Source organism: Mytilus edulis, chromosome 10 (assembly GCF_963676685.1).
Source record: "Mytilus edulis chromosome 10, xbMytEdul2.2, whole genome shotgun sequence".
In the NCBI taxonomy this organism is placed as follows: domain Eukaryota; kingdom Metazoa; phylum Mollusca; class Bivalvia; order Mytilida; family Mytilidae; genus Mytilus; species Mytilus edulis.
Genome location: NC_092353.1, coordinates 16353060 through 16413382, shown reverse-complemented (window position 1 = coordinate 16413382; position 60323 = coordinate 16353060). Strand labels below are relative to the sequence as shown.

Here is a 60323-nt window from a genome sequence, read left to right as displayed (position 1 = left end):
ACTTTGAATTTTTCTACATTCTTGGAATTGAAAGCTAGAGCAAAAGGTTATTGTTTTAAGTCAGCATGCAGAATCTTCAAAATGGCAATCACCTATTGAGGTGTCATATTGCACCCCTTCATTGCGCTGCTAGGTTCAATCTACCATTTTCTACATGGAAAAATGTCTATACCATTACAAGAATATTTCAGTTGTTATCCATTCGTTTGATGTGTTTGAGCTTTTGATTTTACAATTTGACAAAGAACTTTCCGTTTGAATTTCCGCGGAGTTCAGTAATTTTGTGTCTTTTTTTTAGAAGATACATAAGGGCATACGCAAAATCAGTCGTAATGCAGGAAATCCGAACGTGACTCAAGACATATGTCCAATAAGTTGTTAGGGAGAATGGAATACGACTAAAGAGCTAATGTCAAATCGAATCAATCTCCATGGACATGTGAAAATCAAAGTGATACATATATTGAAAAAAAATAATGGTTTAATAAATATTCCGGGTTTCTGTACAATATTCCAGGCGTAAAACCGTTAACAATAAATAACATGAGGAGTTTCTGACTGGAAGGTCAACCAAAATATAGGTAAGGAAATTTGGCCTTCCACTAAAAGAGTAGCGAAAGATAAACAAGGGATATTTAAACACGGGTATTCGAAAATAAACTGACAATGCCATGGCAAAAAATGAAACCGATGGACCCCCAACGAGTTGTTACAATGGTTATATAACGTGCAGAGACTGTGACACTATTTTGTCATAAGGCATCGGATGTAACGTCCCTATTCAGTCCAGACATGGCTGTGTATGTCTATATCCCCAACATCCAGCTGACACCTCACGTTTGAAAGGATATCACTGCCAGTCGTAGAAAAAAACCGAAGTGATAATATTTGACCACCCCAGCCACGCTTGGAAATAGTTCCATTTCGAAACCCCTATCATTCAATTGAGAGAGTTACAAGTTCCTTTATTCTTAAAATTGGTACGCGTTAAAAAGTAGACATACAATTGAACCAATTAAACAAAGATCTTACTAAAATAGTTATCAAAAGTACCAGGCTTATAATTTGATACGCCAGACGCACGTTACATCTACACAAGACTCACTAGTGTGAGTCAGAAATATATAATTGGAAAACCAAACAAGTATAAAGTTAAGAGCATTGAGGACCCAAAATTCCTAAAAGTTGTGCTAAATACGGCTAAGGTAATATATGCCTGGGATAATAAAATCCCCAATATTTCGAATGATTCATAAATTTCTTTCCTCATTTTGTTCCACATTTTATCTGTTTTCTTTATGGTGTACATAAGTATGTGCACTGATTTTTGGCCAAAATAATGCGCACAACATTATTACATATGTAGGACTCAAATCTATGGTGGGTTCCAAATCTATGACAGATACCTAATTTATGGCAAATGTGACGTTAGATTTAACACATAACGTCACAATTGAATAACGCCATATTACATCGTCACCGCCGTTAACGATGACAAAATCCATAGATTTGAGACCATTCCAGATGAACATATGTCCCTCGAAAACAATTTGAGGAAGGTTTACAGGAAGATGTGACCTATAATCCGGAAGAGAGACAAAATTCGAATGTGTTTTCAGTCCGAAACCCGCGATGAACAACGGCAACTCTTTTTCAGTACATGATATTTTTTAGAAAAGAAGTTATAGTTAACTGTCTACGGCTGTCAAAGTTTTCAAAGTGAAAGAAAAAATTACCGAATACAAATAAGATTTAAATCGTCTTCGAATAAAAAAAACAGATGTATCAACAATGAAATAAATATTATTTGAAAACTAAAACTGTTATTTATCATTTTTTTTAGAAAAAACTTCCGTTTTGTTTGTTAAGGGACTTACTACACTACCAAGAATTTACTCACGTTTTTTTGGTACATTTCTTCCCTCGTATATATCAGTACTGTTCGGCAAGACAGAAAACTTGTAATGTTATACTTTTTGTTTATTCAGTACTGTTTTTGACAGTACTGTTTCAGTACTGATTTTGACAGTACTGTTTCAGTACTGATTTTGACAGTACTGTTTTAGTAATGATTTTGACAGTACTGTTTCAGTACTGATTTTGACAGTACTGTGTCAGCAATGATTTCGTCAGAACTGTTTCAGTACTGATTTTGACTATACTGTTTCAGTACTGATTTTGACAGTACTGTTTCAGCACTGATTTCGTCAGTACTGTTTCAGTACTGATTTAGACAGTACTGTTTCAGTTCTGATTTTGTCAGTACTGTTTCAGTACTGATTTTGACAGCACTGTTTCAGTGCTGATTTCGTCAGTACTGTTTCATTATAACACTAATTAAAGCAGTACTGTATCTGTAATGAATTTTTAATTACTGTTAAACATATAAACATGTACCTGTTCTTTTCAGTGCAATTATTAATAGACCACTGTGTTCATAAAAAAAGATGTCCTCTCTTTAATTACGTAAATGTGCATCTTTTTTAAGGTTTTTATTTGTTTTTATTTCAGGTAAAATTTAGTTTATTTACCTTAAAATTAGTTACAGTGTTTACATTTGAATGCATACCGTGATGCCTATTTAAAAGGTCTTAGGTTGTTTTGTATATTTAGGGTGAGTTAATTGTTCTCTTTGGAAACTTACCACATTTCCATTCATTTTCTTTATCGTGACATGTTGTTGTTTGCGTTATGTTTTTTTTTATTTCTTTGATTTATTTTTGTCCTGATTTGGTTTTGCTTTAGTTCCAGCTCTTCAACAGTTACTTTTTTTTTTTTTAATATTCTGGCTTTATGTCGTATTTATTTTCAGAATTGCATCTTGTGTGGTTATTTTATAAGGTTTATGTTTTCAGTAAGATCTTATTAATATTTCTGTTTGACAATACCATATTACATGTATTTGTATCTTGCTTGAATCAAATCAGAACATATTGAACAAGAATTGAACATTGAAACTCGGTATATTACTTTTGAGAAGATGGATGGTTGGATGGATGTTATGTGATCCAGTGGCAAGTTGAGTGCAGGAAGAGGACATGATACTCAGATATAAATACAATGTAATTAACCTATTTTGTACAGAACTAGACCAATAATGCACTGAGCTACTTTTTCAACATGCTAGTTCACCACAAGGAGAGAATCTACTATAAGACATGTCCCTCTATACCAGGTACCTTCAGACTGAAGTCTATGTTATTTCTCTTTAATGCTGTGTGCTGAGGGAATAATCAGAATACGGCCACTTTTCCAGTCTTATTTCTCATAAATAAATTTCCAATCATATGCCCATTGTTAGATTTTTACTGGTTAAAGAAATTTATTGACAGATTTCTTTTTTTTTGTATACATTAATCATTCTGCAATTTCATTCACTTGTAATGTGTGTATTGTGAATAGTAACTTAGGTATGCATAACTTTTGTACTCTTTCCTATTCCTATAAACCTTAACTGAGAGCGTACAATGTATTACTAAAAAAATATATGAAATTTGGTGTTACAATATTTAGGCATCCTGTTAACGAGGAATTGAAAGGGTCAGATTTAAACTACATTACTAAGTATAGCATGTTCACTCTTGATTTGTAGTTCCTCATAAAACTGGGATGGATTTGAATCTTACAGACATACATACAGAGGAATATTTTGTAAAAGTATAAAAATCTAAAGACTGATTTCAAACAGACTGATTTATGTCTGACGGTGGTCATTTGGTACATATATTAACCTTTATAATTTTTGAACATACATGGTTTGCTTATCAAAATTAATTTTTTTGACTGCATAAAACAAGCTTAGGAACTCAACATATTAAAATTTGAAAAGCTTAGATTAAATGGTTCATGAGTAAATGCAACAACGTGAAAGGAAACGCCATTTTACAATCTTTCAAGAACCATAACTCCTGAACGGTAAAAGTCAAAATCGTCTTTATTGAACTTGACCTCTATTTTGTCATCAGTAACAACATATTAAAATTTGGGAAGCTTTGGTAGAACAGTTCATGCGTAAATGCACGGACACTACTGGAAACTCCATTTTGCAATCTTTCAAGAACCATAACTCCTGAACGGTAAAAGTCAAAATCGTCATTATTAAAGTTGACCTCTATTTTGTCATCAGTAACAACATATTAAAATTTGGGAAGCTTTGGTAGAACAGTTCATGCGTAAATGCACGGACACGACTGGAAACTTCATTTTTCAATCTTATAAGAACCATAACGCCTGAACGGTAAAAATCAAAATCGCCATTATTGAACTTGACCTTCAGTTAGTTGTCAGTAACAACATATTAAAATTTGAAAAGCTTTGGTTGAACGGTTCATGAGTTAATGCACGGACAACATTTGATTGCCGCCCGCCCGCCCGCCGTACATCCCCAAATCAATAACCGACATTTTTGTCACAAAAATCCGGTTAAAAAGTGTTTTTCTCTCTCTCAATTTGATGTTTTAATCACTGTTTCATAATTCTCCTTCAATGTTATTTTCCACTGCTCTTGCTATGCATGTGATACATATCTTTGCCAACTTGTTTCTGGAAAGGAAAAAGTGGATTATAATATTTATCACGTTTGTTAAAGTTCAATAATAAGATCAAACATAGGTCAACCATGACATAATGAGAACCAGTGTACATGCATTTATAAAGGTGGTATAACGTTGATTATACAAGGTTCATATTATACATGGAGAAAAATGAAAAAAAAGAATGGAATAATGTTTGATTTACCTACTTGAAAACTGGCCTTGAAGTCATAAAACTTTTGAGTCAGTTTTTTACTCATACTCCAGAATGAACAAATCAACCAATCAAAATTCTGGAATTCATGATTCGAGCACGATTTTGTTGTGCTCAGAGCACTGAGAATTTTTTTTGACTTCAGGGCCTGATCTTATACGATTTGGAGATGAATTTTAGCGCCCCGAGTCTGGGTTCATGGCAAATTTACATGTTTTCAATACGGGCTGCACTTTAACATTCTTATATTGTTTTATTATAATTTAGGTCGTTATTTTTTCTACATTGAATTGTTTCATATATTGTTTATGTCTTGGTCTTTTGTAGCCGACAATACGGTATGGGTTTTCTCATTGTTGAAGTCTGCACAATTGTATATTATTGTTTACATCCACATCGTCTCAAATTTGGTGGATAGTTGTCTCATTGGCAATCCTACAACTTTACATTATTTTATACACTACACATCAGTTTGAAAATAAAAAAAAAGTTTTCTTTTTGTGGAATTTTTCATTTTTAGTACCAGTGGCAATTCTCATTATATTATCTCTTAAATTTGTTATTCAGTTTCAGAGAAGGAGATCTTTGTTTATATTTCCTTCAGATTCAAGTTAAAATATGTCCTGCTGTTACTCTCATCTTTGGATTGGCACCAAAACACATATGTATTAACATAATCTGATTATTCGAGCACAATATCAATGCAATCTGTGAAACAGTTAACTGAGAAGTTGTGTGTACGGATTTGTTCTTCTTATAGACTTCTTTGTTAACTTAAATGACTCTTTCAATTGTTGTAGAATTGTATTGCTGCTCTTTATTCTTTTAAATTAGCTCGTTGGTTGTTTGTTGTCCCTTGGACATACTACAACATTTCATGTTATTGAAATAAAATAATAGGGAAAACTGCAAATACTTACTTAAAACAATCAGAATTGAGTGTAAAGCTATACCTACCTTTCGAATTATTTCAATGTTCTACTGTCACCTTTCATACCAGTTCTATCTTTATCTCATATATCATCTGTTCATTACAGTTTTTAGTTGTTGATCTATAAGACTTTATTTTCCTCGTATACTTAGTCTGTGTGTTCTGGTGGGATCCATTTTTAGATACCTATAACAATAGATACTGTATCAAATATTTTGCATGAATTTATAAAAAGTTGTTTTTCCCAACATGCATTTTCTGATACTATTTATGGACGTAACACTTTATAAATTGTCCTTTGAAAAAGTACATCATGAGATAAAGATTGTATCGATGATTTACAAAATGCTGTCAAGTGGATCAGGAGCAATTGACACATACATGGGACATAAAGACAAGATTTGTTCCATATGTGAACACATTCTACTAAGGAAATGTCACCAGAATGCAAGTCTGTCATCATAAAGGATAATGTTTATGTGATACAATAAAAACAGTAAAAACATCGATAGTAAAACTGTGCGAGATGTTTAATTTTCAACAAATGTGACTGTGAGATTGGTCACTTTTGATCAGAAACCTCATATAGAAAGAAAGTGCCATGATCTCTGCAGGTTAAGAACTATTGCAATAACTCTTTGAGGGGCCGTGAGGGGTCGTCGGTGGCCTTTTGTCTGAACCTGCAGCAGGGCAAATTCCTGTCCCTATTGAATATATGCTTTCATTGTCCAGTGGCAGTCCAAGTTTCTTTGACCTTCTTTCACCCCAGATCTATTACGGGACTTACCTATTGTACTTATTCAACAACTGTTTTGAACATGCATGTAATACTTGCAACTGGACATTAAGCACATTTTTAATACATGTACTTTATGAATATGCTATTTTTTTTTAGGAATCTCAGTGAGATTATTTTTAACTATTGGGATTAAATCCTCTTCAAATAAAGATTTTTTATACAAAATATTGCTCAATAATAATGTGTCAGTTTATTCGTGTGTCGTTCCAATGTGTGGTCGGACTATAGGGTGTCGAGCTATTGGGCAATCGGACCAATGTGGCTTTGGACTGAAGGGGCCCCCACAGAGCTCTATGGAGCTTTGAACCGACATAAATTCAATCATTGACCAATAACATAAATATATATCTAAAAAGTGTGTGTACATGATCTCTTCATATAAATTTCACATGCCGTTTCATTTGCAGTAAGAAAACCAAGACCGGTCCAAACAGGAAGATTTAGAAGGCAAAACAAATTAAAATGTGCAACTTATAAAAGGGTCTGGATGTGGTTTCTTCATTTCTGTATTGTGTATTATTCTATATCATTTTTCATTATTTATTATAAATTTTGACTGTTATTCTCTTTTCTTTATATTCAAGCACCACGGTCCACACTATTATCGATTATTCATTGTTTTTTCTACTTTATAACAACAATGGGAATGATATGAAAGCCAGCCGTTTTGAAGTTGCATTAACTCCGTGAAAAAAAGGACATTGGAAAATTGTTTCTTGGTTTATTCTCGCTTGCCCTTTGAGGCAAAATTTATGTCTTTCTGTCTCTTTAGTTTGTATATTATTTTAAAGAATATATAACACAAATTTGCCGTCTTTAAACGTAATATATGTTGAACATTGCATCTGTAATTTTGTAATTTAATCTATTTTAAACAGAAGGAAAAAAACTAAGATTTTATAATCTACAGTTCTAAATGAATAAAGTTATGAACTAAGTCTTAGAAGTTGGATGCATGATTTTTGTTATTAGTTGTTAGTGGCTTTGAACTAGCTGTCAGTAACTGCAAGTACTCTCAGATCAATATTTAGTGACTTTTTCTTGTTTGGATATACAAGTATCCGGCAACGTCCATTATGTTTTTGTTAGATGGATTTCTATTTGTATTCATCTGATGAGTTAAATAAGCCCTTTTCAACTGAATTTTATAGTTTGTTGTTATGTAGTACTGTTACAACTCTGTCCCAGGTGTATGATTTTTTTTTATCAATATGATTATTATTATAATAAAGTTCAGACAGAGGTACTTCACAATTAAGAAAACTAATACATTGCATACTGTATTTTTCCCCGGTGCTTCATTGTATGTCATATATAAGCATTAGTTTGTTCAACATAGGTTATTCATAACAAGCATAACTGCAGGCTAAGTTTACAACACATAATTACCTATGGATTGCCTAATGTCCATTGGCAATATGTTATGCGTATTTAGAAAAAAAACCTCATAAACATTGCATTTAATAAGTTTTGTAAAGTTCAAATCATGGTTTAATAGTAAGTAAATTCTTTTGTTCTAATATTATCCGGTGATGCCTAAATGTCTTTTTAAAAATGTATGTCTATGAAGGTATTGGACGACCGGCTTCCCGCAGAAGTGGTTTCTGCTTTTAAAAGACACAGTTAGACGTTGATAACCAGAACCCATTTTGGCGCCCGTGCAATTTGACATGTTTATCAGATCATTGACGTCACATGGACACGTGTTGGGGGAATTGGACACGTTTCTGAGTGCAATATATGTACGCTAAATTTTCAATTAAATTGAATTTCCACTTCAATTTATTAAACATTAATGTACTTTTGTATTTATAAAGTAATGAGTATATATTTAAATGTCTTTTTGTCGTTGTTTCACGAATCTGATTATAAAGAGCACATAATGAGATTGATTGTTAAAGCTACACGTGCATGAAATACTTGCCACTGGCAAACACCAATACTCTGATGATGATGAATTGAATTATCATATTTTTTAATTTTTTTTTATTTAGCAACAAATTTCAACTGTGATTGATTATATATACATGTAGTATCAGGAGTCCAGTCCATTACTGGACTTCTGGTAGTATATAAAGTAATAAGTACATTTTGATGACCATTCCCTTCCATAATTGTGCATTCTTGTTATTTTTACATAACACAGAAATGAGGAAACATAAGAAAGTTTATAATAGCCTTTATAAAGTCGATTCATTTTCTTTCCTCAGTGTGGACAAGTTCATTTATATCCATATTATCTATTTGATATTATTCCCAACTTTGTAATTAGTTTATATCTATTTTACCCTATATTATAATGATCTTACTATATTGAACATATTTTGTATTATATGGTTCAATGAATCCAAAATACTCTATCTGGGCTCTTTGATATTCACTCACCACTGGCTATTGGACAAACTACCTTACTTAATAGTTGTTTTATCTAGTTCTATCTAGTTTAACAGTTCACCTATTGACTATATATATTGTACTTTTAAACTTTATTATCAATACAGAATAAGAAACACCAGAAACAACATCAAAAGCCGTAGCCAGCATTATAAGATATTTACATTTAAGGGTTTTTCAAATTAGTTTATGATTAAATGTTTTTGACTTAAATATTTTATTTAGTTTCATTTACTTTGCTAATTGTATTTCAAACTTTATATTTTTCTTATTTACCTGTAATTAACTTTCAATGTTACATAGTATTGTATATAGTAGTATGGTCAACTTACTTTAGTGAACAGTTTTCATTAGCATTGATTAACAAATTGTTTACATTCAGAGTTGTCATTTAACTGTGTTTTGCATTATTATTTATTTGCAATTGTGTAATGAAACATAATATACATTATTAATTAACTGGAGCTTATTTGACTAAATACGAGTAAAACTGCCAAATCGATAATTTTGTCCTATAAGGCCAATACGGATTTTTCCGTATTGGCCCGGGTTTAGCAAGCCCAATATTAGCATATTCGATTAGCTCTAGACTAATCGGTTGAAATCCCGATAACTCTAGAGAACTACGGCGAGTGTCGTCTGACAGGAGAAAATGACAACAAAACGATGGAGCAATAGCTCTATAAAAAATATAGATGATGCGATGGATGCGTTAGTTGAAGACTATTTTCACTACGACGATTTATCTAATAGGGAGGCAGAGTACATCAAGAGAAATCTCGCGGATGTCAATGGGGAAGGAAATTTGATTCTGGAAGAAGTTGATTCAGCGAATTTCAACTTCCCAAATGAAATTCTGCAGGACATTGAAAATGCACAGAATCATGAGATTGACGAATCAGACAAAGAAAATAGCTCGAGTAGCAAGAGGTTTCGCTCTGTCACTGATGAAGACACTGACTCTTTTCTAGCTTTAAGTGTTAACAAGAACACAAAAACTAAAACAAAGAGTGACTTGAAAGTGATGCTGGATTTTTTCATATCTGTTGGAGAAATGCGTGATTCAGTGGAAATACCTGCCAAAGACTTGGACAGTCTGTTATCAAGATTTTTTCTTGGAGTCCTGAAGAAAAATGGTGACGAATATGAGCCTGACTCTTTATCCTCTATGTTCAACAGCTTGGATAGACATTTGAAGGACTCAAAAAGTAGTATAAGGTACGATTATTTTCATGTAGATTATTTGATATCTGTGAGACATGTAACTCCCTTGTCTTGATATAGCATGATAGCCTTTGCATTATTCTGTCAAGCATTATGACTCGAATATTCAGTGCCAATATTTTAATTTTAGCCTTGTGTCATTTTTTTTGGTAAAAACTATATATATCATCTGGGTCAATGTGGTTTTGATGATCTTAAGCTTGTGTACAATGAATATTCCTTGGTTTCTCTTTGCTATAAGTATAAAACATGTACATGCAAAAATTACATGTCAGATATTATGCATATCTTTTCTTTAATGTTTCAGTATTAAAAAGGATCCTGAGTTCAACCACACAAGACGGGTATTAGAAGCGAAGCGAAAGGCATTAAAGTCATTGGGCAAGGGCAGTAAGCCAAACAGAGCTGAACCTTTGACGACTGAGGAAATCCAAATCTTGAGGGAGAAAGGCGTTATTGGAACACGTAAGTTTAAAAAAAATGTTGTATTCCAGCGTGTCAGTCAGTAACTTTTAATTAAACATTTTTCTAACCTTGTGGCAAACAAATTATTTTATTTCCTTGTCGCCCTCTATCCATCCCTGATTATTAAATGGTTGTTCTAATAAAAAATGTTTAAAATACACATAAGGTCTTGAACAATGAGAGTGTCTCCAGAGGTCTTTTGCATTTTGATACAGTATTTGTCCTTTAAATACTATTTTAAGTTGGATATTTACATTAAGATACATGTATTTTAGTTAAGTTCTTTTTTTTTTCTTTTTCCAGAAAACCCTGATGCATTACTGAATGCTGTGTTTTTAAATAATGCAACATACTTTGGTCTACGAGGTCGACAAGACCATGTTAACATGACATGGGGAGATGTCAAGTTAAAAGCTACATCTGATGGAAAGGAGTATTTGGAATTTAATGGTGAGATTATGTTATGATTTCCATCATTTAAATAGTTGATATTTTAAATCTTTTAGAAATCACAGAATATATACTTCTGTGGATAATGGATGTACATGTACAACAGTCCTGACAAAAGTTGGTAATTTGTGCTTTTAAGGATATTAACCATTGTTTTATATTTATCAAAACAAATCTTATTTACTATGCAATACATGTTTTTTGTTATATAAAAGTGAAAGTTTTGTACAGACAGGAAGGATAATTCTTCTTTAAATATTGACATAAGCATACTTTTTTCAGAAAGAAGCACCAAAACCCGTAGTGGAGCAAAAAGCAGGGATTTCCGGGATATTACGCCAAAGATTTTCGGGGAAGGAGGAAGTAATTGCCCTATTCATGTTTACAAGGAATACAAACGGCATAGACCTCAAGACACATTAACTGATGAACATAGATTTTATTTGAGGCCTTTAGATAATAAACATGAGGAAATATGGTACACTCGCCAAACCATAGGCAAAGATAAATTAGGTAAAATGGTAAAAAATATGGCAGAAAAAGGAGATCTTCAAGGAAGAAAGGTTAATCATTCGGGACGTAAAACTTTTGCTACCACACTACTTCAAAATGGTAGACCTGCCAATGAAGTTGCTCAATTAGGAGGCTGGAAAGGCATTATTACCTTAACTCATTATTCAGTACCGTCTATTGAACAACAGCAACAAGCTTCTCACACAATATCTAAGGTCATGTTGCCGAACTCAGATTTACAGACGACATCAGATTCAGAGGAACCTTGTGAACTTTCAAACTCAAATACATTAGTTCATAATAATTTAAATGCAAATGTATCAAATACAAATAATCAAACTGCTAACAAACATGACAACCCAATGGCCATGTTTGCAGGTGCAACTATAACAGGTGGTGTTTTCAATATTAACATATACTCAGGGGAAAGAAAGAATACTATAAACTGCAGCCAAGAGCTTTAATCTGAAAACTAGATAAAAACATGTTTTTTACTTGTTGTGTTTATTTACTGTTGATTATTTAATAAAATTGTTACTATTTTATTGTTTTGATTAAAATCCTCAATTTTCATTGATACATATTCAAATCACTACTATTGAAGTCCTGAATGTCAGATTTTCACACTATTTTCAATCTTCATATTGGCCCGGCTAGAGTTCATATTGGACTGGTTAATTAATAAAGGTATCATTGCGTAACAATACCATATTATTTGCTACAAAATGATATATTCATATGCATTTATATGTAAAGTTGTATTTATTTGTCATTATCTGTATATTTCAGATCGGTCGTTGCCTTCTATTCTATTTTATATTTATTAAATATATGAACGTTCTGCATTCAATTTATCTGAGCCTTATTCCACCTGGTCACATCAGAATGATTAACAGCAATGGTGACAGGATTAGAAATGGGAATGTTCGATGTGAAAATTGAAGACCTATAAACAAAATGATTTATCAATATGGCATCATTAGAAAGAAAACAAATATAATCATGAACCATTGAATCCTGAGTTTCGTACAAGTACAAAAACGTAACCAGATAAAAAAGGATAACAGTAATATTGTCACAGAATTATCAAACCTATATTTGGATACCAATTGTACTGAGATGCACATTGTAAAAATTTCTCTATTGATAGACCAACACTGAATCAGAGATGTCTACGCAAGATAAAAATTTGTCACAATTATTATGTACCATACTATACCTACCTAGATATATAAGTTTTCAGTTCCAAATATTTTTTAAAACAATACACATTCAAATTTAAAAGGTTAACCACACCAAATCGACTGCTGCAAATATACCCAAAGAAACAACTATTTTTCATATGGATATCATAAGGTGCGCACTAAAAAGTAAATTTATTACTAAAACGGTGAATGAAAATATCAACTCAATAATAGAATTAAAAAAATCGGTATACTTACAGTACAAAATCAGCACTGAAACACTACTGACAAAATCAGTACTGAAACATTTCTGACGAAATCAGTACTGTCACAGTACTGACGAAATCAGAACTGAATCAGTACTGACAAAATCAGCACTGAAACAGTACTGGAACAGTACTGACAAAAACAGAACTGAAACAGTACTGTCAAAATCAGTACTGAAACAGTACTGACGAAATAAGTCCTGAAACAGTACTATTAAAATCAGTCCTGAAACAGTACTGTCAAAATCAGTACTGAAACAGTCCTGTCAAAATCAGTAATGAAACAGTACTGTCAAAAACAGTACTGAATAAACAAAAAGTATAATATTACAAGTTTTCTGTCTTGCCGAGCAGTACTGATATACGAGGGTAGAAATGTACCAAAAAACGTGAGTAAATTCTTGGTAGTGTAGTTGGATTAATGAATAGGTTAAAAAGGTACCATGCACAGATTAGAACATGTTTATTTTTACGGGACACACCCTTTCAATCTCGAAGTCTGTATTAAGGTATATGAATTCATCATTTACGAATTGTTCACGATTTGACAATTATGGAATGTTTATTTCACAAAGGTTTATAGACATGATCCCATTGTGGTACATATCAACTTCTTTAGGACAAATCATTAGTCGTATATGTACTGCATTGTTTTCCATTTGCACAACATCTGCCATAGATTTGGGGAAACAACAAAAATCCGTCAAAGACTAGGAAACTACAAAACTTACCATAGATTAGGATTGTAAAAAATCTGCTATAGATTTGGGATGGCATGACGTCACATTTGCCAAAGATTTGGAACCCACCATAGATTTGAGTCCTACATATATATGATACCACTCAAACCTTCAGTAATAACTGAAAAATCAAATGAGTAACAACCTCAAATTCTTGATTCGTAAACATGATACTGTCGAAATGCTTCATTTGGACGTGTGAAATACGAATACTATGTGGTCGCATTGCAGTTACAGTTACATTATACTCTGAATCTGTTATCTTTTATCCCTTAAACTGTATCTGTGACAAATATAGGTTTTACTAAGAGGTTTGTGCGTCAATATCATCAACCATTGGTCTTTTGTTCTCATAACGTTTATTGGTTTTGATTTATGGTCGTGTTTTTCAAATTATAAGCCTGGTACCTCCGATAACTTTGTACTTTTTAAGTATCTCGGTTTGCCCGAATTTCAGTCATATATCACAAGGAGAGTTTGTGGTTTTTAGTTTATTTTGCATACGTAGATGCATGTCTTTGTTTATATTGTTTGTAGTAAGGTTTGCTTACAACTGATCTATTAATCTATTTACACAATATATTTTTAGATGCAAGGGACGAAAATCTTATTTATAAGCATCACGACAATTTTAGCTGTTTGGCAAGTGGATGTAAAAGTTTTACAACCATCTGATGCCTTATGGCAATATTTTGAAACATAACATTACAACAGAATTGCTTGGCAAACATATAAAAATTAGATATGACATGTATCCAGCAGTTGTCTCAAAAACGCAAATATGATATTAAAAATATTTCTTATATTAAAACTTAGATAGACAATTCTGCAATAAAAACACAGTTTCACGAAACTAATAGTATTCAAAACTCAAAAATTGGTTTCATTGTTTTCAACAGTACTGCATAACGCCGGATGACATTGGTATTTTACTGATACAGATTTTCAAATGGCAAGGTATGAATAATAAGGTTTCATATTATTGAAATAACAATTTTTAATTCAGTACAGTTTACAGTTTATGGATCCATATATCGGGTTGTTGTCTCTTTGACACATTCACAATTTTATTCTCAATTTTATGATGTACTTATAAACATGATGTATATAACAAACGCATCTTAAATTTCCCTTTACAAATAAAGTTCAAACTGACTGAGTCATAATTTATCTTTGATAAATTTAGCTATTCACCTTATTCCCTTTGGTAATATCGCTCTTCAATTAAACATGTATGTCTACGCCCGTAAATGACTTTTAAATGTTTGAGAGTAAAACAAAAAAGCGCTACGGAAGCTGAAATTGATAAAATTATAATCATCTTTTAACGAGGATGATGTGAACTGTCATACAAGTGAGAGATTTAGTGCTATAAAACCCGGTTCAATCAACCATTTTCTTCATTTGAAAATATGACTGTACTAAGTCAGGAATATGGCAGTAATTGTCCATTCGTTTGACATGTTTAATCATTTGATTTTGCCATATGATTAGGGACTTTCCGTTTAAAATTTTCCTCGGAGTTTATTATGTTTGTGATTTTACTTTTTACTCTTCAATGGTAATATCAGCTGCTCGGTACTTAGAACTGAAAATATTTATAACATATTTTTCTTTAACAATCATATAAACCTCGCTCAGACAAAATTGAAGTTTGGAATTAATTAGGTGCAAATTGGCCAAACCAGAAGATTTGACCACATCCACTACTTCTTTAGCAACTATTGATGCTTACCGTGTTTAAACATAGAAATCATGTGTCTAATGCTAGGTAAACTATGTTTTCTATTGAGACAGATGTTGGTGGTGTTTTTAATGCAGAATATTCCTCAATTGCTGTCCTCTATGCATTGCTTCTTACAAAGAAGAAGGTAAAAACATAAAAAAACGGCATTTTTCGTAAAATAACACGAAGAGACGATATCAGTTAAAAGCAGTTTTACACTCGAGATGATAAGGAATTTGTTGATTAGGACTCCAAAGGAAACATTGCTCAAAGCTATAGATTACGATCTCAGTACAGAAAAAAAAGAAAATAATAATAAAAAAAATAACTCCACGGAATATTCAAAACAGAAAGTCCATAATCGAATGGCAAAATCAAAAGTTAAAATTACATCAAACGAATGGACAGTTATTTTCATATTCCTGACTTTTTACAGGCAGTTTCTCGTGTAAAAAGTGGTGGATTAACCTGTTTTATTGCTGGCTAAGCCTCTCAATTGTGCGACTGTCTCATATAATTCCATTATATAGAAAAATGATATGTGAACAAAATTCAGGTTGACTTATATTGCGCTTAAAAAAGTACAAACAAAATCTCGAAGACAACTTCAAAAAGGCGCACTATCATAACTGACATAACTAAACACTATCAATCAACGAAGCAAGTGAAAAAAAACCTTCCTTATATTGTTTTGTCCATTTTAAACAATTCTCATATTACATTTTAGAGATTTGTATACTTCCTTTGAAATGATAAATGTTCAGTTACAACAAAAGTTTATTATTATATTGTAAAAGTCAGCTACTTGGTTGTAGTATTTACTGATGACAGCTTTATCTTCTTCCAATAATCTGTGTTGAATTTTGGAAGTCTGAAGCTCTGTAAATCAAAGACAAGTATTTTAATTAACTTTCTGCGAATACAAGTAAATAAATTATTACGCTAACATAAATATAAGCTGAGGTAAAAGTCCATCGAGGTTGAATTAAAAAAAATGCTATATATATTTCAGCAAGTTAAACAATTGGGCCATGGCTAGTCGCATACAGAGCTCTACCAGGTAAAAGGGGTGATACACTTCGAATACATATCATTTATTAAGGTCAAGTTTTGACAATGAATCCTTTTGTGAGATTCCAACACCATTAAGAACTGAATCAGGGAACTTTGAAAATGGACTTTCATGGAATCGATTCTATGAGTCTTGATAACTTTTGTAGGAATTAATAACCGATAATAATTTCAACGTGTCGTTTGTACGACGAATTAAAAAAATATTCACGAAGCAAATCATTTTAGTGTTGATTTTATTTATCTATTGGGTAAACATAGCTATAATTTTTATTCGCAGATGATTCGTAGCTTTTCAGAAGTCTGTCTTTAACTTTGTACCTGTTTGGCTTAAAACTAGTTTGAACTGAGTTTCACTGATGAGTCTTATGTTGACAAAACGCGTAACTGACGTATTAAATTATAATCCTGGTACCTTTGATAACTAACTAGTTATAAGCTATTCATAAATATAGACTGACTGTTATCGGAATTCCGACGACATAGTACATAGTAAACTTACTGTTTCTCACAGATAAAATGAACATTTCTGTCATTACAATCATGATCAGTCCAATACAGGTCATCATCAACCCAGTAATACATCATACAATTCTGATTGTTTGCTATTGTACCGTTAGGTTCTGGTTTTCCTGGTCCCCATTGAGTGTAACCTTTTAGTGGGACACCAGTTTCCAACCAGCGCCATTGTCCTTCAAATGCTTGATCAGATGCTCCAATGTAGAAAGCTTTAATCCGTTCGCCTTTAAAAATAATAACTTACATCTTAGAAAGTAATTCTGTATTTCATCCAAAACTTTCTGGCTTTAGTTACCTTTTGTTTTAACCAGGACTTACTTGGTTTATGGAGTGTCATTTTTTAACTTATTGGTATCCACCGTATCTATTCATTTAACCGACAGTTAAGTAAGACACTTTGTTGTTCATTCGTTTGATGTGTTTTATCATTTGATTTTGCCATTTTATTAGGGACTTTCCGTTATGAATTTTCTTCGGAAATTCAGTATTTTTGTGATTTTTATTTATTTTTTTCGTATGTGAAGTTTATTTGAAAACTGTAATTGCTATAAAAATACGGGTGAATATAGAAATATTGCATCGCTAAATTAAAATGTTACTGTTTTCCACCTCTGGAATAGTATTTACAGGTCATTTTGACTCTAATTTTCATGATGTACGTAGCATACTTCTCGGTTTTATAAGCATATAAAAATTGAAATGATAGATAAGTGTGTATAAATATCAGTTTGATATGTTTTAAAACAAATAATTAAGAAAAGAATAGGTTACACTTTGTAAATACAGCTGTTTCAAAAACCAAGACTCTTTCGGAAACAAATTTACATTTATAGTTAAAAATCATTATCCGCGAAAGGATTTCCTACCGAAAATCTCTTTGTCTTTTTAAACATGAGTGCAACCTACACATTATAATTCTGCAATCTTACCGTCTAATACGCTGACAATCTGTCTAATGAAGGAATGTTTGTCTGCACTGTCATCTGTTGCTAAATAGGCGTTTTGAGCTCGACAACTTTTCTGAATGTTAGAAATAAAAGATATTGCATGAGTATATTTTAAAAGGTCAAGCATTGTTTTTCAGTAGGGTAGGATTTCTATGAATTTCAATGGTCTATTGCTTATGACTGTTAATTATGCTTATAAAGTTACTTCGTAATACATATGTTGTCGTGTGGCTGCATGAAAAAGTACTGCAGAGGAAAGTATCAATCAGTTATGTTTGCTTTTAAATAAGATATTATTTAGTTTCTGAAAGCCTGTTTTTGTTATTTTGTATAAGGACACAAGGGCAAATAGGATAGACAATTAACAGATGTAGCCACCTAGAGCTTGTTCGTTTGGTCGAGAGGATAGTTCTTTAAACATACCGGCATACATTTAAACGCGGTCACATATACATTTGAAACAATAAACAATACACTTAAGCATATATGAAAGACATTAACAAAAGACAACCACTGATTTATAAGATTTTGGTTTTGGTGTTAAATAATGTTGTTTGTCAATTACATCAAATCATATAATTGCACCTAGTCTATATATCAATATATACACAAACGAAATAAGAAATGATTGTCAGTAATAAACATGTATCAGCGGCAACAAACAAACTTCCCATAATTTTCATTTCATTACCTGAGAATCCAACCAGTTTCTTCTGTCATAACTGAAAAATAGACATTCGTTGTTAAATTCTGCCCAGTCTTTAGGACACTTAGACACTGCTGTTACAAGAACTATCCCTGAAAATAATATCAGAAGGTTATAAAAATGTTTTAGCTGCAAGTGTTTTTATTAAAATAGGCAGATACAACATGAGTTCACGGTTTTCTTTAAGAAACATGACATATGCCATATAGGTCAAATGACACTTTTTTGTTTATGATAAAATGTTGTCGTCGTTGTTAAATTGGTGTTGTTAGCTGATGAATCGTATACTCTAAAGGAGGATAGTACAAAAACGTGTGTTGTCGTTATACCATCAATTACGAACTATTTCATTTGTGGTGAATATAGTTATCAAAAGTACTAGAATTATAATTTAGTACGTCAGACGCGCGTTTCATCTACATAAGACTCACCAGTGACACTCATATCAAAATATTTATAAAGCCATACAAGTAAAAAGTTGAAGAGCATTGAGAATCCTGAATTCAAAAATGTTGTGCCAAATACGGCTAAGGTAAATCTACGCCTGGGATAAGAATATCCTTAGTTTTTCGAAAAAATCAAGAAAAAAAAAGAAAGTTTGTTAAACAGGAAATTTATAAAAATAACCACATTATTGATATGAAACGTCCATCAGTAGTGTCGACCCATTGGTGTAAATAGTTATCAAAAGTGAAGTGTAGTAAAGGTATACATGTACGTTCTGTGTTTATCATCGAAACCGTGCAGCTCGAGCAACACAATGCTTTGGTGCTTTATAAATTAGACCTAAATAAAGGATAAAATAACGCAAGTATAGAAATTAATGTGTGTGCATATAAAAATGAACAAAACAAAATAACATGCTGCTACTGTTGACATCTAATGAAATATAGAATAATATATAATTTAATACAAAATGGGGACGAATTTAATATATTTCAATATTTATGTAATATTGTCTCCTTTAATCAAAGGTTCTTAAACGGATTGAATATTTTGATGTTCATGATATCAACATTATTTTATCATTTAGCATTAAATAAATTTGATAAATTGAGATTATCATCTGGTAAACTAGAGTTAACTTTTCTTTAATTAAGGACTTAAGCGTCTTTATTTACTAACATAATTGCAAAAGCGGTTACCCCGGTTTTTTTTATATAAAATTGTATGCTTTACATGATTTGTTCATTGCATGATTTAAACTGATATAAAAACAACAAAACCCAACCCACCCATTAGAATTTTTTTTTCTGTTGTTTGTTGTATATTTTCAGATATTGTGAAAAAAGCGTCGTGGATTTGACAGAATGTGAACTTATTATTTTGCTGAATGGCAGATTTTATCACAGTTGATCATTGGTAGCCCAGTTGCCATTAAGGGAAAAGATTTAATGGTTGCCCTTCATTGTATTTATCTTGAACATTAATGAAATATTGTTGCCGGGTCGATATATAGTTGAACTGTCCTACTAAATTCCTGACAAAACAATGCCAAAATTCAAACCTACTGTTTGTTGTTTTTTTTAATTATGATTATTTTGAAAAAATAATTTGTCTTACATTTTGTCTATAACGAAGGTAATATAGATTCGTTGGAAATATTACGAGAGATTTCATTGAATCTGGGTTATCTTTTATTAGGTATATCGAATTCCTAAATTTACATCTGATGGTTTCTTTCGAATATTTATTTAATAAGGTGCAAACGTGCAATTGTTCAAATTTCCATTAATATTAGTCAATATAATTGAATAATACTATGCATGTTTAATTTGAACGGGTATGTATAGTAAAAATTACTCTTACCGATGAAAATTGTAAATAAACAGAAAATTGCCCTTTCCATATTTGCTGTCTCACACTGATAGATAACTGAGTTCTGGTTTCAAGTTCTCAACTTTGGGTCAGTTAATTGACCTTATGTTAACGTAGGCAGCCATATCTATAAATGTTTCGATTGATACGACACAGTTTTGTTATCATTTTACCTAAGTTGACATTATACATAATAATAATTTATTAGTCAACAATATATGTAATAAATCAGCACAAAATTTCAGACCTAAATGAATATATTCATAAAAGTTCTACATTTTTGTACCATTGTACTCGAGACTGTTAATTTTGCACAACTAAAATGTGTGGCTATGTATATGAATCTCTTAATGTAAGGACTTGAATGCTGCTTCTCTAATATTCCGATCTATCTGAAATTCATATTGTAATATTGGAATTCATAAAATAAGTTACATTCGCTGAAGTATCTTTTGTCTCATAATTCTTTTTCTGTGACTCTGTCGCTACGATCTTTGTCAAAAATATTGACACTTTAAGATCTTTAAACTAAAACATAAACACAAATTTGTGTATCAAATTCAATTTTGCAATAAACAATACTGTTACAGTTATATAATCCGATGCCACTCCTTAGATGAAGAAAATGTCGGAATCCAAATATTTTTTGTGGCCTATAAAGTATCACAGCAATTTGATGTCACCTCCCTAAAACAATTCAGGGTTGTGCAATTTGTTTGCGCCGTTGATTGACTGTACAAACACAATCGGGAATTTCCATTCTATGAAGTCTCATTTTGGCTAAGAATAATTATATAGTCGCTTATTGTGACTGCCAAATAACTGGCAAAATCACAGTATGCTAAGCATGCTAAGGTTGGCCGGAATATGAAGGAAAGTTATTCTTAAATTTGATAAAACAAACAAACATTTTGTTATGATTCTATGCTTATTGCATGATAATTCAAATGTTATTGGAAGGTTAAACTCTTGTAGAAAAAATAAAAGCATTCAGTATTCCAGGCAATTAGGAGGAAATGAAATATATACTTACAACGTAAACAAGAGTTTCCCCGGACCAAATAGTTCATTACACATGTCATCCTATTATTAGTATAATTGCCTAATTTAAAAACAAAACGCATGTCTAAAACTGAAAAATTACAATTCCAATTTCTTGAATTGAGAGATATTGTTATGAAAGTGTATAAGTATTCTTTGAACAATCATATTGTTGTAAAAAGTTTATTACTATGCTTTTAACAATCATATTGTTGTGAAAGTTTATAACTATGTTTTTAAAAATCATATTGCTGTGAAAGTTTATAACTATGCTTATAACAATTATATTGTTGTGAAAGTGTATACGTATCCTTTGTACAATTGTATTGTGTTATTTGGTTAACAAAGTTAAATCTGTCTAAATTTGCAGTCTATATAGGGTGCATTTCTGTAAATACCTATCATCCAATATCCCATAGGAACTCCTTTTGTGTCTAAAACTGTACCACTTTTACTATAAATAAATATATATACTAGAAAGGAAAATTCATATACACTGCTATATTTTTCAAATGTTAAAATATAGGGCTGTGCAGCATATTGTCAATGTTTGTATGCACCGAACTTCTACGAGTTTTAAACTTACACTTAAATTCCCTTATACCCCTACCTGGACTTAAGGGTTCCCACAGATTTCAATTTGACCAAGATGTATATGTATATTTACTGGTAGCATTCCCAAGTTATGTCGCTATGAATTGAAACATAGATATCATATATAGGAACCAGTACGTAAACAGAATTAAGAATCTATGAAAAGTGTTTAGTGTCTACGGAAGGGGGTGTGGTTTGAAAAATAGCTGTATTTACAAATTGCAATCTTTAATGACAAGAGAATGGTAAATATAGTGTATAGCATATTCTTCAACATCAAATGTCATGTTTAAATGTACTTTGAATTACAGAATATGTTGTGTTTCTTCATAAAAAGTTTAGACCTAAACGTTTGATTATTATAATCCTTTTTTTTTCGTACACTTAAATATTGTCTGATTGGATTTAACTGAGCACTTATAAACATAACAGTTGATAAAAGAAGAATGTATCTAAGACACGAATTCCCCCTCTCAATCTTTGCAAATTTAAAAGATGAAAAGAGGCAAATTTCTAGAACGGTATGTGACTCACTGTTAAACTTAAGTTAGAGAGCGGGGAAAAATCAATTTTCCAAGGTGTAAGGGACATTCTCTACAACGGTAAGTGACCCACTGCTCAAATATAACTATTAAATATGTCTATATGACTTGATTCGAAGCATTTTGTATGAGTTTCAAAAAATGTGGAGGATAAGGCAAACTTAGTAAGAGTTATAAAAATAGGACGGGTGGAAAAGCTAAATTGAAGAAGAGTAATGGGAAACACTTTTAAAAATGCAATAGGAGCATAAAAACCCAAGCGTATTTTTAGATGATTGTTCGTGTACGTTATTATCAGTTTGATACAAGTGACGATAAACCAAATTTTCCATTAGAGCAACAGAAAAACCAACACTTACTCCAAATAAAAAACAAACTTTATACCATCATGTGTCTCAAATATACATCACTTGAAACTATTTGTTCATTTAGTTAGATTTTTCCTTTTGCTGTTTGAAGCTTTAATTAAAAGTAACAAGATATTCAATTTGACACCATTTAATGCCTATATGTCCTGGAATAACTTGCTTTATCCGATAATCTGTGTATTATTTTGAAAATCTGTAGCCCTGAAAAAAATGTTTGAAAACTTTAAATACATTTCTGTTATTTAAGATACATTAAAGTGTTAAAAAACCCGGATACCAGGCTCGGTAAATATAATAAGCAACGAAATCGTCTTGGTTAATCAATGTTTTTATAGAAAAAACATTTATAAATGTTTATCAAACCAAAAGTCGTCTTGCTTGAAAATATAATGTTGACGTGTATAGGAACTGAAATGCACGTATTAAATCAAAAAAGAAAGAGCGATATACATTTCATATATGTAAATGTTTTCAATGTTGACGGATATACTTTTTCAAAGACTGCAGATTATGCAACTGTATTCGTAAGAGGTGTACTAAATTGTTCAGGTTTTTAAAAATTTTTTACCTTTTTAAATACTCGCCTATATATTTATAACACAACACAAAGTGCACGACAATAAAGGACCGTATCTTCATTCATGTGAAAGTAAATGTGTAAACGTGAAAATCATCATAAAATTTTACACGAAACAAATATATGTATAGTTGACTCTTCCATTTTAATGGTTTTTTTTCAAGAATGGAAAATCTTGATTATACGATTTTAATTCTGGTACTTACTGTTTTTCACAGATGAAATGAACATGTCTATCAGAACAATCGTGGTCAGTCCAAAACACGTCATCATCAACCCAGTAATACATCAAACAGTTCTGTTTGTTGGCAAGTGTGGCATTATGTTCTGGTTTTCCTGGTCCCCAGGCTGTGTAACCTTTAAGTGGGACACCAGTTTCTAACCAACGCCACTCTCCTTCAAATGCTTGATCTGTTGCTCCAACAAAAAAGTTCTGAATTCTTTCTCCTGAAAGTAATGTTTAATATCTTCCATTAGAATAAGACAGATTCGTATCTTTGTTGACTTTAACTTCGGCAAAAATAAAGAAAAAGAAAGTTTTAACACTGTGGCATATATACAATATAAGGTCAATGCCAGAAAATTTACATACAATTTTGTATGAGGCTGATTAACTGGCGAAGAGTGAAGTTGACTAAATATATGTACCAAATAGTTTTATCAAGGGGTGTAGTTATGTTTAGATATTATATGGATCATATAATGTAGAAGATGTTGTATATGAAATTGTTGTATTATGCATTTATTTTAAAGAACTCATTTAAAACTGATTAGTAGTTTATACATATATATATATATATACATAAAATATTACTAAGTGTGCAACATGTGGAGTAGGATCTGCCTACTCTTCAGAAGCATTCTTTTTTTACCGATGGTTTATTTAATTAGAGATGAATTGGGATTAGATAACAGTCACTTAGACCCCTTTTACACTAGCTTTTTTTAGTTGATCTCATTTCAATCAATCTAAACAAAACAAGTTAGCGTTCACATTATCTTTAATAATAACGATCTCTTTTGTGTTCACACTGCAATCAAAACCGCAATTCATTTAACCTTTTTATTCATAAAACTGTAAACATTGTGTATAAATAAAACTGGTTTATGAAATTGATGTGTTAATACACTGTTACACACACTTGTGGATAAAGTTATTGTTTTTCTTGAATCACATGCTTAATACAAATTTTGATATTGGTGTTATTGCAGTTTTCTTTAATTTCGAAAAAAGAAGAATAACTGTAGCAACGAAGTTACAACATGAATAAATACTGCGGTTCCTGAAAAGAAAAACAAATCAGCATAAGAAAAGAAGACACAGATTTCGCAAATATATTCTACGGCGAAAACATTGAACATGTTTTCAATTGGTTTTGAAATATAGCATTTGTTAAAGATCCAACCTCTGGGATAGTTATGCCGCTATACAAGCGCATACGTTATTTTCGATTAAATCGTACTAGTTTAAACCGATCTATGCGTTCACATTTGATGTAAGATCGGTTTCACTCTAGATCGACTTAAAGTAAACTACCTCTTTATTTGTTTCAGTTATGATCGATTTAAAGCGTTCACATTGGCCCTTCGAGCGATCTTTAATGAATCGGTCTAGGAATTTTCTATCTTATGATATCTGATCATTTGATAAAACGTACAGGAGTAACACGAGGGTATTACATGTTGGGAGAAATCTACGTACCCTCATGGAACGCATGAGATCACTCCCCATCTCCAGGCTTTTGGTTGGGTTCATGTTGGCTAATTGTTAGGTTTTATGTTGTATTTTGTATACTGTTGTTTGTCTTTTGGTCGTGTTTCGTTCATTTGGCTTTGAGTTATCACTTTGTTTACGACTAATGAGTTTAAGTTTTCTTTTTTTATAATTCGTAGTATAGTAAATCTATAGATTGTTTTAGACAAATATTTAGTAATAGAGTAATGTCCTGATGGAAGGCATATATTTAAAACGACCTCTATATGTTTACAAATTTTATTGGGGTTGAGTTACTGTCTTGGTGGTGTGTTATCTACATGTTATATTTACCGTCTAAGACACTGAGAATTTGTCTAATAAAATTGTGTTTTTCTGCATTGTCATCTGTTACCAAATACGCCTGATGAGTTCGACAGTTTTTCTAAACAAAGTAAAAAAATTCGAACAAACAATTTTTATGTAACTATAAACAAGAAGATGTGGTATGATTGCCAATAAGACAACTGTCCACAAGAGACCAAGAAGACACAGACATTAACAAATATAGGTCACCGTACGGCCTTCAACAATGAGCAAAGCCCATACCGCAAACTCAGCTATAAAAGGCCCCGATATGACATTGTAAAACAATTCAAACGAGAAAACTAACGGCCTCATTTAAATAATTAAAAATGAACGAAAAACAAATATGTAACAGATAAACAAACGACAACCAACTAGTTGAATTGTTTCAATAAGGTAACATAGGCATTATTTAAATGAAAAAAATAGAATTGCCTTAAAAAGTGTGCTCTATACTGTTAGTATTTTTAAAACCAAACCTATACCTAACGACATATTATAGTATTCAAATATGACAAAGCAATTACAGTATTTATGCATTAATGATATACATGCAATCTTATAGTTCTATTTAAAGTTATTTGTGTCGGCAAAATAATTCATAGTGTCGGTCATTAAAACGAAACACGAGAAACACTTATGAACCACATCACCAAACGACAAACACTGAATATCAGGCTCTTGACTTGAGATGGATACAAACAAATGCAGCGGGTTTGAACGCTTCGGTAGGTACCAACCTTCAATTTTACCTGAAACAATAGTGAAATGGCTAAACTGAATAAAAAGACATAGTAACACAAACGAGTGAATATACACTGAATGAACACATTTGATCTATGATACAATGTAAATACAAAAGCAATAAACAATTTGCAAAAGAATAGATTTGTTTTAAATAAAAACTTACTTGTGCGTCAACCCAAGTCCTTCTGTCAATACTAAACAGAAAACATTCGCCACGATATTCTGCCCAGTCCTTTGGGCATTTAGAGATACAAGACACAAAAGCTAATCCTGAAAGTAGTTGACATTTAAATTTAAATATTTTTAATAACTCGTTATAAGTATATTGCCGTGGCTCGGTATTTATATATCCCACCGTTGTGTTATTTCACTATTGACTGTATTGCATTCTTATCTCTTATGTTTTTCTCTGTTGACATGTTTGCTTGTTTATAACTATGAGAAGTTTACCACAAATATTGACATTTTTACCTAGTAATATGTGTGTTTGTTCATATAATACATTCAAGTTAGAGGTTTTGCTGGCTTTAAAACAAGATTTAATCCACTATTTTCTACATACAAAAATGCCTGTACCAAGTCAGGAATATGATCGTTCTTTTAGATGTTATTGAGCTTTTGATTTTAAAATTTAACAAAGGACTTTCCGATTCGAATTTTCATTGGAGATTGGTATTATTGTAAATTTACTTTTTCTTTGTATCAATGCTGCTGTCGTTGAATTATCAAGTACCTGACCATAGTATTGCCCAGCATCCCATTTGTCAGCACTAGTACCTTTTCAACGATGTTTATTTTTAATCTAAGGTTTTTTGTTGAACTATAATCAATCAGCAACGATAATACTAACACTTCTTGAATGGTTAACAGGGAATAGACATATGATCATTCGGCGGTACAATCCGTACTGAAAGGACTGTTTGAGTTGATAAATATACTAGGCTCTCTGTATGTCAAAACTATTGGTCTTAACCTACAAATCACTACATAAAAACTATTGATCTATGAACTTTGACCCCACCAAGAAACGGAGGAAAATCGATCTAGAAGTATTGCTCACAAGGCTTGCATTTCACAAGATATATCTTCCTAAGTAAATACTATTAAAATCAAAATTGAAAACTAAACTTTATCAAATATACTTATTTATTTGAGAGATCTATTGTATACGCAAAAGTGCAGTTATGTTCCACAACAACAGTTGGCATTCAGGAAGATCACGAATTCATTAAAGCGAATGAAGTTTCTTATATAGGACAGAATGTATTTTTTACTAATCCAAATATGGTGTCCTTTGTATTTTTTCCTGCAAAACAATTCACTAACATTAAATATTGAGCATATAAAAATATAACCGCAACCTTAATGTCTTAATGTGATTCTGCGTGATAGAAAAAAATCTCACGAAGGATAAATGCTACTCTTACCGATAACAAATGTAAACAAACATAGAATCATCTTATCCATGGTGATTATATCAATCCTAATATATAATCTTTGAATATATAATCATTCAGGTCATGGCTTGTATTGGAATCTTCTAGACAATCTATTAACCTGATTTTCAAATGAGATAAGGCATGTTTATGTAATTTGCATGCATGTATTGTCCCAGACAAAATATTAATGACAGTATCGTCATGTACCGTCTTTAAAAATTACGAAATTTTTGCACGTAGCAACTCAAATTTTAGTTGTTCGTTTGAATGACAATGTCTTTTCTATATATGATGAGTTTATTTACAACCACGGGGTCGATGCCACTGCTGATGGAGATTTATTTCACCGAGGGTATCACAAGCCCATTAGTTAGCACTTATGTGTTGATCTGAATTATCATTGATCTGTTATTAATAATAAATTAACTGTTAACAAAACTTTGAATTTTTGAAATACTAATGTTTTTCTACCTCAGGAATAGATTACCTTAACTGTATTTGGCAAAACTTTTAGGAATTTTTGGTCCTCAATGCTCTTCAACTTCGAACTTTATTTGGCCTTTTGATTCGAGCGTCTCTGATGAGTCTTTTGAAGACGAAACTCGCGTCTGACGTAAATATAAAATTTTAATCCTGGTATCTTTGATGAGTTTATTATCATACACAATGATCATCTATGGCAGATGCATGTATAATACATCCAAAGGTTGTGAGCATCATTTTGGACTCGTCTTTGTCTAATGAATAAAATAATTAAAATTTCTATCGGTTTACAGTGATACTACATTACAATTGATTGCAGAAGACCCTATAAACGCTAACGTTATTTGATTGAAATTTTAAAAGATGAAATCTACAAATTGGTAATGTTTCGATGCAGCTGTATGTTTCAATACACATACAATAGACAGAAATTATTCATCAAAGTTTGATAATTTTTTAATGAACAACACCCAATGACTTGCAGCGTAAATCTAACATTTTAAATCGAAAGGGAGCTCAAGTCCAAAGATAAAAACAATTCACAAAAGTTTCATGTAAATTCATTTAGGAGTTTTTGTATAAGACTTATTGGGTTATTGTCTGACATGTTGTTGACAGACGAACGAATCTGCAGACGAACGTACGGACGTAAACGGTATATCATAATACGTCTAGTAATAGGGAGTTTATGAATATAATACAACACAATTGCAGAATATATTTTACAAATCTTATCAAATCTTAACATAATTATAGTAATTATCTAGTAAGTCTGAGTTAAATGACAAGCAAATACACAGAAAAGGTCACATAGTACTGTAAATGTCAGTAAATTGAGTGAATATACTGTGTATGCCATTGTTTCAAGGTTTTAACATTTTATTATGTAGTCCACTGTCATGTAGAAAGAAAGAGCGAATTTGTCACACGGTCTCAATTACATGTAGTAATTCATTAACATCTGAGAGTTCACTTGGTATATTAAGTAAATGAAAGCACTACACATGTGTTTTCATTGCTATTTCTGTAGAATACCACTACACATGTGTTTTCATTGCTAATCCTGCAGGATATCCGTAACCATCATACCAGGCATTCCCATACACCCACAATCCGAAAAATGTACCTTTCAAATGGGTGAACTTGTGCCTACCACTTTTTACTCTTATTGAGAAAGTACTAAAAATCATTGACTCTGATATTATTGATTGGCGATCGAATAAATCATTTGTGACTGACATGTCATCAAGAACGAAGCCATCGGTATCTACCGTCTCGACAACAACACTTAGAAAGCTTGTAAAACCCTCAGGTACAACAAATAAATATTCATTTAAAAACTGATTGGTTCCATGTATGGTCATCATGAATGAATTTGAGCGAGTGCTTGCTTCTTCATGAGGAAACACGATTACCATTATATCATCTGAAGCCGATACACTTGAACTATCAGTATAACTGAAATCATGAAATTGCCTCGCTTGTAATTCTACTTCAATAAGATGTTCACCAAGTTTAATTTTAACAATGGTGAAATTTACAGCCAATATCCGAACAGTACATGTATGGCGTGTTACTATTTTTGGTATTACAGAGAATTTATCGAGTTGATTTATTGGTAAAACCATTTCAATGAATGGATTGCATCCTCCTATGTTTATTATGTAACTGCAAACATTTCCACTAATTAAAAGAAATCGTTTGTTTGCAGTGACCAATGTTCCTGTTAGGTCAGATGAATGTGAAAGTTGAAAGGTTTCGTGTTTTTGAAGTACAATTTGTATTGTATCTTTGTTTTTGTACGTTACTTTGTGAAAAACCAACGAGCCGGACTTCATTTTCAGATTTATCTGAATTTTAGTATCCGATTCCAAAGGTGAAAAAACCGAAAAACCTCTTAATTTGGAAACGGTAAATGAGGGAACGATGTAGGATTTTGCCGCATAGTGTACTGGGAAAGCCAAAAATCCTTCACTGTTGTCATCCCAGTCGTTCTGAATAAAACCGTACATTGACATTGGAACTTCAGAGCTAACTTCAATTCCGGCTGTATTGTAACCATCACGTGTTACTAGATTTGTCTCTGGATAATAGTATGGTTCTGAAATATGGATGAATGTTGATGAATGTATTCGTGATTTAGAATAATAGACCCAAATCAACGTTGAATTGTCAGTTGCGATTAACACTTTAGATCTTAAGCTTGGCATGCCACTACTATACTGCTCTGGAATCACCAAAAGAAACTGGGTTCCTTTATGTTCTGGAATAATTATAATAACCAATTTGGAATAGCAAAATATTAATATGATAATTCCTATTAATTGATATTCATAATACGTTAGCTTTTATTTACTTATTTACCATTATACGTTGTTTTACTGTACTTTACTTTACGGTGCATTAGCTACGAGATATATAAAAAATATCAAATATGATTTTTTTTCTTGTACAATCATTAATGAAAGTGACAAAGTGAAATAATATATCTCTTTTAGCAGCCAGTATGGTTCAATTTCTCAAAAAGCTAAGAAATATTGATGATTAATTATTCACTTGCAAGTGAATTATTCGACGTCATTGAATCCGTATTCATTTGAACATCAATTTAACCCCTTAGCTGGTGATGGATACCACATGCATTGTGCGAGTTCAATAATTTAAAGGAAAAGAATGTGATTATTAAAAGTGAAATAAAGGTTAATGATTTGATTGACTGATTCGATCCACAAAACAAATCATTCTTATACAGGTAAAAACGATTATTAACATATAGATTTAATCTATAATACGAAATTTAACAGACCTAGAAAATCCAAATGAGTGAGTCTGAATTCTATTTATATCTTTATTTATGTTTATATCGCTTATATGGCAATCGGAGGTATTCGGAGGTTAACTCGGCAGTTAATTAGATGGTGTCTAGACTAAAACATACTCGAAACAAAGCTTCATATTTTTGAGCCCATGTCTGGTATATTGTTTATTTTAGACTTTAGATTTTTCATTATTTGGATAAATGTTTTACATTGTTATCAATCGAATTTGAGTCAAATCGATGAACATGAATTTGACAGTCCCTTTAAGTAGTAGATCAATATGTCCGGAGCCATCAGTAATTTTTTAAAGCCATGTCTATTTTTGACCGATTTCTGCATTCCATAGTTCAATATGTACTTAAAAAGCAGGAACTTTTCACACAGGAATGCATTGCACGTTTACAATGATTCTAACTCATACCGGATATGATTGATATGCATAACCGCATTTATTATCCTGTGTTAAGTGTATGTGCCATGATTATATTTTCCTGTTAAGATATTGTTTATGGTAATATTTACAAACAATATTGCAAATGTAATTCCAGGAATATTGCAAGCTAACACATGGTCATATTTGGCTATTTTGATTTGTTGCATAGTCTGTTCAGTACTAGATTTATATTTACCTGTCAACTGACATTTATTTCCAAAGTATTGCGAACTACATTGACAAAGGGTGTTGTTACCAAATACAATACACACACCTCCATTTAAGCAGCTTGTTTTCTCACATTTTCCTTAAACCAAAAAAAAAAAAAAAAGAAGAAAAATATTGATATAATTAGTTTAAAACACCACAAATTAAGATTTCAAATATATTAAAATTTATCTGCAACAGGTATAAACAGAGAAATGTTTATCGAAAGTATATCGTATTACATGATGGAGGTAATTTGTTTAGCGAAATATTGCACGAATAGAATATAAAAAATATAAAAAATATTGTTTAACACTTATTAGCGTGTACATAAGTTTAAATAGTGAGTACATAAATACACCACGCCTAGATAGATTAAATGATAATTGTTGCTATATTTAGACATGTAGAGGTTAGGGTTTTAACAGAGACTGCATATATATGTTTCTAAAAAGTACAGTAGTGTGCAATATCAACTGATACAATTCTAAAATGTAATTTGACAACTGATAAGTAATAACAGTGTGACTTCGTTCTTATGAATTCCAAAATGAATTTCACCGAGCAATTCAAAATGGTATAATTCTTAATTTCAAAAGCTTGATAATAAGCATTGTGTTGTATTTGATTCTACTACAACACAGCCTAACTGCAATTTATACCAATTATACAAAGTACATATGAAGTTGGTTTCATTTTTTTCTAAACATAACCACTTAAATTAAAAAAAAAAAAAAAAAGGAAAACAAACCCTCACAATCGTGTTTTTATCAAATGCATAACTTTTTTACCGGTTATAATGACTGTAGGCTCAGTAACAGTTTGGACTATCTTGTTTGCATTTGTGGTGGTACTATCTTTGCACTCATTTTCATTACAGCACATGATTGCTTTAGACACCTAGAATTGATAATTTGAAAAGTTTAAGGTTACTTGTATCTCAAAGTGGAGCACACTCAACATCTGTAGGCTAAATCTTATTAATCAGTTTATCTGAAATATTGTAAAAATGAAATAATATATTGTCAAAAAATACAAGTCAAAACTGTATTGCCCAAATAAACGAATTACTGCCTCATAATTCTTGTAAACTCTTTCCCAATTACGAACATATCTGTTATCGGTAATACTAGCCAGGTTCAGAGCTTTTGTAAAACTGCCTTTTTTGCCATGATGTGAATCATATTTGAAAAATTCCGTAGATCTGTTAGAAACATTCAACCTAAATCGCTTTCCTTTTGCAGTAAAATAATAAACTTTTTTTTTCTCTATCATTTACAAAAGTTTTCCTAATCAATTCTATTCTTAAATAAAGATTGAATAAATTTGATCAACTTTGCTTGAAAAAAGAAAGGCTGACTAATGTACATACAAATATCCTGTTTTAGGAAGGGATATAATAAATACTCTGATAAACAATAATTTATCTGAAACATATCTATCACGAAGATGATTGATTGTTTGTTTGACATAATCTTTATTGTGTTTGAAGGATGTGTTTTCAACATATAATCAGCTGTCCTATGAAAACCAACTGTGCCGCTCTTGATGTATTTTTTTTCCATTCGAGAGTACTTTATACAGAACCTTTACTAAAAAAATGAAAAGATCCTAGCAATATCCTTAAACTTCACGTTCCTATATATGTACATTCATTCGCTAAATGCATGTAACATTGATTTACAAAGTAGACAAATCAAGATAAAAAAAAAGCGGAAATGTAGTGAACCTCAAAAGAAGCGAGACTGGGTTGATCAACATGATACTAAAATGTCTTACTGGTGATGTCATATATCTCATCGAACTCCAAATAAATGAAATAAAAAACAAGACTCTATAACGAAAAAGATAATTTCAGTTTTTTAATTGTTAAAATTACATTTCTATATCATAGCAATATTCTAACAGCGCTTGAAGTATACATCTTTCAGTTGATACGATATTATGGGCTTTCCTTCTCTAACAGGATTACATTAAAACAGCATTGCTGCTTGAAAAGAAGCCATTTAACCATTATAATTATTAATCAAGTTGAAGTGTTCCCTTTGTAAGTTTCACGACCGCTATGTTGCGATGGTCGAACGTTGTTGTTTATCTTGTCCTAGACGACTACGGATATGTCCCCATTGTTCTAGACGTTTTCCTGTCTTTTTGCCTTGATTATGACATCACGGAATGAGACTTATATCAACGAATATGTAATTACTGGGTGTCTCGTATGTAGCGGGGTATATTTACCCATATGGATCAAATGATATCCCCATGGTTTTTATCTTGGGTTTTTACTGCTTAGTCTTTCTGTAGTGTTTGGATAAATTGCCTTTCTTTGTCGTTTATTTTTTCTATTATGTCATGAATGAGAAAGGAGAGATATTTCCTATAATCTGATTTTACCGTATTTAAAAATATTAATAAGGAGATGGGGTATTAAATGTCTAGACAACATAAAACATTTTTGGATCCGAATCGAATCAGTAAGCTAAAAACCAGACTTTCTAGCGATCATGCAATTTAATATGACCGTTTTAGAACTTAATATTAGTATATATTTTAGACACTTTTTCTTTGGATTAAAAGTAATGGTGGTATAGCCATAATAACACCTTACATAATCAAGTTTTATCGATCGAGATATGTCATACCAATTACATAACATGTACCTGAAAGTTTGAACAGTCCCTGCAGTTGATCTGTTTCGTTTTGTTTACACAGTCAACGTCGAGCGTTGTATTGGGTGCAAACGTTGTGTGTTTGAGAGAATCTGTCCCTAAATTAAATTACAAAAACATGTAAACGTGGTATTGGCTGAGGTCTATAAATCGACAAGCATTGAGTTGTTGAATATGATAAATAAACTTTCTGAAAATAGTTGCGCACAGTAAAATGACTCCGCCATAAGTGATAAATAATAACATTGCATGTATGTTAAGTCATTATACGTTATTTGGCTAACAACAATATCGCGGTATACTGAATGTAATCTACAATTTAAAAAGAAATGTATCGATCATGATGACACGAGCGTCCACAATAAAGTGCACATATAAATAAAAGAAAAAAAACCCAGTAGTAATCGTTTCATGAACCTAGCATAACATGTAATTATAAGCATTGCTTGCTTCGTTTAGCAATTTTATAAGGCTTTAAAGCGTTGACCGTGCGAAAAAATGTTTGGAATGAAGTGCTCCCGCGCTTCATTACAAAATGTATTTTGGTCAACGTGGTCAATCTTTTCAATATATTTAAGGATGCTTATATATAAGCAATCTGGAATTCAGGAAAAAGATTATTTCACCAGGTGGTAATAAACATATGTTGGATAAGATGTTTGAAGTCATATGAAACGAGTGACTGGTTAACAAAAATGTTTATCCAACTATTGAACCAATGTGTGTGTATATCATAAACTTATTCTTCTGTGCACGTTTTTATCATTTTTTTTATGCAAAAATATCGTATAATCGTCATTTTCCCCTCTTTGTCTGTTATGAAGTGAACAAATATTTTTAAGCCGTAGTTTGCCGATTGTCACCTTATAGTAAACAACAAACAAAGAAGCATGGATAATGAACACGTGTATAACATGTACAATCAGATAAAAGTTTTTTTTCAGTGACAGATTCATGCGTATTGCGATCACCGGATCTTTACGAGAGAGTCACGCTAAGGTCACTTTGAATACGGAACATATGTCGGCGATTTGCTTCCTGGAAGCAAGCAATTAGAAAAAGTAAACTTCTTCAAAATGTTGACAAATTCAATAATTTTCTTCAAAAAAAGTTTATGAAGACAACTATCCATTTTGTAATAAAAACATATGCCTCATTTTTTAAATTTGAGTTTTCATATGACTTTAAGTATGATAGTTAATCAAATACAACAAATATGCTATGTGACTCTTCATACGCTTAACAAAATATTAAACCGTTAATTTTTAAATAATAATTTATACCTTTGTTGTCCTTTGTACTGTGACTAAACAACCAAACAACTGATATTATGGAGATAACTATACTACTAGTCACAACCAGAGCAACTTTCTTTCTATTGCTAGAAATGAAGTAACACTTCTGGTCTCCTCTAACAGGCAATTCCAGTTTTTCTTCATTGTTTGTTTCTATCTCAGAGTAATAATGTGCTTCTGGTTCAATTGATTAATTTGCTTTCATTGAACTTGTGTCCGTTTTATTCCTGCATTTTTTTGTAAGTTGAACACTACCGAAGTCGTTTTCATAATGCATCATTATGCTACAGTATTTCGGAAATAATTGTTATACTGAATAAGTTGTAAACTTTAGGCAAGTTTTGTATAGTCCAAGGAAGAGGAAATATTTAATAATTTTTCGATTTTAGTCGATATATAGAATTATATACATATATAGATGTGTGTATGGGAGCGGCACATAAATATGATAGAGAAATGGTTATTCATACTTTAATCGAAATGATAATGATACATGAAGGATATTTGATGCTAAAGTTCAAAATAGTTGCATGTTCATGGATGAAATCTTTTTTAGACAGACCGATTTAAAGAAAATTGATAAAAAACGTAGTGAACCAAGTATTAAGTAATTGTTTTTTTCTACAGGAAAACACATTATTTTAAACATTATGTAAATTGTATTTAAAGTTTCAAAAATTGAAATTGATTTGGCAAATGTGTTTTTGAGATGCATATTTATGAAAATACCTAGGTTTTTTGGGTCACATTTGTTTTCCATTGCCTAGGAGAAAAACAGTAGTTAAACTAAAAGAAAATGGTGAAAATGTTGGAAGCGATTAAGTTGATGTGTGATTTTTTTTGTTTTTCTTGTTTGTTCATGAAAATAGATTGGATTGTAAACTGCACTCGTTACGCACTATTCATTTTTTGTATCTGATATGGAAAGCTTTAAATATATGGTCTAGCACTTAAGAATCGTAGGTTGTTAAGTGTAACATGTGAAAGCGATTTCCGAATCTTTTCGTTTGGCAGCACTAATATTATATACGCTGAGCGTGAAACTTTTCGGTACATATTACTCATCCCCTGTGATTAGAAATAATTCAATATTTGGTCTAGAACTAGAAAACAAGTGAGTTGTAGCGTGCAAACGATGTTTACATGTGTCACTCCTTGTTTGGATTATTTGAATTTTTGAAATAACTAATACTTAAAAAAAAAATGCTATCTGATGCATTATTTCGCGTGTAATTTGTTGATTTATATTGATGGCATGTGTTTTTTTCAAAAGAAGTCGATGTGGTTTGATGTAATTAATCTATCATTAAATCGAATGTAAATATGTAGGACGTCTGTAAATATAAACAATGCATTTTCCCATATAAATTCCGATTATGAATTCAACTATGCCACTTTAATTTGAAGTTTCGTAAAAGGAATATCCTAGAATAGAAAACTCATATGTAATACTATTGTTTAAAAATGTTAAACTATAGGGCTGTGGGACTTATATTAAAAACAATTTGCACGAGCGTTTAAGAGTTAAAACTGATTCTTTAATCCTGTAGTACACTTCAATTCACTTTGGGTCTCAATCAGAATTCAATTTTGCCATTATATATGTGTATTTAAACCGGTAACATAAAGATCATATCTGGGAACCAGTGGGTAAACTATACAAAACATCTATGAATATTATACATCTCCCCAAAAGAGGTGTGGTTTGTGAAACAAATTCATTAAAAAGGACGTATACAACTCCAGTTTAATATTTTTCTTTTTTCTTCTTGGTGTCGTGTAAACTAAATATTGTTTGAATAAGTTTTGTGTTTTTATAAATATACGTATTATACGTTTAAGTGAAAACTAATTATTCAACTTTCAATAAATGATATATGACAATTACTTCTTCCAATCAGCAACATCTAGGACAAATTCTATAAACACTTAAAAAAGAATAAACATTTATTTTAAGTATTGCTATAATCATCAGCATGGTTTGATTATTTAATTATCATGAACGCAAATATACTCAATTTTCTTTTCACTGCACCTGCAAAGCCTGTCGACAATTGCAAAATCAAAATTATAATCTGGCATGAACAAAAGTGTTATAAGTATAGTTCATTATTGTTTGCATACGGTCCAGAATCTGTTAATTAAAGTTCAGAATTCGTTAAGTATTGTCCAGACCTTGTATAGGAGGGTTCATCGTTTATAGAAGAAGGTCGAGACTTGGTTGAGTAGGGTTCATACATTTTCAAAAAAGGTTCAAAATTGTTCAAATAGGCATCAGACTTGGTCAAGTAAGACTAATACTTGGTTGAATAGGGAACTACAAGTAAGAATAACAATGATGGCAACTATGAGTTGAATAAACACAAAAATATGCGTTAGTTCAATATATTGCAACTTGCATTTCAAATATCATTCCATGAAGCCAATCTTGGCTATTATCGTTTTATAGTAGGACGAATTAGCCACAAAAACCAATCAGTTGATGCGAGATTATTATACCTTACGTAGCTACCATTTATATTGGATAATATGATTATAATCGTTTATGCTTCTTTCGATAGATAACACAAAAAGGAGTCACGTACATGTATATATAATATAATATCAGAGGCAACATCCATTTCTTGATTTCTAATTTATTATATAGATAAAGGATACTACAGATACAGTTAAGTCGGCCTCACATCTTGACCTACATCTAGAAATTGACAAGGAGGGTCGGTAGAAAACAAAACTTTACGACAAAAGAGATGATTTCAGCTTTTCAATTGTGAACTTTCCATTTCTAAGTAGCAACATTCCAGCAGCACCTGCATACGGGGTATATATTTCCCAATTGATACGATATTCCCGTGCTTGTATTTCCTATCATGATTTTCTTGATAGAGGGTTGCTGCTCACAAGGAAGCTATAAAACCAAGAGTTCCAAATGGTGAAGTTGAAATCATCCCTTCGTAAATTTTACGGACGCCATCACGAGTTGGTTGACCGTTATGGAATAACCGTTTCACAAATGATGTCGGATATGTTCCTTACGTCGTTACTACAATCCCCTTCCCTTTCATGAATGTGACCTACCGAATTAGACTATTTACCGGATTTGTTATCACATAAGCAACACGACGGGTGCCACATGTGGAGTAGGATCTGCTTACTCTTCCGGAGCACCTGAGATCACCCCTAGTTTTTGGTGGGGTTCGTGTTGTTTTTTCTTTAGTTTTCTATGTTGTGTCATGTGTAGTATTGTTTGTCTGTTTGTCTTTTTCATTTTTAGCCATGGCGTTGTTAGTTTATTTTCGATTTATGAGTTTGACTGTCCCTTTGGTATCTTTCTTCCCTCTTTTATGTGTTGTTTGAATATGTCACAAAAAATAAAGTGCTTGGTATCATCATATACATCTGTCTTTAATTTGAAATGTTAAAAGTGGTAATGATCTATCCTTTGTATGAATATTGATCAATAGATTCAGGCATGTACAAGTTCATTCTTAACCCTTCCCGATCTTTAAACACTCATCGATCACCTGAACCACTCTCGACTGAGTATGAACAATACTTCATAAAGCGGAATCATCCTCCTCGCCTTTGCCTATACTCGAACCTTATTCAACTAAGTACTGTTCCTACTCGACCAATGCTGGAGCCTTTTGGACCAATTGTAACAATTTTTGAACAGGTATGACCCTACTCAACGAAATCTGACTTTCTTCTTTTAATTCTGAACCCTCCTCGACAAGGTCTGAACAATACCTAACGAAATCTGAACTTAAAATGAAAGGTTCTGGACCGTATGCAGACAATAATTAACTATACTTGTAAGGATTTTTATCATACCAGACTTTACGTTTATTTACAGACGATAAGGCTTGCTAGTACAGTGAAAAGAGAAATTGAATATAATTGCCTTCATAATAATGAAATAATAAAATCATGATAATGATTATAGCAATGATTATAATTATAAAGGTTTTTCTTTGTAAGTGTTTAGAATTTGTTCTAGATTTTGTTGCTGGTTGGGAAAAGTACATTTTGCAACTGTCATATATCATTTATTGATAGTTGAATCATTAGTTTTTACTTAAACGTATTAAAAACACAAAACGTATTCCAATATCTGTTAGTTTACATGACACCAAGAATAAAAAATAAAAAAATACTATGCTGGAGTTGTATACATCCAAACTATTTGGATGTAATATATATTTAAAAAAATAAAAGGCATGATTGATGGTGGCGAAATCTTGCACATAGACTATAAATCATAATGATGTGACTACATGTACACATATAAGCTGATTGTTGTCATCTTTTCAAAATCATGATAAAATTATTACATCCATTTATAAGTGAATCAGAAACTATGTACGACAAATGCTGGTTATACGTCAGTGAAAGAGTAACTAAGCGATTTTAAAATACGTGTTTGGGGTGATAAATATACGAAAAACACATTCAGAGAAAACCAGTCATATATGAAGAGAATTGCACCTATTTGCCCGTTAAAGATCTTAATCAAGCGACAAGTTGTAAGTTGTAGGAAGGTTTAATTCCTGATATTGCACAGTATTGACCCTTTCGAGTTACAGTCTCTCCTTTGCACGTTTAATCCTTGTGTCATATTTTTTTAAGGTTTTCTTTTTCTGAAAATCATGTTATAGTTTCCACTGGTCTGTAAGTAACTAACAATCATTCAGTAAATAAATTAAACATATTAATACCATGCCAAACACATAATTTATTGAAAACGTAAGATCACGGCTCTGTACTTCTATCTACCAATGATCTGTGTGTTATTTCTAAAATCAATTGCTCTGAAATATAAATAACTGCATTTTAGTTTGAGATATAAAAATTATTGTGTTAAATAATGTTTGATACATATCAGTCGATTTGTTTTTGTGATCCCCCAATTTCTGTGAGGTAGCATTACATTAACAGAGAAGTAGTAACGCATCAGAATGCTCATATCCAAACATTTGAAAGCTATGGGTGTTCTTGCTTTACCTTATCAGGAACGCTCAAACCTAAATGTAAAAATACGAAGCAACGTTAGGAGCCAAATGATCAAAAGGGACATAAAAGAATATCTAATTTAATCTGATGTCAACTTTTCACGAGAAGTTGTATAAACTGTGAAATAAACAATACTTAAAAATCCAAGCCAGTAGCCTGTGGCCTTTATTTTATTAGTCTTGTAGTTTTATAATTTTAGTTTATGTATATATTTCGGAGTCCATTATCACTAAACTAGTACATATTTTTGTTTAGAGGCCAACTAAAGCACGCCTTCGGGTGCGGGATTTTTTCGCTGAATTAATTACCCTTTAATGACCTTCGGCTGTTTTCTGCTCTTCGTTCGGGTTGTTGTCTCTTTGACACATTCCCCGTTTCCATTCTCGATTTTAATGCTTATCAAAATCCGAACTTACTGTTTTTCGCATATATAATGACGTCGTTGATTACAATCCTCGTCAACCCAAACAGCTTCGTTATTCTCCCAGCTAAATTTCATACAATTATGGCCGTCCTCGCCTTGAGGCATGCCTGAGCCCCATGCAGTAAAGGACGAGACTGGGAAGCCAGTTTCCATCCATCTCCATGTACCCTCAAAGGCAAAATCATCGGAACCCAAATAAAATCCATCTATGTTAAAAGCTATCGGAGAAAAAAGCCTTTTTTAAAGGATATTAATAAAATCATATGTAGCAATTTTTTTTATACATTTTGTTGAATATTTGAGAATTATTCATCCCGTTCTATGTTGTCAAAATCTTTAAAAGAGGGACGAAAGATACCAGAGGGGATGGTCAAATAATCCGATTCTTCTTAAAAAAAACCACCCAACAATACACCAACATTATATCAAACAAAGCAATCAGAACTGAAAGATTTAAGTATAATAAGCTAAGGTTTACCAACACATGGATAGAATAACCTGTTACAATAAGATGAGTATAATGTTTTCAAATTGGAAATAATTTGAACAAAAGACAAATTTAAGCTAAATAATGGAATTATGAATGCCGTATATAATTCCTTTTAAATTTAAGCAATTCCCTCCATCTCTTATTTTCAATTGGTATTTTTTTTTCGGTATTCTATAAATGAATTGTTGAGATTTTTTAGCATCGATAGATTTTGTTCTCTCTAACCGATATGGTAGGTACAGAGTGAATGCGTAAACGGATTTCCCCTTTCTATCTGTATTTGTATAAATGTAGTTTCATCTATTTCTTGTTTGTTATACTTTTGCTTTCTACCAAAAATATAGTGATAAAAATACTGAAGAAAATTCTGAAAGCATATTATAAGCAACATAATGACAAAATCAAACTCTCAAACACAGCAAACGAATTGATAACAACTGTCGTATTCCTGACTGTGTGGAAAATCGTGGATTAAACCTGATTTAATAGCTAGCAAAACCTCTCACGTGTATCACAGTAGCATAAAATTCAATTATATAACCAACAATGTGTTAAGAAAACAAACGGCTTGAACACAATGAACTCCCACGCAAAACAATATGGTATTAGGTTGACATAAAGGTTGGTTTTAATTGAATGTTTTACAGATGATTTTTTCAGTCTTACTTTTAAGGGCACTCATCACTTGTCGCATGAAGTTATGTTTGTCAGGATTGTCATCTGATGCCAAGTATGCTCCTCTGCTTCTGCAATCTCTCTATTAGAAATAAATTACAATAATAAATACTGTCGCAAAATACATTGTGATCAAATATGAGTCTAGTGCCATATGAAATTGACAGACATCAACGTGAATTTTGTTTATTGGAATGTTTATTTCAAAAACTAAACATGCTTAAGGAACATCTGTGTATAAATTGAAATTGTTGCTTTCAGAATAAAACATTGAAAACTTAATTAATGTTTGAGAATCAGTTATAATGTCTGGGAAACAAATTTCCGCATCAATGTAAAAGCAAACCAATACTTAAGCATTAAAAGATACGTGAATGGTGATACCAGCATGGGTATCAAGTGATATGATAGGTTGACAGAAGTGTAAGTTGTTTGCACTTTGCTTATATTAAAAAGTCAAACATTTATTATTGATATTTGTATCATTACCTGAGCATCGATCCAGCTTCTGCCATCTTTAGCGAAGAACAAACATTCACCTTTAAACTCTGCCCAATCTAAAGGACACAGATTTTTTGGTTGTACTACACCGAAAGCTAATGAAATAAAGAATAATGATTAATTATACAAAAATTCAAAGATAACCGATATATGTATGTAAAAAATTGTTTAGACAATGTTATTCGTTTGTGATAATGTCTAACCTTAAAATGGATCTTGCTTCTGATGTTGCATGTTAAATCGAAGAGTATTACAATCTCTGGATGATTAAAAATTAAGCTTCTAACCCTTTGGATGAATACTGTATATTTAACCCATTGAGTGTATATATAATGTAAGTGTACAATAAAAATAAAAAATATAGTCTTTTCTGCAATACTAACCAACCACCAATAGTGTAAACAAAGAAATTCCATACATAGTCTGCGGCTTATCAAATTACTCTTAAATGAATTTTGAACTTTATCTGTACTTCGCTATACTTGTCTAACGTGTCAGACTTTCTAATCTTTAGAAGTTTGCTTTGTTGTTCTATCATTATTCAACAGATTTGACATATATTACGATTGATTAATAGTAATATCTGAAATGCTGTATGAACACTTTATATATCAATGAAAAAGAGAGGACCTTCGATGTTAAATGCGGCCTAGTCTTCAATACACTCATAACATTTTGACTCTGTTGGATAGTTGCCTCACCACTAGTCATAACACCTCTCTTTCTTTTCAAACTAAAATCAATATTCACGAATTTCAATGTAAATAATGAAAATATCGTTTAAAGACGTTATGAAATGCGTTTGGATGAGATTTAATATGTTACGTCCAAAACTCTGCTACCTGAACGTATCTTTAAAGATTTTTAATAACTTAATTAATATTCATAATTGTAAAAAGAAAAGATGAAGATACCGTGAATGGCCATCAAAACTAATAGTCGAAGATACCGAGAATGGCCATCAAAACAAGTAGTCGAAGATACCGAGAATGGCCATCAAAACAAGCAGTCGAAGATACCGAATGGCCATCAAAACAAGTAGTCGAAGGAACACAAGACAATAACATGGCCACAGAAAACGATTAACAATAGTCCAAAAAAAGACACTGCACTGTTAAAAAAAGATAATGAAACACGAAAGTAACACAAAAAAGAAATAAATTTAGAAATATTTGAACAATGTCATGTAGTAGCCCATTGAAAATCTGACAATCTTTCAAATTCATATATTAGTTAATGACACCCCAACCCTTCTAGACTACAAAACCAAACTCAAAATAATTTTGTCTCGATCTTTTGGTATCTATCCGTGCTGTTTCATTAACATATACTCTTCGTCTATAGTGCAATGTAAATTGACAAATGTTTATACAACATGTATACAAGCTCTTTAACCTGCCCAGTGAAACAATTTGCAAATAAAGAGGACATACCGTTTTTCTTTTTCTTTGCTAGTAGACTTCATTTAATATTCAACAGTCTTAGTCATTTTTCTGATAAACGATGTGTTACAGCTGCATATGCGAAACAGTTTATGATATTTTGTCACACATTTAAACAAATGATTTATTACAACGAGAAAGTATGGACACTAAGAAAATAAGAACTACCCGCAAAATGTTTATCCCGATAGAAGTATAGTGTATCCATTTTTACAGCTGTTTTAAGACACGTGTCTATTTCGATTGTCGAGCGCATACGAATCTTTTTATCAAATGTTGAAGTTCTAAGATTGAAAAAACGACTTAGTTTTCATCAGTGATGTAACAAGAAATAAGGTGTTCTTTTCAGAGATTTTCTAAGAATAAGTTTCTTACATGCGATAGAATTCAAAATAGAAACATGCAGGTGCAAACATCGAAATAAAGGAAAAAAAGTCTAAATGGATTCTTGAAAAGGTTATTTGGCACTTGAATTGTTATGTGAAGACGCCATTTTAAGAGTACTAAAGTAAGTGTACGAGATTTCAAAATAGGTCAATCCTCAATCATACAATTGAAACATGCTCAGTGAATACAAATATAGATAAAGAGAGCTGTCAGGTCTTGACACTTTTATCAAAGACGAAATCATGGTGGCGTTGGCTTTGTTCACATTTATCATAGGTAATTAGAATAGAATAAGCTAAACATGTGAAAAAGTTACAGATTTAGAAGTCTTTACTGTGTTCAACTTTTATAATATTTCGTAAAGGTAAATATTTTGGATCGCAAAGAAACTGCATATTATTTATGCCTTAAAACATCTGTGTATAGATGATTAATGTACTCATCGGCATTTGTGAAGAGTAGCAACACATACGTGCATCTTGTAAACCTAACAATAAAATGAAATATTAATGTAATTAGATAACACAGCAATAAAACCATACAAAACCCAAAACAGAAATCTAAAACAATTCAACATTTGTTTTTAAACAATTGACGGATGTCTTTACCATATGTCAGTCTCCAAATCGCTATAACAAGTTGTGAACTATTTTAACAGAGGATATCAATAATATACCCTCAACAAAACAGCATATACAGGACAATACGATTTAACTAAAGACACACACTGAAAAGGTGTCCTACCTTGTTCAGACACATTATTACCTGGCGGTATTGAACAAGGTTATTTAGTTCTCAACAAAAGTAAATATATGTAACAATTTATTGGCTGTTTTAAAAACTTGTAATTTTGCATTGCTCTTATACTAATTACTGCTTGATTCTTTAATACGGGCAGTGCAAATGACAATCAAAACCCAACAAAATACAATTGAGAATAGAAACATATTACACAATATATATTATAGATTAGTAAGACAAAATATGGTATAGAGATACATTCATGTTCATTCTCTTTGTATATATCCAGGGCTAGGAGCTGTAATACCAGATTGCGATAAGGGATGGGCATTATTTCAAGGAGAATGTTTATACTTTAGTAGAACTGCCAAAGTTTGGCTTGATGCAGAGGTAAATATTTATAGACCTTCATCAAATGCTTTTTTTTGTTATGGTTTATGCAGAGTACGAATACTTTCGTTATCGTTTATGCAGAGTACAAATACTTTCGTTGTTGTTTATGCAGAGTACGAATACTTTCGTTATGGTTTATGCAGAGTACGAATACTTTCGTAATTAGTAATGTAGAGTACGAATACTTTCATTATGGTTTATGCAGAGTACGAATACTTTCGTTAAGGTTTATGTAGAGTACGAATATTTTCTTTTTGGTTTATGTAGAGTACGAATACTTTCGTTATGGTTATGCAGAGTACGAATCTTTCGTTATGGTTTATTCAGAGTACGAATACTTTCGTTATGGTTTATTCAGAGTACGAATACTTTCGTTATGGTTTATGCAGAGTACGAATACTTTCGTTATAGTTTATGCAGAGTACGAATACTTTCGTTATGGTTTATGCAGAGTACGAATACTTTCGTTAAGGTTTATGTAGAGTACGAATATTTTCTTTTTGGTTTATGTAGAGTACGAATACTTTCGTTATGGTTATGCAGAGTACGAATCTTTCGTTATGGTTTATTCAGAGTACGAATACTTTCGTTATGGTTTATTCAGAGTACGAATACTTTCGTTATGGTTTATGCAGAGTACGAATACTTTCGTTATAGTTTATGCAGAGTACGAATACTTTCGTTATGGTTTATGTAAAGTACGAATACTTTCGTTATGGTTTATGCAAAGTACAAATACTTTCGTTATGGTTTATGTAGAGTTCGAATACTTTCGTTATGGTTTATGCAGAGTACGAATACTTTCGTTATAGTTTATGCAGAGTACGAATACTTTCGTTATGGTTTATGTAAAGTACGAATACTTTCGTTATGGTTTATGCAAAGTACAAATACTTTCGTTATGGTTTATGTAGAGTTCGAATACTTTCGTTATGGTTTATGCAGAGTACGAACACTATCGTTAGGGTTTATGCAGAGTACAAATACTTTCGTTAGGGTTTATGCAGAGTTCGAATACTTTCGTTATGGTTTATGCAGAGTTCGAATACTTTCGTTATGGTTTATGCAGAGTACAAATACTTTGAAATCGTTATGGTTTATGCAGAGTTCGAATACTTTCGTTAGGGTTTATGCAGAGTTCGAATACTTTCGTTAGGGTTTATGCAGAGTACGAATACTTTCGTTATAGTTTATGCTGATTACGAATACTTTCGATATGGTTTATGCAGAATACGAATACTTTCGTTGTGGTTCATGCAGTTTACGAATACTTTCGTTATGGTTTATGCAGTGTACGAATACTTTTGTGAAGGTTTGTGCAGTGTACGAATACTTTCGTTATGGTTTATGCAGTGTATGAATACTTTCGTTATGGTTTATGCAGTGTACGAATACTTTCGTTATGGTTTATGCAGAGTACAAATACTGGTTATTACTATAGTTAAGAAATGAAGTATAAGTAATGTTGAACTATAGTGTAAGACTAAAAAGTCACGCCTAACATAAAAGTAATCATGATTAATATTCGTACCGGATTTGCAGCGAATAATACACATGGTCGCACTTGTAGACATACAGCTAAACGTACTTAAATATTTTTGCAACGTTTTACATAATAAGACAGTTTCTACATTTGAAAATGCCTGTACCAAGTCGTCAGGCATATGACAGTTGTTGTGCATTTGTTTAGTTTGATATGTTTTGGCATTTGATTTTGCCATTTGATTAGGGACTTTCCGTTTTGAATTTTCCCCGGAGTTCAGTATTTTTGTGATTTTACTTTTTGCTTTGATTCTTTTATAGGTTTTCTTTATAAAAACCTTTAAGTTTGAGATCTCGATTACAGGAAAACAAAATGATCTATAATTTACATACGACCAATGACCATTCTACGTCTAAACATGTTTGGAAAAAGGTAACCACAAAACTGACTTCATACTCTTTCTATTACAATTTAAGAAACATTTGAACGCAAAATGTTTATTTTTGCTCATGGTATCTTTTTAATAGTTTCTTTCTTTCAACAGGCAGATTGCAGAAGACACCAAGCTTATTTGGCCACAGATGACAATCAGGCAAAGCACAATTTCATTGCCGATTTTCTGAATGTTTTCACAAGTAAGTTTAGCAACAAAACTTTAAAAAAAAACAATTATGAGGCCCCTCATGGGGGTGTTCAAGTATTCATATAAACTCAAATATTTTGTCAATATAATCACATGATCATTAATTAGTTTTTTAAACAAGATAATCGATTAATACTAGTACAGTCCTAGATTATCAAGTAATCAAGTAATTGGAAAATTTTCAGATTATCAAATAATCATTTTAAAAATAGTCAAGTAATCACACAATCAAGAACCCCGTGAGGAGACTCAGTTATGCATTGTTTTCCTGTGTGTTACATGCAGCCGAACAAATAGTACTAAATATAATTATGAAGGCAAAGATTTGTATGTTTCAAATTGTCCAGAGTACAATAACTTTAAGATTCAGAAATGGAATTGCATACTGTATATTTGCATATACTATTTATAGTTTTACCATGTTTTAGGCCGTCAAAATTTTATTTGTTCTGCCTATTGCATTCTATAAAATTCATATACTTAGAAAGATCTAATCTGCATTTCAAATGTTGACAGATCAATAGAATAAGTGAAGAGAGATAGATAGTTGATTGAGTCAGTGTATATGCAATCAGATGAAATTCAGTATCTTATAATTTAAATTTGTATTGAAAACAGGAGAAAAAAATTAGTTAAATAAGGAGGCCTTATACTGTTTTTAATACAATTTTTTTAAATCATACATTTTTTCTGTAAATCTTAACAGGTTGGGGTTTGAACCATTTCTGGCTGGGAGCAAGTGACTATACATTTGAAAATCGTTGGCAGTGGCTAGAAACAGGAGGTGTAATCAGTGGCTTTTCGGCTTGGCTTCCTGGGTATCCAAATGGAAATCTGTCGCAGAATTGCATGATGACTGTATTTAATGGTTCACAATTGTATTGGGATGACCAGAGATGTGACTCCCACCATGGACATAGGACTGCAGGGTTACATTACATTTGTGAAAAACCGTAAGTACGAAGCGTAAATTGTTTATTTTTATATTTTTTATCTTTTTCTGAATACGCAACTGATACAAACTTTGAACAGAAAGATTTAATTAGTGAAAGGATATGTTAAAAAAGACAATTAATTTAAGTTTTACTTCTTTATTTGATTTCATAGTACAGGAACATCCTGCTCAACTACATTTACAATGAAAAAAAGGAAATCAATGTAAATCGTTCATGATTCATAATCTGATTATAAACTTTATCGAAATACATTTGTAAAATGTAGGAATATATTATCAAAAAGAATAGAAAAATTTACCTCAGGCATTTATGTCTGAGATAGTTTCAACCTATCGTTAATTAGCTACAAATAATCCCAGTATTTCAGAACATGAGATTAATTTACCTTTATTCTTTTACAGGGATCCTGATTACAACGCCGGAAGCATAATTGGTTAAAGGAAGAATATCAAATTAAGATTGTGCAAGAATAAATGTTTTACTCTTATGGCCTATTGTTTTAAAAGATAAAATACGGTATCATAGTAAAAATTGATGATGTGAATCGAAAATGTCAGAGATTGAATGATTTGTAAAGTATTGATAATGTACTGTACATATTTTTACTATAGTATATAGTTCCTTCTTTATAACTGACTTTAGCCAGTATAAACTAGTATGGCCATTGTTTATAGATTTAGACACAAAATTGAAGTCTCATGTCTAATTTGGAGCAATCCAAATGCTATTCAATAGCAGTTTCTTATACAATCCAGACGAAATACCACAGTTCTGAAGACGCTAAAATCTAAAAATAAAACTTAACTACTACAAGAAGTTACGCATCCAAAGCGCTATTCTGATTATAACTTCATCGAAAACGTTCAAACCTAAACATATGCATGCTATGGATGTGTAAATACGTTCGTAAAATGTAGGAATATATTACCAAAAAGAATAGAAAAATTCCCCTAAGGTCATTTATGTTTGAGGTAGTTTAAACTCAACTTTCTTAATACTTGTATTCAAATCACCAAAGGATAAAACAAACTTTTAAAGATCTCTGAATATGCAGGGATTTTGAGAGCCAATCAAATAGTACAAAATCGGATGACAGTTAAACGTCGTTAAGAAACACACCCTATAAACCATAACTAACCCTCAAAATATACCGGACAGTGAAACCAAAGCAAACAAGGACGGATAAAACACGGTCCTATGCGAAGAAAGTGGGAATCTAGACTATTCTATATGTCGTTAAAGATAATTGCACAATTGAAAACCTGCACAATCCAGCTACAAACAAGGAGACCCTTATTGTTTTTATAGTGATTTAGATGATAACAGAATGTTGACATCTGTACCCCTATTCTTTTTACTTTTTACCTATTGTGTCTGTTTGTTTTCTTCACGCATCGGTGACAATATAATGGAATTTGATTTAACTGTCATACAAGTGAGAGGATTAGCTAGCTAAAAAACCAGGTTCAATCTACCATTTTCTACATTTGAAAATGCCTGTACCAAGTCAGGAATATGACAGTTCTTGTCCATTCGTTTTTTATGCGTTTTGTTATTTGATTTTGCCATGTGCTTATGGACTTTCCGAATTGATTTTCCTCTGAGTTCAGTATTTTTGTGATTTTACTTTGGACTGGAACACGAAAAGAAGAGACGGTAAATAATTTTGAACGTTGGATCAAAAGTGCGCGTTCCTACATGAAACTCGACGAGGGTAAGATAGCCATAGTTGTTGGTTTAATATTGCTGTTAATATGTATTGTATAAAAGAGGCGGAGGATACCAAAGCGGTATTTTAACTCGAAAACAAGTAACGATGCAATGGAAAATATGAAAAACGAAAAGAAAAAAACAGTACATACAACATAGTATAGCAAAGCAAAGGTCGAGCAACATAAACACGTACATCAGTGGTTGTCGTTTGTTTATGTGTTACAGATTTGTTTTTCGTTCATAAATTAGACTGTTAGTTTTCTCGTTTGAATTGTTTTATATTACTATTTAGGGTCCTTTTATAGCTGATTTTGCGGTATGGGCGTTGCTCATTGTTGAAGGCCATACGGGGACCTATAGTTGTTTATTTCTGTGTCATTTTGGTTTCTTGTGAAGAGTTGTTTCATTGGCAGTCATACCACATCTTTTTTTTTTTTTTTTTTTTTATAATAACCACTAAAATACTGGCGGTGATGTTGGAATAGTTAGCAGATCCGGTTCAACATGTGGCACTAATCGTTTTACTCGTGTATATATAATCAGCGATAAGTAATTTGGTAGGTCTCATTCGTGTGACACCGGTAATTTATATGACATTTGTTAACCAAGTCATGATGGCGTCCGTAAAATTTCGAAAAAAAATTATTCCAATTTCATCCATTGAAAGTATTGGATCAAAATTTGCCTTGTGTAGCAGCCTTCTTACAGTGAAGTCATGATAGAAAATACAACCGTATCAACTGAGATATGTATACTTCATATGCAAGTGCTGCTGAATGTTGCAACATAATACTAATTACATCTCAATGAAGATATAAGATGAGGTTACATTCTCAATTGAAGACAAAATCAAGTTATGCCAATCTAATAAAGCTACAACTTAGCACATGTGACCTTTAATGTGTGCTGGGAACTAAACAGTAAGGGCATATCCCTAACAAAAAACTTATATCTGACGATCAGCTCACATTTAGTTTAGTATAATCGTATGCATCGACACAATACTAGATAGTCAGACAAACTGGCAGTCGGAATTTTAGAGTTCATAACTTTAATTGATTGTTGCTACACATCATACTTATTCAGGACATGATCAAATTATCACTTAATACAATAGATACCGTATACCTGTGATCTGAGTTAGCAACGATGGAGGTATGGAAATTTAAACTGTTATTGGAAATAGAGTGTATTTTTGAATATTGAAAGATCTTTTCTCAAAAACATCAACCGTGAACGTGCAGTTACAAAAGTCCTTCAACAAGCAGAGAACGTATCCTTCTTCCTATACAAGGCAATAGTTTCAATGTCTCTTTCCGAAAGGAACCTGGGTACCTATTCATTATACATCATACAAACAACTATACAGGACAACCCTCCTTATTTTATGTAACCATATTCCGTTATCCTTGATAACCATTATGGTTCTCTTTAATTTGAATATTTAAAGAGTTCTTATATACATTTTGCTGAATTCTCTATGATATATACAGTCGCTAATGAGAGGAATGAGACTGAGCCCCTTACTGATACGAGAATTCAGCTATTCAATTTGTTAATTTTATTTTAGATTTAACTCTATTAACAAATAGAAATGCTTAAAAAGTTGGTTTTTTTTTTTTCTATCTTTTTAAATTGCTTGATTGTTTCTTTTATTTTGTCAAAAGTTAAATGCATATGTACATATAAAACCAACAGACATGTTAAACAAAAGGGTCAGATGTACATACATGTAGCCATGAAAGCGGCAAATAGGTTTTAATACTGTATATTTGAGAACTATGGTTTAAAGATTAGTTCACAAATTTTTACCTACTATTGCGTATTTCCCGACTACTACAGGAATTGACATTTGTTTCTTTAACACCAGGGAGCGCGAAAAGCAGGACTTGCATACTTCTATTGTCCTCTTAAACGAACTCACTGCATTATCAGACAACTGGAGAGCAACAAATAGACTTAAACAACAGACACTGTAAATAAAATATGTCATAACTAAATTGTCGTAAGTATATACAAGTTGTAAATGTATCTTACAGAAAAAATAACAGATTAGCTATTACAACCCAGTTTTCAAAGAATTATCAAGATTAAGATATGATATATGATATAGGTACGAGAGTCCTGACAATTTAAAGGGGCCTGGACGTTTGATAGGGTGCAACACGTTTTGAGAGATCTCAACGTTCCTCGATATTTGAAAACAAAAACGGAAAACGTAGACGGACAAGAAACAATCATGCCAATGACAGTGCCAATGCCAGTTTAGCTTTAATGGACGTGACATACATAAGAAGATCAAGCTAAAATTAATAATAATATAGATCAGATCAGATAAACTTTTGCTCTCTGAGTCAGCAATGTACGCTAAAAATACAGCTGGTTCCACACAAACGTCATGAATATTTAGTCAGCACGACTTAAAGATTGCTTATCTAGTTCAATTTGGTTCTAAAACCAGTTACCGTACTTACATATCTATGTTCAACTGATATTGTAAGTGAAATAAAGAGGTCAAGATAAGGGTTATTTAGTCGTATTTTCCTTATCTATATATATCATAAAATAACCAGAATGGTGCTCTATGTTGCTTTTCTATTTATTTGTAAGTAAAATATTTTACTATTTCTCATGAAAAGACATGTCTTGCAAAGCATTGATTGTGTTTGTTGATTACTGATTAACTTCTGGTGGCAAATAGGTCATGCATATAAAGGACGAGTTTGTCAAAAGACAACCCCAAAATAACAATGAAAAGGAAAAATAATTTCAAAGCCTGTTCTGTAATTGGATTTAACATACGAGTTAAACATAAACCTAAATTCATCTCCAGCATTAGATAGTCTTTTTCAAATCCCTTTTTATTTTTTCTTCAGAATTTCAGAACTTCGTGAGGTCTTCAAAGATGAAAACCAATACATCACGTGAAGCAAGATCTGTAACATTATAGGTCACTACCGTTTCAGGCGGGGTTCATATTGATTGGTCTTAAGATTTGTTTGATTAATCATGTTTGAAGATTGAATACAATATTAAGATGCAACAAATCTTTTTTTAATTTTTCATGTTTTATTGAAATCTGTACATTTGTTAGTTCGTAAACATCAAGTTCCTGTACCTTATCCCGGCTTTGGTAACATTAGTAAATAATATGTGTATACAGCTGCTAGTTTTTGTTAGTATTATATATACAATATTCCATACTGAAATAAATTATATTCCATGTCAGTAATATCAAAGAGAAGCTGACTACTAAGATTTTCAAACATATATATTCTAGTATAACAAATGCACAGGTTTTGAAAATATATATCATTTTTGTTATTTTAGTATCAACATAAAAAGATATATAAGATATATGTTTTTAGTAAGTCTATAGATTATTTTTTACTTTAAATATAAATGATGCAGAACATTTGCAAGATTTCCTAGATCATTGTAATCAGTTCCATCACTCAATTAAATTTACATCTGAATTTTCAAGCGAGAAAATTGCTTTTCTCGACACCACCACATTTGTAAAAAACGGGGTCATGACAACTGATTTCCACACAAAGAAAATTGAAAAAACACCAGTTCCTTTCTCCAAAAAGTTGTCACCCGAAACACTGCTCCAGGAGTATACCTTACAGTCAAGCCATCAGACTAAAGCGAATTTGCTCCTCGGAATCCAAACTTAACTATCGTTTGGGACAGCTAAAAACACAGCTGAAATCAAGAGGATATAAAACCAAAAACATCACAGACGCTTTTGATAAAGCCCAAGAAAAAGATCGAGCTAGCCTCATGGAATACAAAGATAAGACGACCCGTGCAGATAGAATTCCGTTTGTTGTAACCTTTCATCCCGATTTGACAAATATTTCATCTACTATCCGAAAGCACTGGCGTCTTATCGAAAATGACTCTTCCTTAAAAGAATTTTTTCCATCACCTCCTGTTATTGCCTATCGCAGATCCAAAAATCTCAAAGACATACTTGTGACATCAAAAGTAAAGAAACAAGAAACTTCTAAATTTGGGTGTTACAAACAAAGCGGTAGAAGCAATTGTAAGTGCTGTAAAGCCGCCAACACTGACCACTCTTTCAGCAGCACAGTAACAAAGCAGCGATACAACATCTATGTTACATCTAATTGCAAAACGGAAAATAGTATTTATATTCTTACTTGTGGAACTTGCAAGCTGCAGTATGTTGGTGAAACAGAAACTAAATTCAACATCAGACTTAACAATCACCGGTCGTTCTATACAAAAGGAAGAAACTGTCCAATTACGAGACACCTCTTAAGAACAGGACATAATTTTGATAATATCACCTTTCAAATAATTGAGGTAAATCAAAATTGGGACTCCGAAAAGAGAAAACAGAGAGAAAGGTTTTGGATGCATCAGCTACGTACTCTTGAACCGGATGGACTTAATGAGAGAGATGAAAAACAGTTCTACCCAAAACCAAAGGAATAAATCATGAATTTCATTCTATTTAACTAAAACAACTATTTGTTTAGATTTAAAAATTGTTATGTACAATAAACGGCAAAAATATGTTTTATATACCCCATCAATCAATATGTTAAAACTTTTACACAAAAACGTCAAGCTACAAAGATATTTTTTGTCATGCATCCGATTTCACCTAGATAGATGCACACGCCCGATGAAGCTAATTTGTTTAGCGAAATATTGCGTGAATAATATATAAAATATAACAACTAATTTTATAACACTCATTAGTGTGTTAAAGTTACATTCTTAGACACTTATATAATTTAATTTAGTAACTGCATCAGTTTATTTACAAACTGATCCACACCTAGATAGATTGAATGTTGATTGTTGATATTTTTAGACACTATATTATATATATGTTTAGGGACAAGCTGAAGGACGCCTCCGGGTGCGGGAATTTCTCGCTACATTGAAGACCTGTTGGTGACCTTCTTCTGTTGTTTTTGTCTATGGTCGGGTTGTTGGCTCTTTGGCACGTTCCCCAGGTGGTCGTGTGGTCTAGCGGGACGGCTGCAGTGCAGGCGATTTGGTGTCACGATATCACAGTAGCATGGGTTCGAATCCCGGCGAGGGAAAAACCAAAAATTTGCGAAAGCAAATTTACAGATCTAACATTGTTGGGTTGATGTTTAGACGAGTTATATATATATTATGTCTGCACACGTTGAGGGGACATTTACTATTGTCTGACACTAGTTTTATCCATAATTTTCTATTGAATGTAAATAAAAGGAGACAATGATGTTGTTAGGTGACTTAAACACAGATCCTAAATAGAGAAAGACTTTTAAATTAATCTAATATAGAACACCGGCCTAACAAATGTAAAATAGGTGAAATTGATACACCCAGAAAACAAACAAACGAAAGTATTTATTTTATATATTTGTCTTCTTTAAACTACGATAGGTACCATTCATATAACGAGTATACTTGATAAGCTTTATTTCTAATTTTAGGCATCTCATTGACCAGCGCTACATGCCCAAAAGGATGGGCAGAATTTGATGGAGAATGCCTTTATTTCAGCAAAACTCCAAAAACATGGGTAGATGCCGAGGTAATGATTTCAAATATAAAAATATGAATAATGAGAAACAAAAAATACACAAACAAGCAAACACAGTTTCAAACCACTTCAAACCTATTTTACAATTACCTAATTATTAAGTCCAAATATTTCAAGACCAAGATGTATGTTTCTAGTAATTACTGAAAATCGGCATTGTCAATCAAATCTTTTGTAGCTTTTGAACATATGTAAGTTTACACTAAAAAATCGCTTCGAATTCTTGTTCCGTGTTTTTGCTATGAAAGTGTAATCATTATCGCATTTCTTAACTTTTTTTTTTTTATATACATGCATTTTTAATCTAACCAATTTGATTTAAAAATGTTGCAAATGAATTGTATTTTTGTGAAAAATGAAAACAGCAACATCAAACCAAACACAAACAATGTTTTACAGAAAAATTTAATGTGGTATACACTTCCTCCGATGGACAACATTTGTAAATTTTTCGTCCTTCAATTGTATGTCATTGAGGGGAAAAAATTATCCGAACATTATATAAAAGTCGAAATATTAAAAATTTGAAACTAGTTATGATGTGTTACATTGATCGTTTGCAATAATTTTCTATCAAAATCGTACTGATAGAGAAACAACCGTCATTGTGTTTATCCCGATTGCTTATCGGTTAGCATTCTTAATATGTGTTTATACCAATATGTGTAGGTAAAACGAGTCAGAGATTATGTATAGCAATACAATTTGCTAATTTCATTGCACCAGATACATATTTCGACATGTAATGTCTCTTCGTACAGTAACGATCGAAGCCAAACTCTTTTGATGGCTCGACCCAATACAAGGATTACAGACCTAATAAAACCAAATGTAAAACAAAACACTGATAATGTATCGAAGCTATGCATGAGGTCGATACGTTCGTAATTTAATTTATTTTTAAATTTTAACAGCAAATTGAAAAAAAGAACACATCGATATATTCATGCCAGTAATGAAATAGTTTATATCATTAATCAATCAGCTCCTTATTCAATACCCCGAAGTCTCCGATGAAACATTTTAATTAACGAAGTAACTACATGCATGTATAACGGTGCATTTTATGTTGTTTATTATATTTGTAGACTTCCTGTAGGCACATGCATTCTTACCTGGCAACAGATGACAATCCAAAAAAGCATGAATTCATTAAAGAAATTTTGAATATCTTAACAGGTAGGTACATGTATGTTGAATGATTGTTTTCGGAGCATTAACAACAGAAAACAAATGTGTTATTATATAGATTAGACTGTTGGTTTGCCCGTTTGAATGGTTTTACACTAGCTATGCTTATGGGACCATCTATAACTTGTTGTTCGTATTGATGAACGTACCTTTACCTATAATGGTTTATTTTTATAAATTGTGAATTGAATTGAGAGTTGTCTCATTGGCACTCATACCACATCTTCCCATATCTATAAACATTAACAACAGCAATTACAAAAATCCAATATTTCAAGTCGATACAACGACATCAATTGAAGTCATAAGATGTGTACAAGATACTACAATTTACAATCATTACTAAGCTAAATTAAGATCTTTTCCAACTTTTAGTCTGGGGAGCACCACATTTCTGGTTAGGTGGCACTGATTACGTCATTGAAGGACAATGGCGTTGGGTCGAGACAGGTGTATCGATGACCGGATTTTCAATTTGGGGAGTTGGCTACCCACAAGGTGGATTGGGCCAAAGTTGTTTGAGTACATATTTTAATGGGACAGAATTATTCTGGCAAGACCTAAGCTGTGGACACAACGTTGGGCACAGACATCATGGATATAACTATATATGTGAAAAGTCGTATGTATATTTATATATCAATACATCCTTTATAGTAAAAATATATATAAAAAAATACTATTGCAATAATTTTGAACTGCGCATTTGATGCACCAATTTAAATCCGTATCGCTCGGTCGATGCCACCGATGGTGACTGTACTTAAAAAAGTCCCGATAGTTGAATTAACCTTCGTCAAGTAATCGACACGGTACGGTCGAGGTAAAAAAAAACCTGACAAAATCGGAATATGCAGTCAATAGGTTTATATTGGTTTTGTGGAAAAATTATTGCATTTGATGATAGCATCGATTTAAGTAAAGGTAACCGATAGTATTTATTAGGATTCAAGCTGTTACAATTTAGCATAATTATGACTACTTTTTACCTCAACAACTATAAGATACCACGATTTTACCGAGAAAACACAGTTCCATTAACGTACAATAGTATAATTTGTTTTTTTGTGTATTTCAGGGCGGAGCCTTCTGCATCCATTATTGGATAATCAATTTGAGCTAGAAATCAATAAAATATGGGATACACGTTATTATAGTTACATTTTAAATTATAAATCAACGGTACATAATGTACAAATGAAGAACTACTATTATATACAAACGTACAACATCAGCTATACAAAGGCAACAGTAGTATACCACTGTTCGAAATTCATAAATCGATTGAGAACAAAAACCAAATCCCGGTTACAAACTAAAACTGAGGGAAACACAACATTAAAATGTAACACACACAGAAACGAACTATAATATAACAAAGGTCATTTTCCTGACTCGGTAAAGGACAAGGTTTTGCTGATTTGGTACATGGCAAGGTCGTGCCGAGGGTGTGAAACGTTGTTTAATGGTATTTCTGCTCATATGAACTCAATTAGTTGACTTGAGTATAGACATATGATCACCGGACTACTCAATCCGACATTTAACCATGCTCAAGAAGAGCATCCGTTTAACTGTACTAGATGTATAAAATTGTATTTAATACGCACCTCCATCCGGTCAGAATTATAATGGGTTTTTGATGCCTCGTGTGTTCCATTCTCTTCCGACATTGAGGCATCTTTAACGCAACCAATCTGAGGTACCTGTGCGGGATAAAACTTTTCGCCCCTATTCAACACACAAAATTATTCCATTTGCAATTTTTGTTTTATGATCATTATTTTTCATGTCAGAATTCGCATGTTCTTATCAGCACCTTTAATATATAAATGAGATATTCAACGTTCAATTTGTATATAGTGAACCTTAGCAATTGTTTATTTCGAAATATCTAAAGGTTTAAAATAACCCTGATGTGTAAACAGATACTGATGATGACATCGTCACTTCTCCGCCCTTGCGGATTGCAAATCACTTCCTTTTTAATTCTTAAATTGACTGATTAATTATAGTTTGCTCGACTTTCTATTGAAAATATTTCCTGTATATTCAGGACAACGACATCCATCCACTAAGTTGGTTTTGTAATGTGTAATAACGTTGATGAAAGGAAAATAACAATTATCGACAAATTGTGTGCTTCTGCAGCGCTTTTTTTGGATCCAACTATATTAGGGACGATAAAATTAGAAAACAGTAAAGCCAATGATAATAGACTTGAAAAAGAAACACAAAAAAGAAAAATATAGACTTCCAATGAAAAAGATGGTATTTGTCTGGATATGGACAAACTGTTTGTTCCTACAGCAGGCTGCTGACGATTTTTAAGACATGTCACAAGTGTTATGTAAAGAGCATAGAACGGGGGACTCTCTAAGCACGCTGCAATGGACTTACTGTTAGTTAAGCAGCTTACCACACAAATCATGCAAATGGTGATACAAGCATGAAACTTTGTAAGAACATGCCATTAGGTGTATGTAATCATATTAGGGGGGTAGCCACGAAATTAAATTATCCGATCATGGCGGCCATCTTGGATTTTCGAAATGACGTCTTCACAAGAAAAAGACTTCATATGTAAGGTCCGTTTTGCTTGTATTGTATCCAAAATGTTACAAAATGGAGTAAATCATTGTTATATAAGACAAAGTATCACTTTTGGTCAAATATCGGTCGATAACCCACTCCTGGTTTTATGAATATCCCAAATATGACTGCTTTATAACGCGAATAATGTCAGTCGTTATATTCCACAAATCTTCGACTAATCTTCGATTGCTACATTAGGTTAGATAGGTTATGGGTCAATAGAGGGCGCAATTTTATTCTAGTTAACCTTTTTGAGAGTGTGTGTTCTCATTGCTGTAAGACTTGTCTCGGTACTTGTCTATCCACCGTTCATATTTTTAGTT

At 32.0% G+C, this 60323-nt stretch overlaps 7 protein-coding genes across 7 annotated transcripts; 3 read left to right on the top strand and 4 right to left on the bottom strand.

The window, feature by feature from the left end:
- Positions 1 to 9342: 9342 nt before the first annotated feature.
- LOC139493519 (uncharacterized protein KIAA1958-like) lies at positions 9343 to 12099 on the top strand. Its single transcript, XM_071282000.1, has 4 exons — positions 9343 to 10088; positions 10402 to 10559; positions 10863 to 11009; positions 11292 to 12099. Exons 1-4 carry the CDS (start codon positions 9523 to 9525, stop codon positions 11984 to 11986), a joined length of 1566 nt encoding a protein of 521 aa, XP_071138101.1. The 5' UTR covers positions 9343 to 9522; the 3' UTR covers positions 11987 to 12099.
- Positions 12100 to 16197: 4098 nt separating this feature from the next.
- On the bottom strand, positions 16198 to 20648 carry LOC139493516 (perlucin-like protein). The gene is made up of 5 exons (XM_071281999.1): positions 20491 to 20648; positions 18667 to 18773; positions 17958 to 18048; positions 17012 to 17252; positions 16198 to 16317 (listed from the first exon to the last, which is right to left on the bottom strand). Exons 1-5 carry the CDS (start codon positions 20528 to 20530, stop codon positions 16272 to 16274), a joined length of 525 nt encoding a protein of 174 aa, XP_071138100.1. The 5' UTR covers positions 20531 to 20648; the 3' UTR covers positions 16198 to 16271.
- A 2510-nt stretch (positions 20649 to 23158) lies between these two features.
- LOC139493515 (perlucin-like protein) lies at positions 23159 to 27968 on the bottom strand. Its single transcript, XM_071281998.1, has 5 exons — positions 27855 to 27968; positions 26591 to 26697; positions 25669 to 25759; positions 23828 to 24068; positions 23159 to 23245 (listed from the first exon to the last, which is right to left on the bottom strand). The coding sequence occupies exons 1-5, from the start codon at positions 27892 to 27894 to the stop codon at positions 23206 to 23208; spliced, it is 519 nt and encodes a 172-aa protein (XP_071138099.1). The 5' UTR covers positions 27895 to 27968; the 3' UTR covers positions 23159 to 23205.
- Positions 27969 to 29086: 1118 nt separating this feature from the next.
- LOC139492363 (IgGFc-binding protein-like) lies at positions 29087 to 31904 on the bottom strand. The gene is made up of 2 exons (XM_071280568.1): positions 31798 to 31904; positions 29087 to 30612 (listed from the first exon to the last, which is right to left on the bottom strand). Exon 2 carries the CDS (start codon positions 30557 to 30559, stop codon positions 29387 to 29389), a length of 1173 nt encoding a protein of 390 aa, XP_071136669.1. The 5' UTR covers positions 30560 to 30612; positions 31798 to 31904; the 3' UTR covers positions 29087 to 29386.
- Positions 31905 to 40487: 8583 nt separating this feature from the next.
- Positions 40488 to 43382, bottom strand: LOC139492362 (perlucin-like protein). The gene is made up of 5 exons (XM_071280567.1): positions 43259 to 43382; positions 42864 to 42970; positions 42366 to 42456; positions 41202 to 41427; positions 40488 to 40583 (listed from the first exon to the last, which is right to left on the bottom strand). Exons 1-5 carry the CDS (start codon positions 43293 to 43295, stop codon positions 40541 to 40543), a joined length of 504 nt encoding a protein of 167 aa, XP_071136668.1. The 5' UTR covers positions 43296 to 43382; the 3' UTR covers positions 40488 to 40540.
- A 1467-nt stretch (positions 43383 to 44849) lies between these two features.
- On the top strand, positions 44850 to 49407 carry LOC139492361 (hepatic lectin-like). Its single transcript, XM_071280566.1, has 5 exons — positions 44850 to 44980; positions 45735 to 45835; positions 47866 to 47956; positions 48671 to 48917; positions 49322 to 49407. The coding sequence occupies exons 1-5, from the start codon at positions 44947 to 44949 to the stop codon at positions 49356 to 49358; spliced, it is 510 nt and encodes a 169-aa protein (XP_071136667.1). The 5' UTR covers positions 44850 to 44946; the 3' UTR covers positions 49359 to 49407.
- Positions 49408 to 53099: 3692 nt separating this feature from the next.
- On the top strand, positions 53100 to 58554 carry LOC139493514 (C-type lectin domain family 17, member A-like). The gene is made up of 5 exons (XM_071281997.1): positions 53100 to 53238; positions 56105 to 56205; positions 57303 to 57393; positions 57781 to 58027; positions 58484 to 58554. The coding sequence occupies exons 1-5, from the start codon at positions 53208 to 53210 to the stop codon at positions 58512 to 58514; spliced, it is 501 nt and encodes a 166-aa protein (XP_071138098.1). The 5' UTR covers positions 53100 to 53207; the 3' UTR covers positions 58515 to 58554.
- The last annotated feature ends 1769 nt before the right edge of the window (positions 58555 to 60323 follow it).

Bases quoted from the DNA above. Each gene is read 5' to 3' on its own strand.
- LOC139493519 (XM_071282000.1), top strand. From the start codon at position 9,523: ATGACAACAAAACGATGGAGCAATAGCTCTATAAAAAATATAGATGAT. The intron at 10,560-10,862 runs GTAAGTTTAAAA...TTCTTTTTCCAG, and splicing joins GAAAGGCGTTATTGGAACAC to AAAACCCTGATGCATTACTG. The intron at 11,010-11,291 runs GTGAGATTATGT...TACTTTTTTCAG, and splicing joins GGAGTATTTGGAATTTAATG to AAAGAAGCACCAAAACCCGT.
- LOC139493516 (XM_071281999.1), bottom strand. From the start codon at position 20,530: ATGGAAAGGGCAATTTTCTGTTTATTTACAATTTTCATCG. The intron at 17,253-17,957 runs GTAAGATTGCAG...TTATTTTTAAAG, and splicing joins GATTGTCAGCGTATTAGACG to GCGAACGGATTAAAGCTTTC. The intron at 16,318-17,011 runs GTAAGTTTACTA...TTTGATTTACAG, and splicing joins CATTTTATCTGTGAGAAACA to AGCTTCAGACTTCCAAAATT.
- LOC139493515 (XM_071281998.1), bottom strand. From the start codon at position 27,894: ATGGATAAGATGATTCTATGTTTGTTTACATTTGTTATCG. The intron at 24,069-25,668 runs GTAAATATAACA...CATTACTTTCAG, and splicing joins AATTCTCAGTGTCTTAGACG to GAGAAAGAATTCAGAACTTT. The intron at 23,246-23,827 runs GTAAGTACCAGA...CATTTTTTTCAG, and splicing joins CATTTCATCTGTGAAAAACA to GGCTACAGATTTTCAAAATA.
- LOC139492363 (XM_071280568.1), bottom strand. From the start codon at position 30,559: ATGCCAAGCTTAAGATCTAAAGTGTTAATCGCAACTGACAATTCAACG.
- LOC139492362 (XM_071280567.1), bottom strand. From the start codon at position 43,295: ATGTATGGAATTTCTTTGTTTACACTATTGGTGGTTG. The intron at 41,428-42,365 runs GTAAGACTGAAA...TTTCTCCGATAG, and splicing joins AGTGATGAGTGCCCTTAAAA to CTTTTAACATAGATGGATTT. The intron at 40,584-41,201 runs GTAAGTTCGGAT...TTTATATTTCAG, and splicing joins CATTATATATGCGAAAAACA to AGCAATTGATTTTAGAAATA.
- LOC139492361 (XM_071280566.1), top strand. From the start codon at position 44,947: ATGGTGGCGTTGGCTTTGTTCACATTTATCATAG. The intron at 45,836-47,865 runs GTAAATATTTAT...TTCTTTCAACAG, and splicing joins AAGTTTGGCTTGATGCAGAG to GCAGATTGCAGAAGACACCA. The intron at 47,957-48,670 runs GTAAGTTTAGCA...AAATCTTAACAG, and splicing joins TTTTCTGAATGTTTTCACAA to GTTGGGGTTTGAACCATTTC.
- LOC139493514 (XM_071281997.1), top strand. From the start codon at position 53,208: ATGGTGCTCTATGTTGCTTTTCTATTTATTT. The intron at 56,206-57,302 runs GTAATGATTTCA...TTATATTTGTAG, and splicing joins AAACATGGGTAGATGCCGAG to ACTTCCTGTAGGCACATGCA. The intron at 57,394-57,780 runs GTAGGTACATGT...TCCAACTTTTAG, and splicing joins AATTTTGAATATCTTAACAG to TCTGGGGAGCACCACATTTC.